General features: G+C 23.7%; 1 protein-coding gene across 1 annotated transcript; it reads left to right on the top strand.

The window, feature by feature from the left end:
* Nucleotides 1-18395: 18395 nt before the first annotated feature.
* LOC145843972 (ceramide glucosyltransferase-like) lies at nt 18396-41720 on the top strand. The gene is made up of 9 exons (XM_082951270.1): nt 18396-18512; nt 19902-20040; nt 21301-21403; nt 23710-23927; nt 27483-27664; nt 28299-28385; nt 38229-38418; nt 40780-40863; nt 41562-41720. Exons 1-9 carry the CDS (start codon nt 18403-18405, stop codon nt 41646-41648), a joined length of 1200 nt encoding a protein of 399 aa, XP_082807396.1. The 5' UTR covers nt 18396-18402; the 3' UTR covers nt 41649-41720.
* Nucleotides 41721-64382: the final 22662 nt, after the last annotated feature.

Here is a 64382-nt window from a genome sequence, read left to right as displayed (position 1 = left end):
GTGCTCCTGACATAACTATTAAATATTTATATAATTTTTTTCTACAAAGTGAAAACTATAAAGATGTGTCATTTTCTCAAAAGAGTATAAACTAAACTTTATTTCAAAGCATTATAGCATCAAAACAACTTGAAAGTAAAAAGTTAAATGGCAGATATGAATTCTTTAGTATACTGTTTCAAAAAAAAACACATGCTCAATTGCTTTATTATAACATTTTTTTATATTTGCAAAGGTTGAACAAAAACCCAGACAAAACATACCCTGCTTTTTACTAAGAGTTTTGTATACTGTATTCATTAAAAATATTCAGCGAGCTACAAAACAAGTTTTTTAATAAGTAAGTGAACAAAGCTATTGCTTTTAAATTTTTCAAATTGCTTTTAAACTAGACTGATTAGTAATTTTAAACCAGAGTTAAATATATCTAAAAGCTTAATAATTACTTTAAAAAAAAGTTTTTTCCTGTACAAAGTCTGACCTAACAAACTTTGATTAATTTCTATAAATTATAAAAAAAAAACTTTATTATTTTTTAGTTTTTAAAACGATATTTTACGTAATCAATAAGGATGGCATCCAACTGTTCATCATTTGAAAGCTCTGTAGATGCCAGAGAAACTTCAAGAAATGTTCAAAATAGTTCAACTTCGTCAGAAACTTCTTCAGGAACTTCAGATGTTTCTCAACTTTCTGGAGAATCAACATCAGATGACTCAGAAGATGGAGACCAAGTTAATAAAATATTTAATCGTAAAAGGTAGTTTGCTTTTATTTTGATTTAAAATAGCTTATATTTTTCACAAGAAAATCAAAACACAAATGTCAAATTAAAAAATTCAATGTTCAGTGCAGGAAATAAAAATAAATTATACTTAGTTTGTTGTTTATCTATTTTTTCAGTTAAAGTAAGTAGAGTTTTAGACAATTAACCATCACATTGTAATTATATCACAATGGAAAACAGTTTTATTCTAAAATATTATTTTTAAACAAGGTTAATTTGTATTCATAATCTTATTAGGTAAAATAGGGTTTGCAAAGTAGACTTTCAAAAAAAAAAAAAAAATAATATTTTATTTCTATCAAAAGTTAAGTAACTTGTTTTTTATTTTAAAAACAGAAACATTTCTTTAACTTAGACTAATAAGATTTTTGTAGATCAACAATATAAATTTTAAAAACACAAGTGAGTCTTAGAAGGTGAAGAATTTATAAATACAGATAATCATTATTACAAGTTTATTAAATACTTAGAAGCAGGGACGTAGCTAGATCAAAAAAGTTACGAATCTGCAAAAATTGAAACATCTGAAATAACTCGTGATAACGTCCTAACGGAACACAGCAATTTAAACTACCTCTAATGTTATTGAATTTAATATGAAAAAATGTAGTTATTTTAATACACCAAAAACGGAATGTTGAAGTAAGGGTGATAACTATATACAAGGCAATTTATTTTACTCCACACCCCCTATGACTTTTTATGTCTTGCCACTTGTGTAAACCCTTAAAACTTTCATTAAAAGGTAGGAATTTTTATGGGTACTTTTAAATTTTGGGTACTTTCAATTGCAGCAAATTTGCAAAAAAAACACATCAATTTTTTGATGACGTCATTAACTTTACTTTGGGTAGTTTTTAAGCTTAAACTTAGTAAACAAAAGAAAATTGCTGTCTAGGCCTATGACAAATTCACTTTTTTAATTTTTCAAAATATGAAAATAATCATATCAGAAAAAAAAACAATAGAATAATACTAAACACTTCCCTATGTTAACAAAATTATAGAAATATTTTTGTGTAAGTTACAATTTTAAATTCAAACACAAGTTAAACAAATGCTTTTCAAAATTTTTCATTTATAGTTTATTGATGAATTTAAGTCATAAAAAAATTTGAACTTATTATACATGAGTTATGTACTTTAATAAAAGCTACCTTTTCATAGTTTTAAATAAAATTAACAGAGTGGCCATCAAACCTAGATGCTTATGGGAATCTTGGAATTTTATATAAAATTCTAGAATGACTTGAAATTATGATCACTTATTTTGTCTAGAAAAGTAAATAAGACTTGCATTTAAAAAAGTATACTAAATTTATAAAAATTGAAAGAAGTTCCAAAAAAAGTTTAGGAGCCACCTTGGGTACAGGAAGGGTGTAGATCACTTTTATTACAAGTTGATGTCACTTTATACATTTTAATCTAAACTACAAGTTCTTTATACAGATTTTTTATACCAAAACAAATTTTTGATATGTAACATTAAAATAGGAGAGTACAGTAGGTTTTAATTTCCATCTTTTATTATTTTTTTATTTTCTTAATAAATATTGAAAGGAATACTTCCTTAAAATTTGAGCAGGGTTGCCAAAACACCTAGAATCCAAGAACTTGACAGTTTAAACAAAAACTGGAAAAACCTTGAATTTGTGAAATTAACAAATTTGAAAAAATCTGGTATTTAAAATAAAAATCACCAAAAAACCTGTAATTTTTAAACTACTTCTACATGTAAAATAATGAAATTTTAATAAATTATGATAACTTTAAGTCATCAATAAACTATAAAAGAAAAGTTTTAAAAGTCAATAGCTTAATTTGTGATGGAATTTAAAATTGTGACTTACACAAAAAATATTAAGGTTGAAAATTATACTTCCTAAATTTTGTTAACATAGTGATTAATTCAGATACAACTATTTTCATATTTAGAAAAATAAACAAAGTGAATTTATCATAGGCCTAGGCAGCAATTTTGCTTACAAAGTTTCATCTTAAAAACTACCCAAAGTAAAGTTAATGCAAAATATTGAGTACTTTTTTTTTGCAAAATTGCAGCAACGAAAAGTACCCAATACTTAAAACTACCCATAAAAAGTCCTTAAGTCCCACCCTTCATTAAAAATAAGTATAAAAAATCACAATTTAACTCAAAAACACTTATACTGTTTTGAAAATCAAACATTTAACGTAGTCAATAGTAACAACAAGTTATGCAAATTTTTGTAACATAAAGTTGTATGATTTTGAGTTTTTAAGCTACAGCTTCCATTAGAATCAATTTTGCATTGTAGCTTTTTGACAAAATGCTTTAACGCCCTAAATGTTACAATTTGGATGTATTTTATTTGTTTAATTCTTACGACCTTAAAAGTGCTAAAGAGTATATATGTCAAAATTATCTCTCAGGAGTGCATAACTAAGTATACTTGGATACTAAAAGCTAAGAAAGCAGAGTCTTTTCAAGCTGAGATAAAAGCAAGTTTTTTCGCACATAAGTATACGTTTCTGTAGATATGCAGTAACGTACCAAGCTACGTCCCTGCTTAGAAGTATTAATTGCTTAACATATCGTAAAATAGATAAAAATTTAAATTGGTTGAAAAAGTAAATGAAACTTAAAAAATGTTGCTTGTTTTTACAAAATTAGAAGGTATATCTTACTGAGCTAAAAAACAGATTATAATACTTGACATAAAAAATTTGGTTAACAAAATCTTTCTGTTTGTAACTTTTAACAGAAAATAGTTAATCTTAATTTAATGGTCAAGTAAATATAAAAAAAACTGCCAATTTTCAATTAAAATTTTTATTGATGATATAAAAAAAGTAGTAATTAAAACTTTTTTTTCCTACATAAACAGTGCATAATATCATGTGTTGTTGCTTTTTAAAATTGTTCTTTTAAGTATAGCAATAAAAAGTCTATGATCAATTTGCATCGTAAATATCAGTATGAAAAATATTTATTACAACTTACTGCTAAATCGTTGAACATTAAAAAATTACTACAGAAAGATTGTGATTCAAAACAAGATTTTTAATTACAATATCAAAGGAAACTACAGTAGAGGATCAGTTATTGCAAAAGATCACTCAACAATAACCTCGTGTAATCCTATTGCTGGTAAGATGGTTTTTGTGATATCACACTTTTTGTTACATTTCAAATATCGCAACTTTATAATTGTACTTGGCTTATTGTCTTAAAAAAATTGTTAAATAAATTAAAAAGTTTTAGAACATTTGCCTTCAAAATAAAGAAGTATCATTTTTGTATTCAAATTTACTTTTAAGTATTAAAAATTTAACTGTTTAAAATAAATTGCAGTAAAAAAACAATTCTAAATCTAGTTTAAGGGTATAAGTAAATGAAATTTAAAAACTTGTCCGTCCTGGATAAGACGTTAAAAGGTATCCAAGTAGTGTGCAACTTGATAACCGAAAGGTTTTTTTGTGCACTAGGTCCTAGGACCAAGTATTTTGAGCGCTTTTTTTGTCGTTTAATAAGTATCTACATAGTTTGCTTTTAAGTATAATGTTTTTTTTTATACTTGTACGTATACCAAAAGGGCATAACTGCAGATAAATAATCCAATTTGAATTTTTAAATATTTAATTTTTAAACTATTTTCTTACATCTTTTTTTATTTAAATTGATTTTATTAGCTAGTTATTCTAAAAAACTGTCATTTTATCTACTTTTTAAAGTGTAGTATACAAAAAAATCTTTTTACTAGTTAAGGTTGTTCCTTAGTAAACTTTAAAGTATTTACAAGTGTACTTTTTTTAATTTAGGTTCTACAAACACAAGACAAAACTCAGCAGAAAACAATGAAAAAAATATTTCAGAAAGTGAAAAGTTTGAAAAGTCAGCAAAAGTGTTAAGGAAAGCAAGTAGTTTAGTTGGCAAGTCATCTATTCAGTCGGCTAAAAATATTGAGAAAGCCAGCGAAATAATTGGACAATCTACTTCGAGTCTTAAAGAAACAACAGACCGTTTAGAAAAAGTAACTTTAGAATTGTTTGAAAACAAAATTAATAATTTAAACATTCAAAAGAAACAAGTAGAAAAACAAATAGAAGAAAAGAGAGAAAAGCTAGTCAATCTAGAAAAACAAGCTGTTGATGAAACTTCAAAGGGTGTACTAACAAAAAAAGAAGAATTTCGTTTAGAAAAATTGGAAAGTAAAGTATTAGAAATTGAAAACGAAATTGCTTACATTAAAACTCAGAGTAAAGAAGCTATCTCTGAAGCTGACTTGATTGAAGTAATTCAAGATAATATCAAAGATACTAAATTACAAAATGACTTTAAGAATAATAAGATCTCGAAAGAATTAGAAACTTTAAAACTATCACAATCAATGGAAAAATATAAAGAAGAATCAAAGACTAAAGAAGAAAAACTGAATTCTATAATTGAAGAGTTAAAAACCTCAAATGAAAGCTTATTGGTGAAAAATCAATTGTTACAGGATGATTTAATGTCACTAAAAAGAGAAAACAGCTCTACTAAAGGCTAGTATAGTTTGTCATTAAAGTTAGCCTTAAATATCCTTTTTATTAAAATTATTAATATTTGCAAATTAAAACCTATGGTTTTTGTTTGTTTTCTTCAACATAATTAATTATTTTATTATTTTTCACTTTTTATTTTATTGTCTTAATTATTATTTTATCAACTTTGAGTTTAAAAAGTTTCATTTTAACATGTCAAAGAACTATTTATAGTATTTTTTTAGAAGTTAAGTTAAAGTTTTATTATCTTACTTTAGATCGTTTATTACCTGTTTTCATTTAGTTTCATAGCTAACTTTAAATTTATTATAGCAATTATGTATTAATAAAAAAAAAAATCAAACTCAGAAGGTTTATAACCATTGCCATCTAGTTCAAACTTACAAAAAACATTTGCTTTATAACGTACGAACCACACTTATAAATTAAAAATTTCATAGATACATTTGTTCGCTAAACTCAATAAATATTCTATTACATAAAATATACTAACGCCAGTCTTTTTTTTTTGTTTAGTTTTTTTTTTAATATACTTATAGAAATAATTATTCTAAAAGTTTAGTTTTTAAAAGTTTTTTCTGTTGCACAATTTCAGTTATAAACTATGTATAGAAATATATAGCGTTCTAATTCAAAATAAATTTTAACAACATTTAACTGTATTAAACAATGTTTTCCTTCAATAAAGCATCGAGAAAAAAAATTGAAAGCTTATTTTAAAAAGTACAAAATAATTTAATTTTCAAAACTATTATTAAACTTATAAATATTTTTCAAGCTAATAGAAGACTGAAGGAATCTTGAGCTATGAATAAAATTTATTTAGAAAACGAATTTAGGAAAAATAATAAAAGAAATTATTAAATTACAATAAAGAAGCGTAATATTGTATTTGAAACTATTAAAATTTCGTAACATGTCAATTAAATTAATAATATTATATGGATAAAAATTATTACAAACATATAATTTAATTTCTAATGTTTAAATTCTTTGTCAATTTTTGTAAAATCAAATTTTTTTAAAAGTTGAATTGTTAACATATTGTTTTCAAACATACTCGAGATTGATGTTTTAGGTAAAAGTTACCAAGAACTATCGAATATAATTATACTATATTGTATAATAGTGTTTATAAATTGACAGCAGTTCTTGTTAACGATGGAAGTAACTTGTTTAGCGTCTAATTCAAATAAGAAAAGTGGATCAAATTAGACATTTATTAAATTAAAACCAGTACTTTAAAGCAACAGAGTATATGTAGTTGATATTAGGTTTTCAACAAATTATATGTTTATATTTTTACAGCAATCCTTGTTACCGGTGGAATTTCAAACACAAAATCAGCTTACAAATTCAGAGAAAATAAATGGATCAAATCAGACAATCTTCCAAATAAACGATGGTACCACAACTCAATCGAAGTTGGTGGTCGAAGTTTTATCATTGGTGGTACTTTTTGCAATAAAGTATCAGAATACAAGAACGGGGAATTTGTACAAGTTGCTGAATTGGAAGATGAACTTATAGATTTTGCCGTCTGCAAATTCGATGAGCAGAACATAATGATAGGTGGAGGTGGGGGCGTGAATATAAATGAATCAATCAAAACATGTACAATTGATTTATTCAAAAAATGCAGACTTTTTAACATTAAAACTTTTGAATTTAGCTCAATTGCAGATATTAAACAAGGGAGATTAAATTTCGCACTTGTTGAATGCAATCAAAAAATTTATGCTGTCGGTTATAATAATTCAATCGAATGTTATGATAAAGTAACTAATAGTTGGTCGCATGTATTTAAAATGAAACATGTAAGATATGGTCACCAAGCAACAAGTTATGAAAATCTTATTTTTGTATTTGCAGGTTGCCGTGGTAACGAACGTTATTCTAATAAAATTGACGTTTTTGATCCTATTACTAATAATATATATGAACTTAATGTTGAACTTAAAATTGGTCGTAATGATTTTGCATTCTGTCGATTAAATGATTGTGTTTATTTGATCGGTGGTGAAACAAAAGATGGTGAAACGAACAAAGTTGAAGTTTTTAATTTAAAAGATAAATCTTCATATTATATTGAAAATTTACCGTATTCTTCTGCTAATTTATCTGCTTGTATTCTGTATGATTGAAATATTTACATTTCGTTTTACTTGTGTTTGTTTAAATTTTAATTAACGTTAGTTTCTCCTTATCGTTTTACTTTGTAATTTCTTATTTTGATTTAGTAATTGAAAAGTAAAACCATTAAAAGTTTTAACAGCTTTAATACAGAAATGTACTTTCAATTTTTCTGAAAACAAAAAAAAAAAAACAAAAAAAAAACATACCTAATGGTTTGCTAAAAGATCAGAGGTTCGAACACAAACAATTTTAAATCGATTTAGATTAAACAATAGTTTACATAATGTAAATAAGCATAAAAATATTTAAGCTTAAGTATCTATGAAAAACGTTAAAAGTTTCAAAAAGTTTGTTAAATTAGTAAGTTAATTATTATTTATTAACATAAACTGGTAAACTGTTTGTTTTGGTAAACAATAATTTTAATTCCGTTTATTTTCTAGTTTTGTATAAATCCCATACACAGAAGTCTTAACTTTACGTAAAAGCTAATACTTTTATTGTTATAATAAAACTTGTTCATTTTAAAAAACTTTTAAAATTTTTTCTACAATCGTATTGAACTTTAAGATCTAAATCACCATATATTATAACGATTAATTCAAAAAAGTAAAAGTAAACAGAAGATTGTGTTTTAGTTTTTGACTTTGTAACAGGTTTTACTTTACAAGCTTTTTAAAACAATTTTTTATAGAATATGAAAGTTTTTAACGAAATCAAACTTATGATTGTTTTCAAAGTTTGCTGTTTCTGCTTAACAATAATTTTAAAACATGAACTGTAACTTAGTTTGATATACTGTTTCAGCTAAAATAAATCAATAAAAGTTAAACTAAAAAGTTTCAACTTAAAGTTAAAACAACTTTAAAGTATTTAAGTTTATTGACGAAAAATAAAAACTTAATTACCACTTTACAGTTTAAATCTTGTTATTTCCTTTAAAAAATATACTATATAGTTTTTTTATGTTTTATATTTTCAACTCATTGTTGGTTTCATTCATATAAACTTTTTAGAAATAAATTCAAAGTAATAAAATTATGATTTATTCTTTACTAATTTAGAGTTTTATTTGCTATAATCAAGTAGGTTTTATTAGAATAAAAAAAATATTTTAAATAGTTTTACTTATAAGGTTAAAGTTATCTGTATCGTGAAATAATTAATTATGAAAAAAAAGTATGAAATTTTATTATTAATATTAAGAAAATGAGACTTTAAAAATTATTGTCACGAAGCAACTTTATTTTATCACGTCACTATAAACAAATGTTTGTTTAATAAATCGTTCAAAGTAGAAATTATTCGAACCAATTTTATTCTATTATTGTTACTAAGTTAATCTAAACGAAATTAACTTAAGCTGTTTTAAACTTGCTAATTTTACTAAAAATATAACAATTTAAACTAGTAGCTTTTATAATAAATATTAATTAAAAATTTATAACATAAATTGACAATACTTTACTTATTTATACGTTTTTTGAAAATACTATGACTTATGCTATTTTTTATTGTAAAATTCAGTTATAAAAAACTCAAATTTAAAATACAACTAAAATTAATAAAGTTTTATACAAGTAGTGGTACATTTAATAAATATTTATTTATTTATTTTAAATAAACTACAAAATTATCAAAAAGTTTTATTTGAATTTTTTTATATATTTTTAAACATTATTCATAAACTGAAAAACTGATACATATCACTAAAAAAATTTGACAAACTTTGCTGAATTTAAATTTACTGATTAAGTTTTTTTAAACACTGTATAAAATAAAGCAGCTTTTATAGGTTTAATACTTGGAAACAAACACAGCAAATTATAAAGTTTTGTAAAAAAGTGTAAAAAAGTGCAATTAATATTTACTTAGTTAATTCTAGTTAATGTAAGAAATTAAGTAATTATAAAAACTAAAATTTATCAATAGTTTTATTTCTTGTAATGAATAGTTTTAAACTAAAAATCTAAAGTATTTCACAAATTGTATTTAACTTATTTGTTTAATTCATTGTATTCTTTTAATAATTAATTACAACTACTTTAGAAGACCCTTAAAACATTCAATATAAATAAAATACAGTAACAACTAGTAGAAATTCTATATGACGACGACTAAGTTACTTAGTTCAAAACTAAAAGAAGTTTACAGTTAGTTATATTTGAAATTTATAAAACTGCTATATTTTATAATTCAGCAAAATTTAATATTTTAATACATCTTTTCATTATTTTTACTAGAGAAATACTCAATATAATTACAAACTTTTCATTATATCCTTAAAATATAAATTAATAGAAAAACAAAAGAACTGTATAATTTATTTAAAATTATCACTACTTAAAAAAACGCTTAAAAGCTTAAAAGATTATTAGTCGTAAATAAGAAATGAAATTAAGTGGTTGTTTATAAAAAGCCCTAAACAATAACCGATATAAAAAGAATTACAATCATATAATATCAGTTATTTATGCTTTGCTTTTTCTAATTTAGCGTAACTTTTCTTTTCTTTTAATACAATCTTTTAAATTAATAAAGAAGATAATTTAAATTAATTAATTTAAGAAAAATTGTAAATCAGCTCTTACGTACTACTATAATAATATACTACATTTAATATTGTTACTATTAAATCTCATGATTGAAATATTCATTCTGCTTTATTTTGAAATTTTAAAAGGTTTGTGTAATGACTTTCAAAAAAAATGATACTGTTTTATAGTATATTATTGTTTTGATCGTTTATGAAGTTATAAACAAAATAATATACAACTAAAGAATTTTTGTTAGTATGTTGTCTTTCTTCAAGATTGAGCTTGTGGTTTATAAAGGCTTATATAAAGAACAATAAGCAACTGTTGTAATTTGTTTGTATTAATAAACTTCTAGCACCAAACGTGAATTTCTTAAATTTCTATTATAAAAACTTATAACTGTTATAACTATATTGAAGAAAAACTGTTTTAAAGTATACACTTTAATATTTTTAAGAAAAACTATTAACTTTTAAGCACAACTTTAATTCTTTTGCTTTACTTGTGTTTTTAAGTAAAATATTTTTCTATCTTTAAAAAAATTGAATAATTTAACTTAATTATTAAAGACATCGAGCTTTTAGTTGCTTAGAAAAAATCTCTTGAAACGTTTTAAGCTGTTCAAAACTAACTAATTTATTTATTAGTTTTAAACACTATCAAAATAGATTTAAAATTGTTGCAACTTGAAAGTCTATTCTAATATTTTAAAACAAATTTTGATATTTATAATAAAGTCAGTATGAGTAAATTTGTTAGAAATTTGTAAATATACTTCGTGAAATACTAAAAAATTATATTTTCTCAAGTAGAGATACCTTTTCATTACTTTTTTATTATCAGTCAATGATTAACAAAACTTTAACTTGTTATAATTTATTTAAATAATGACAGTTAAACAGTTTTAAAGTTAATTTTATATTTATTTTACATATACTAGAATTGAATTTTTAGGTTAGTGTAAACTTGAACATTTTTTGTTGTAGCTAAACTTTAGTTCTTATTCAATAAAATTTAGTCTCGATATACTGGAAGTTATTTTTTATTAAATAATATTATATCTGTTGTTTTAAGCCAGTGGTTCCCATTCTTTTAATGCCCCGCACCCCTAAAGTCTCTTAATTTGATCTCGCACCCCTAACACTATATGCTACAACTATTTATTAATATTTTGTTTATAAAATCATTTACTTCTTTGATTAATAATTTGTTTTATAATTTTTGTGGTAGTGTACTATATTAACGAAAATAAAATACTTCGAAATTTAATAACATAACAGACTATATTTAAACAAGTTTTATCTATTTTTTATAAGGTAAAAAACATCAGAACTCACTCTTCCCTCTGCAACGATAAACGTTTTCGGAAGGTCAAGCAGGTGAGTTTGGAGCTCATCACTTGTATTTTACCTGCTCCTTTTTAAACTATTTAGAGAAATTAATTACTTTTTAATTAAACGAAAAAAAAATCTATCTTTATAAAAAGCAAAAATCTTTTTCAATTAACATTAACAAAAAACTAAACTAATCTTATATATTTAATAAAAAAATCCTAAATGACACGTCCTTATACTCACAAGGCATTTAAAAAACTTTTAAAATTCTACCATGCAATATTATTTTGAAAAGATTAAGAACTTAACTTTAAATCTACTTTAAAGTTGATGACTTTTTTGTTCCTGTTTGTTGCTCAAATTTTTCTGAAAACGTGGCATTTTGTTGCTGATTGCAATTCGCATGTCTGCCTGTGCATTCAAGCGGTTTCTTGATTTAATTTTTATTTACAAAAGAATACTAAATCCAGACTCGCACAAGTAAGTCATCGCGAATGGAATGAGAGTAATAAGTGCTTTTTCACCAAGTTTTGAAAACATATTCATTGAAAAACACCAATATTGTTCAAGAGTTTTGCTTTCAAACTGCATTTTGAGAAAAAGGTTCATGCATAGTTCTCAAGCTTTTTTGAAGCTTCTTTTCCCAGAACATCTTCTGTCATTTGTAACACACATGGCTTTATCAACTCTTCAGCAATTGTATAAGGCTTTTTTGATTTAGCTACGTTATACGCCACATGGTAAGAAACAAAATAATAAAGGTTTGAGTTAAGATTTTAAAAATATAAAAGATATTTAGTCTTAAATTGTAAAAAGATATGTATAAAAGCAAATACAAAAAAAAAGTTTGTATGCCTACAACATAAATAGAAAAAAATAGATTGAAAAAGGTAAACGGTTCAAGTTCAAAAAAGGAATGAATAGAAAAAAAAATGATGCATTGAATTACTTTTGCTGATCTATAAAAATTGGTTTCACTAAAGCAAAAAACAAGTTTTCTTAAATAGTATAATATACAGTTATTGATGTGAACTTTATAATTTACTGATGTTAAATCTTTAAGCACCACTTTCTGTACAACTACGCTTAATAAAAGTTTAAATTATAAACGTAATAGACTTAATAGAACCTGTTCTTAACAGCTAATAAAAAACCTGCTGAAGATATTAATTTTTATCTACATATTTCTATTAAAATAGATGCTAGCTCATAAACTGTTTTAAACAACTAATAACCAGTTAAAAAAACTAAATATTTAAAGAATAGATGATTAAAATTCACAAGTGTAAAACTCTAAGAAATCTTTACTGAAATGTTAATTCTAAACTAACAACTATTAAATGAAATAAGTAAAATGAATTTACTTCTAGAAAACCGCTCTTGCTCTATGACGTATTAATAAAATTCATTCAATCAGAAAATTAGCGCCAACTTCTTTTTATAACAAAATGTACTTTTTAACTTTATAAACTTTATTAGAGAGTGAAAATCTCTTTATTTATCTTACAAAAATGAAAAGCCATCTCGCACTCCAAAGGGGTGCGAGCACCCCTGATTGGGAACCCCTGTTTTAAGCAAAAATAAATATAAAATATAATCATCACTTGTAAATTTTTATAAAAAAGTAGGTTGATTCAAAATGTCTATTTAGTTAAATAGACTTTAAAAAATATATATAACGTATGCTAAACTATATGCTAAATTCAGAGCATAACGAAGGTCTTTCGTAACTTAATCCTTAAATCTAAATAAAAAAAATAAAGTTAAAGTTATCTGCAAGTTAAAGTAACTAAAACTTGTTTGGTTACAAACAAAAAAATATTATAGTCTAATAAAAACATTTTGTATTTAAAAACTAGATTGGTTTCTGCTTTTAAAAAATACATAAGTAAGTTTATTTCATCTAAAGTGTTTAACTTTTTGTTTATTTTTATCTTAAAACAATAATTATTAACGTGTATTTGACCAAAATTTAATGTTTTAGCTAGTTTTTCGAGCTATTTAATTATATTTTAAACAAGTTTATTAAGCTTAATAGTTTTGATATTGTTTATGATTATTTTCTTGACGAACTTTTAAAGTCAGAGCAACAAATCCTCAAGTTTTTAAATTTGTGACCAATAATTAAATTTTAAACAAAGTTTGTCCATGCCAGTAAAAACTGTACTATTATAAAAAAACTATTATGCTTATTGAACGACAAAAAGTATCGTTTTAGAACGTGGTGTAATAAAACGCTTTTTTGGTTATCAAATCATGCACTTTAATGTTTAAAAATTTATATAGAGAAAAATTAATAAAATTTTGTTTGTTAATACTAAAAAATATTAATCACTTGTTAAGAGCTGTTCATTTAAATTTTAGACTTTTATAAAAGAGAAAGAGAATAAAACGTATTAAACTTCAATTACTTGCTGTGCACAGTAAAATAATTTCCACGCACACTACTGCGCACAAAAGCACACCAAGAAGGCCGTTGATGAGCATCCCAGCGAAATTATTTTCCAACCCATCCCATTTTGGTGTTTTTTTTTAACCAAGAGAAGTTAAGCGTTACGTTAAAAAAAGGATTTTAGTTATTATGTTTTTATTATGTTTTGTTATATATTATTTTTTGTATAGTTTTAGAATCTTTTTATTAAAAGAACTTTCTATACTTTAGTACAAGTATTAAGCGATATGTTGTAAATCTTAAGTAAATTTAACTTAAGGTAAGCCTGATATACAGATAGTAATAAAATCACATATACTAAGCTTTTTTGTGTATAAAATATAAAAAAAAGAACTTTAAATATAATTAAGCACTAATCATGTGTTATGTTTTTCAGGAAAAAAGTCTAAAATACCTTTAAACCTAAAAAATCAAAAAGCAATAATAAAATACTCATAAAGGTAAAAAATAGTATATAGCAGTTATTGTTTTCAAAAGTGTTTTTTTTTGTGTTGATCTAAAACCAAGTTTGAAGCTAATTAATAATTTTGAATATAAGTATGAAAAACATTAAACATAGTTAAAGATAATTTGAGCATATAAATTAAATCACCTTTCACAGAGCCCACTTAATAGTGCTTTTATATAATCTATTGAGAAATTTCGATTTTAAAAAGAACAGAACATATGTTTTATAAAAGCTATCAAATATATTTATGAAACTTTTGTTTTGTTCTTTTTTAAATTCGAATTTTCTCAATATTTTATATATGTGTATAAATTAATACAACAATAGGTTTTACTAATACAATTTTTCGCTGCTCTGTTGTACAGAACGGCTCTTCAGTTAGTTTATTACAATAGTATCTTAAAACATAAATCAAAATGTTCATTAAACTAAGTAAAAAACTTTAAGGATTGTTACGTCACTATATAAATCATTGAAAAATATAAGACACACTAAAGTTCCATAAACGCTCAAAATTATTAAAAAAAAACTAAAAAAATGTTTCCATATAATAAAAAGTTCATTTCGTTTATTTATTTTTATATAAGCTAGTTTTGAGTTTAATTTTGAGATCATCTCGTGTTTTTACATTTTGCAGTGAGTGCAGCCATGTTTAAAATTGATTTTTTGTTCGTGTTAAAATTTCCCAGTTAATGCTAGATTTCCTTTTATATTTTTTAAAATTAAATTATATTTGGAAAGCGTAGTTTTAATCTAAGCTTACTGCTGTTTAATGTACATTTGTGCCGTGTTTACCTAGTTTTAAACGATAAACCTGAAGACCTAACATACTGCTTACTTTTCTCCGATGATAATACCGTCGCTTTATGCTTTATATTTGGTAATAAACAATTTCCACTCACCATGCATTTATCTTTGCAGTTGCTTTTTTCTTTACCTTATTTTTTAACATTTTGCGATTGTGAGACATTATCTGGCTCTTCATATTTGGCATACAATAGTACGAAATTTTCAACAGTTTTCTATTGAAAATTTTATGGTACGGTTGAGTTGGGCCAAAGTTTCGGCAACAACTTCCAGCAATCTCTTTTGCTGTCTTAATTTTAAATCCGCTTTTAATAATAAAATATTTGCTTATTTACACCAGTTTATGAAAAGATATGTTTAAAATTTTTCATTGGATGTTTTGAATAAGACATTAAACTATATCTTTGGTTGCTCGAAAATCAAAAACGCTTTTTTGTACACCCGGCCCGGTCCTTTAACCAAAATTTTTGATCAACTAGTTTTTCTCTTCAATCAATTGATCTAGCTGTTTGAATGCTGAATTTATATTATAAAAATCCCCTGGTATAGTTCATAATAGTAGGAGTGGTATTTGAAGGTGTTACAACTAAACAAGTGTGTCACTAAACAACAAACATAAATAATTTTCAGGATTTTTGTCAAGTTTGATTTGCAGTAGTGAGATTTAAGATTTAAAAAAAATTAATTGTTGAGTAAAGTGATTGAAAAATTAATAAGAAATTGTACATTACATGTTTTATTGACACACATTGAATTGTAGAGTTTTAAATTATTTAGTTTATTATAATAGATAAGGAGTTGTTGAATTAGCTGTTATTATATTAAATTTAAATTTTTTAAAATTACTCTTACAAGTGTTTATACGTATGGCAAATAAGCTTTTTATTATGAATAGTTTTGTTTTTTATTTTATAATTACTAAGCAGGTTAGTTTACCAAACAAATTAAAGAGGTTTAAACAAGTATTTTGATTATTTTAATATTTTTTTTAAGAAGTTTATAATGATTCAAAACTAAATCTTTTGTTAAAAACAGAAACTTTTACAAGTTATAACAGTTTTAAAAATATCTTAACATTTATTGTTGTAGAGTGAATAGTAAGGTTGATGGTTTTCTAGAATAAAAATATAATAAAAACTAAAAGTATCTGTCATAATTATTTGAATGCTAGTTTTTAATGAAATATTCTAATATACAGATAATATAAGTAGAAATTAATTTTTTTTTTCATAAGATGTTTTAATTATTTTGCAAAAAAAAATAATAAAAATCATGATTTTGGTTTTAGCTGCATTTTATGCATAAGTTACTAAAGTCTGTTATTAAATTGAAAAAAAAAAACTGTTTTGATTATAGTCATGGTTGTTATGTTGTATTTTTACTTGTTGTTAATTATAACTAAGTAGAAGAAAGCATTATATTAAATTATAATTTGAAAGATAAATATAAGCAAAAATATGTATTTAATTTTATATACATATTGAAATATACTTAAAAAATTAATTAAAATGTTTTTTTACTCTTCATTTCAGTAAAGTTTGTAAAAATAGTCTTCTTATGCTACTAAAATAAAAATAATATATATTAATTTTTTGAATATCCGATAAAGTTTTAATTCTTAAGTTTAGAACTGATTAAATTTACTAACAAATATAATACTAATTAGTTTTAAAGTTAAGGCCATAAAGATGACATACACACAATCTTATGTTGAAGAGTTTTAATCAATCTATAAGTTGCTTTTTGTAGGTTCTAAATATTTTTTTAGATTTAGCAGTTAAAGTTGGTAAGTACAAAAAATTCTTTACAGGAGGCCAAACTAAAAAGGCAAAAAAAGACTGTTTAGTAAAATTTATTTCTTTCTATATTTTTTGAGATAAATACCTCAAACTTTTAAGAAATATTCTTTGTAATTATAAAAAAAAAATTGTAAGAAATTTTTAAATTATTTTTTAATTCAAAAATAAACAAAAAATATATTTTTATTCATTGTTCATAAAATATTTATTTTTTGAATTTATTATTGATATTGCAAGGAATATTTTTTAAAATATGAGGTCTTTTTATCAAAAATAATAAAATTATTTAAATTTTTAACAATTTATACTTTTATCTTTTTAATTTGCTACTGCCATAAGGAACCTGTTGTACTCTTATATTTTAACCATCTGTATCTCAGAAATTAGTTTGAATATTCAAATCTGCAAAAAGCAACTTGTAGCTTAGTTAAAATTCTAAAAAACAAAATCTAGTTTTAAAAAGAGTGATTTACCCCCCATGGCCTCAATATTATTACTGAAAATATTTAATGATATCAAGAATATTTTTTACATGTTTCAGAAAAGACCTTAAACTCTAGTTATAAATTTTTCTTTTTATTATTAGTTGACTTCCAAAAAGAACAAAACAAGTTATCAGTTTAAAGAATAAATAATTTTTTTATAAGTTTGATTTTTTTATTCTAACTTCTTCATTGAAGATTATATCAATAGTGTATCTAAACTCTTTAATTTAACTACAATTTAGTTTTAAAACATATTCAAACCAATTTTTAACATGTTCTGACAATGGCCTACTTATTATTTTCAGCTTAAATTAGTTTACAATAAGATTTCATAGTTGTTTATTTTACATACAACTTATGTTATTTTAATAAGTATTTGACTAAGACTAAACAATATGTCATGGTTTAATTTTTCATATTCTTACAACAGTTGAAAGACTTGTTTAATTATAATAGTTGCTTATTTTACCTACAAGTCATGTCTTTTAAATAAGTTGTAGAACAAATAATTAAAACCTGGTGTAATTAATAAAATAACTTATATCATATTATAAAATATTTAAATATATCTTTGTTTAAACTATATAATATATATTTTTTCAATAGATTTTAAGGTAGTTAGATATGTCCTATTTTATTTTTTTTCAACAGATTATTGAGTAATAAAATGTGTTAAGTTTTATTTTTTATTTTCTTTCAAAACTTATAAAATCATATTTGGTTTAAATGTATAAGACTTTGTTCTAATTAATAATCATATATGTCCTTGTTTAAATTACATTAAATTTAATTGTTCATCTTATATTAATTTTATTCAACAGTTTTGGAATAATTTAATATGTTCAAGTTTATTTTACATTGAAATTTATTAATTTCAACAGATTATAGTGTAATAAACTATTTTGAGTTAAAAAAAAAATATTTGGTTTAAATATATAAGATTTTGTTTTAATTAATAATCATATATATCCTTGTTTAACTTACATTAAATTTAATTGTTCATCTTGTATTAAGTTTTATACAACAGTTTTTATAATAATTAAATATGTCCAAGTTTATTGTACATTGAAATTTCAACAGGTTATATAATAAAATGTCATTGTTCATCTTGTGCACAACTTACACTGTATACGGACTTGCCTGCTTTGGTATGGTGTTGGAGTTCTTTTTATTTGCAATGCACATTCTTGCCAACATTTACGCGTTAGTTTATTTTTATTTTATTGTGATTTTAAGACTTTAACAATAAACAAATAAAATTTATTGTAATTGTAACAAAATAAACAATATACTTTCTTTATTATAATAACAGATGTTTCTGTATGTTTAAGGGTTAAAACACTTCAACAGAGCTATGAAAATCAAGAAATTACTTTTGTACTGTATGTTACTATATTATATTTTATATTCCAGTGAACTTGTTTTGCTCGGATATTTGTTAACAAACGCTTAAATTTATTTTCTAATAGTTAGAATTTAATGTATATATAAAACTATTATCCATGCAAACATATACCACTTTATTTTGGTATTTTGTTTTATTTTTATTTAAAAACAATACAGTTATAAAACGACATTTAATATACTTATCAAATTATTAGCCTTGCCAACATATATTTATTAGTTTTGGTATTTTTGTTGTGTTTCTATTAATAGTAAGACAATAAACATAACTAGTATTTTTAATTTACCAAATAAAAATCCTTACTAACACATCTGCATAAGTTTTCTTTTTAAGTATTAAGTACTATCTGGATTTCTAAAAAAATATTTAATGCATAAAAAAATCTATTATTTATTAAAATTTTTCTGTGTAAACATTCTTATTTACAAAATGCAAAAAAAAATTGCTTGTGAAATTTTCTATATTATACATAATTTTTTCAATACTACCAATAAATTTTATTCAGTAAGTTTTGTCACTGGTAAACATTATATAAGTTTATGAAATATAAAAAAAAAACTAGATAAACTAGTTTAGGGATTATTTTGAAATAATATATACAATTAAATGTAAAAAAAGTTGTGTTGTTTCAAACCAACATTTAAGCAAATTGTTATGCATGTTTTAAGAACTTGGCACATTTAAAAACTTTTTTTTTCCAACACTTACTATTTTCTTAAAAAAATTGTTGAGAACTTTACATTGTTGAAATTAAGCTTTTAAGACAGTGATTTAGCTTAATTTGTTGGGATGTATTGTATAAGAACTAGTAATGTAAGTATGTTAAGATTAAATTCACCAATTAAAAAGTTTTATTTTTTAAACTTGCTGTATTTGCTCTTAAGTGGTTGCTTTAAAGTTAAGGAGGCAATTTTCAAATTAGATTTTTTTTTATTCAAATATGTTTTAAGCAAAGAACAAGAAATTTAAGATAAAAAAAAACAAAAAATAAAATGGTTGAACAAGAAACCTGGAGATTTGACGGAATCTAAGTTAAAAAAATAAAATAATTATAAGTAGTTGTTAAAATTGAACAACAAATAACAGGAAATTAAAGTTGAATAAGAAACCTGGTGAACTAATGAAATCTCAGCTGAAATAAATAAAATGCTTGAAAACATAAGTTAAAATAAATAATAAAACAACAGGAAATTAAAGTTGAATAAGAAACCTGGTGAACTAATGAAATCTCAGCTGAAAGGAGTCTCCATACTGAAACCTCTTAAAGGTGCGGATCCTCACTTAGAAGATAATTTGGAAACTTTTTTCAACCTCGACTATCCTGAGGTATGTATTTTTTTTTGTTTTATCACAAATACATATATAAAACATAATGAAAACTGAAATGTATCAAAAACAGTAATATTTTGAAGTCAGTGATTAGGCATCTAAATTAGTTAAAAAGTTACACACTTTATTAACTTATATAAACTTGATTAAAATATTTGTTTTTAGTTTGATAAGTTAATGTGTTACACAAATTAAGATAAATTCCTTTAAATGTAGTTGCAAAGTTCGATTTTCACATTTAGTGGTTATATATCTAACTTAATCTTTGTATGAACTTACTTTAGGATAGGGGGTAAACATTTTTTTGAAGTTAGTTTTAATTTTTACATAAAAAACCAAGCTACCAGTTGTTTTTACTGTTTTTTAAATTTTAAGTAACTCTTTAGATATAAGTTATCAAATTTAGAAAAATTAATAGGCTCTTTATGGGATGTGCAAACTTATAAGGAAAAATAGACTATACCAATAAAAAATTATTTCATCCTTTAGTTTTTTCAGCAATTATTTCAAAAAAATTCTCCAAGTAGTCTCCAAGAAGTATATAAAATTTTAACAGCTTGTAGAAAACAGATTTTGTTTATTTTTAATAACAAATTCACCAACAAATTTAAAGTTTATTTTTTTTGTCATACATATTTTTTTAAATCTGCTTCATATAAGTTGTTATAAATTTATAAAATAGTTAATAATAAAAAGTTAATATCTAAGAAAAAATTTGCTAAAAATTAGCTGTATGTTACTTTGAAAATGAATGAGGAGATACAGTTTTAGTGAATTTTTCAAAATCCATTGAAAATAAGCCATGATTTTTTTCATATGGTTGTATAGGATTTTTTTTACAAAACTATTTGTATCTCAAAACTTAATTGCAGTTTAAAAAAAATATAAACGATTATAGTTTTAAACAATATATATAATTAACATTCATAGTGTTTACTATATGCTTTTAAATAAGAACCAATATTAGTTTAAAAAATGTTTGATCCGACATACCCTTAATTAAAATATACTTTGTACACAAAAATTTATAATACACAAAAAAAAATCATTTAGTATTAACTCTGTTTTAGATATTATAAATATGATTTTTAAACTAAATTGTTAGCTTTTCAAAACATTTGTATTGCATTTTTCAGTTCGAAATAATACTCTATACATCCAACTGAAGCTTTTATTATTTTTTTAATAGTTGTTAATATTATGAGAAGTGTTTTAAACGTTGTATTGTATGATGTTAACTTTTCATATAATTTTCAGTTCGAATTAATATTCTGCATATCAGAAGAGTCGGATCCAGCGAACAAGATAGTCAACCAATTAATTTCTAAATATCCACAAGTTAATGCTTGGGTAGCTAGTGGTTAGTATTAATATTAATAAATAAAATATATATTTAAGTGTTAAATTAAATAAGAAATCATTAATTAAATTATTTAAAGTTCATAATATAAGTAACTTAACTTCTAAAAATATCTGGATTGAATTGGTTAGCATTAATAATGTATATATTTTAGAGTGTCAAAAAAACATTAGTTTAATATTTATAACTCGATTTAAAAAATGGGTTAAACCTTTTCAATTATTGATTTTTCTATGTATAATTTTTGGTTTTGTTTAATGAATATATAATAAATTTTAACTATGTGTAAATTCTAATATTTATAGAATATTGTAACTTCTATGTTAATGTTTTTGGGAAAGGAAAGAACCAATGTTATATAATTAGTTTTATTTTAAAGCAGATTTTGAAAAATAAATATACTTCTTGAATGATTTAATAAAAAAGTTGTTAATTCAAAAAAGTAGTTAGGTTACTTGGTTTAATGGTTATTAAAGTTGTGGTTTATAAAATTTATAGGATATTTAATTTTTTCTAATGCTTAATTTATGATTTATTTAATTACACTGATTTTTAAAGTGGTTATAAGCAAGCTTTTAAATATTTTTTAATAGATTTGTTTTGATTAAAACAAGTATTATAGTTAAGGTTTTAACAACAAAAAGTTAAACTAACATAAATTTATGTAAAAATAAAAAGTAATTTGGTTTCACTGTTATTATATATAGTTTTGGTAAAATGTTTTAATTGATATTTTTAGTAACTTTCAAAGCTGTTATTATCACTACTGAACTTTGAAATTTAGTTAATAATTAAACTTTTCGTTCGTTGTAAGCAATTTTGTTGCTAATGCTGACTGAAATGAAATTATTTGTTTGTTTAAGTGTTTTTTGATGTTGACAACTGTTTTGTAATTCACACAACATCTTTTATTGCCTTAAGTCATAACTTTTATAAAATACACATCAAAAAATTGAAAATAGAAAGTTCTTATGTAGCGGATTATTTTTATTGACAACTACTTTCTTGGATTCTATTTTAATAAGAATTATTCAACAACTGAAGATCTCTTATAGTTGACTATAAGCTTGAAATATTGTAGTTTTTTTTTTCAAACTGGAAAAATAAAATATTAAGTGAAAACATTTTATTAATACTATCAATAGAAATACTTATTTAAAGCCGTTTTCAAGATTGTAATAGAAATAAAATCAGTTTAAGTATGTTTTTATTTTTAATCAAATACTGTTTTAATGTCAAACACTCAAAATAAGCACTCAATTTTTCATTAAAAGTTAAAGCTCACAAGTGAGTGCTATACCAAAATTAAACAAGTTGACCCTAAAATTTTTCACGGTACGTTTTAAAGGCGGTTGAAAATAACGAATCTGATATGTTTTAATTTTGTTTCAATGGATATTCCAAGATTGGCGCAAACCTAAAAATAGATAACTTATTATCAAGATTAAATTTCAGTTAAAATTGATTTTGACATTAATTGAATGAGTTTTTTCACACATTTGATTTAAAATGAATTTGATTTATTTTCACAAGTGTCAACCCTATCATAAAGATACAATTCCTAGTCCAAATATTTTAATCTTAATTAACACAGTTTAAATTAGTATTAAAGTTTGAAGTTTAAAGCAACCATCAAAATATATTTTATATTTCTATAAAAAGTAGTATGTTTAATTCAATATTAGGAGCATATACGAAGATAAACAAATTTACTTCAACATTAAAAAAAAGTTCTATGAAACAAACTTTTTTTTTCTTACAACCTGATCTTAATATTTTATAAAATTTCTAAATGTTTTTTCATTAAGGCGGCTCAAAAGTAGGAGCGAATCCGAAGATCAACAACCTGATCTTAATATTTTATAAAATTTCTAAATGTTTTTTCATTAAGGCGGCTCAAAAGTAGGAGCGAATCCGAAGATCAACAACCTGATCTTAATATTTTATAAAATTTCTAAATGTTTTTTCATTAAGGCGGCTCAAAAGTAGGAGCGAATCCGAAGATCAACAACCTGATCTTAATATTTTATAAAATTTCTATATGTTTTTTCATTAAGGCGGCTCAAAAGTAGGAGCGAATCCGAAGATCAACAACCTGATCTTAATATTTTATAAAATTTCTATATGTTTTTTCATTAAGGCGGCTCAAAAGTAGGAGCGAATCCGAAGATCAACAACCTGATCTTAATATTTTATAAAATTTCTAAATGTTTTTTCATTAAGGCGGCTCAAAAGTAGGAGCGAATCCGAAGATCAACAACCTGATCTTAATATTTTATAAAATTTCTAAATGTTTTTTCATTAAGGCGGCTCAAAAGTAGGAGCGAATCCGAAGATCAACAACCTGATACCCGGGTACGAGAAGATGCAGCACGATCTGTTCTGGATCTGCGACTCGGGTGTGAGGGTTCACCCGCTCACGTTGAAAGACATGGTGTGCAAGATCCAAGGTGACAAGATCGCCCTAGTGCACGCCGTACCCTACACCGCTAACAGGAAGGGCTTCTCTAGTTATGTTGAAAAGGTATGTTGTTTTTGTTAAGTGTATTTTGTGGTTACAAATATGTCATTTTATATGCATGTTTGTCCCACACACTGCTAATAGGAAGGGTTTCTTTAATTATGTTGAGATGGTACTTGTGATATTGATAATTGTATTGGTATATAAGTTTATGTAAATAATGGGAACGGGTCACTTTTGCACGGAGAAAATTTTGCATGAGCTTCACTTTAGCACAAGGGGACACCTTTGCACGAGTCGACAATTTTGCAAGGCGATTAATTTGCACGGAGGGTCACTGCTTTAGCACGAAGGGTCATTATTGCACAAGAGTAAAAAAGTATATAAAAAAAAAAATAAAAACTAAAAAAAATAAAAAGATTAATTAATAAAAAAAAGTTACTGACCAAGGGTAAGGGTTAGTGGTTGAATTGGTAGTGAAAATACAAAAAAAAAATTACAAAAAAAAAACTATAAGCAAAAAATAAATATACTAATAAAAAAACAAAAAAAGAAAATAAATACTGACGGGAGTTAGGGCTAGAGGTAACAGTTATAGAAAAAATAATATACCTAATAAAAATTTTTAACCAAAAAAAAAAAACAGTAAAAACAGAATAGATTATAAAAAACAAAAATTAAAGTTAATGAAACATTATTTTAAACCTGTGCAAAAGTGTCTTTGGGCAAAAGTGACCCTTTGTACAAAAGTGACGCTGTGCAAAAGTGTCCCCTCGTGCAAAAAAGTCGCGATGTAAAATTGTCCACTTGTGCAGAAGTGACCCTACTTGCAAAAGTGTCCCCTTGTGCTAAAATGATGCTCGTGCAAAAGAGTTGCCGTGCAAAAGTGTACCCTCGTGCAAAAGAGACACCTACCCATAAATAATACAATGGTAAATATATTTAATTTATATAAAGTATTCAGTTGTAATTTATTAAATAAATTGTAATCATTGTAATCAGTTTATATTAAAAAAAAGTTAACAAGAAAATTTTGATTACTGAAAACTACAGTTTTTAGACCAGTGTTTACTAACTGTTCAACTTGAATCACTCAAGTATGTAATCATCATAATGTTTAGTTTGTGGTTTTAGAAAACAATTAACTTAATTTCAAAACTTCATATTTAATAACAAACTAACAAAAAGCTACCTACTAATTGCTTTTTAAAGTACTTACAAATGGCGGTTTAATAAAATGAATTTTTTGCTCTAATAATGTTTAAAACTAAATTAATTTTAACAAATATATATATTTACTCATTTTAAGAATTACAAATATTGTTGAACGTTTTAATAAGTTATACGTTTGTCTGGCGTAATTATATGACTCATTTAGTAAAATAACTGCTAGTTATACAAGCTTCTAGAAAATCTTACATAAAATAAATATATTTTAGTTGATGATACCTAAACACAGTTTTATATTGATAAAAACTACTTTAGTTTTTCAAGTATGGTTTTTTTTTGTAATTTTAATTTTAAATATCACTTTCTTTTAGTACTTTTTATTTTCACTCGTATAATATTTTTTTACATTGTTTGTTCTATGTTAAATGTTGGTACCTCATAACTAATTTATATAATAAGCTGTTGAGGAAAGCTGAACATTATAATACTCTATTTACTAGTTGTTAAATTAATTTGTATTCCAGTTTCATAAAACTTTTTACTTCATGAATATAGAAGTCTTTTGATTTATTTAAAACAATAGCTTGCAAACAATAAATAAAAAATAACATATGTAATCTTTTTAATTTTCGTTCACGCATGATTGAGTTTAATGTTTTCCCGGTAAAAAGCAACATGGTGATATGTAGTAGTTACACCCAGGAAACATATATTTCAGTAAACACATGAAATTTGTGTTAAATCTGAAAAAATGTTTTAAATGATTTTGTAATTATTTTCTCTATAAGAGGATATTTTTACTATGATTTTAACCTACTGTGTTTAATAACTATATCCTTAAAAGTTTGGTATACAAGGTCAATGTATAAGGACAAGTAGTTTATATGTACTTGAGCTCCAAGTAAAGTAATTCAGTTGAAAGAATAGTTAAAATAACATGTAGTTTAGCAGTTTTGAAGGTTATAAAAGTTAAGTGTTTAAAGTTTAAATAATTAATTGATACCACTTAATTTTATTCTTTTAAAAAATGTAAATAAAAATGGTTTTATTAAAGGTTACCTTTTAATTGCTGCTTAGAAGTTAATTTGTAAAATATTAAGTGTTTATACCAGGGTTGCCACTTTACCTGGAATAACCTTGAAAAACCTGGAATTCGACAATTTAGGCAAAAATAACCTGGAATTCAAGAAATTTTCAAAAAAACCTGGAAAAACCTGGAATTTTAAATAATTTTAACATTTTCAGTACTAAAATTTAAATTTGACACAAAAAATCTATCATATAAATAAGATTTTTTTGTCATCATCAAATTTTTTTTATTAAAACACACATTTAAAGTAACTTTGCAGTATCTTTTCAATATTTTTGTACTATGTAACACTGTTTCTTACATAAAACTTAACTTAAAACTAAAAATAGACCCAAAAATGTTCACTTTTAAAAAACCTTGATTAAATTTGGAAAACGTGGAAAAAGTTTTGAAAAAACGAGTTGCAACCCCGGTCAGTACAATCTACTTTGTTGTATTTCAAGTTTGAAGTAAAAACTTGAAATGATATTGTTGAAATTAGAACCTTGAATTTCATCTATTTATTTTAGCGGCTTTTTTGACAATTAATAAACATGCTGTTTTAATATTTAAGATAAGTATTAGTTAAGTATAAGTTAAGGTAAACATGTTACAGCTGAGTTTGCAACATTAATCTTCATGCAAAGTTTCTTTATACACTTCAACTTTACAACGTGACCAATTAAGACGCCCGTAGGTTGGATATATAATGATTCAAATATTTCAAACAAATTCAGATACAATCAAGTTTTCTTTCATTACTTGTTGTCTCTCAAGTATGTTTCGGAACTCCACACACCGGAGTATACGTGGGTGGTACATTTCAATCGTGCATAATGTTACTTTTATCCAATTATTATCTATTAAATATTTCCGAGGTACACTTTGACACCTCATTCATTTAAAATCAATCCATATATACTCATTTTAATTATTTCACCTTTAAAATTGTTGTACTAAATATGTATAAAGTATTTTTAATTATGATCATTTTATATTATGTTTCACAGGCGCTACACATTAGTTAGGTTTCCACACATGTTAGAAAATTATTCAGTTTATTCTATTTGTAATGTTTTCACGATTCGATCATCAGACCACGAGCTTTCGGTAGACTGAGACCGGTGTCCGTCCTTATTAAGACTAATAAGTACGCCACGATTGAAAAACTTGCAGTCTTCTGTAGACTTTTGCCAATGTTTTTGTTTATGATATTTTCACTGGTGTTTTTAGATTCTCAACACAACAGGCTGCCATCCATGTCAGCTATATATATATATATATATATACAATTTTTTGTATACCTCGATAATGCGCCTTACTGTTTTCCTTAGCTATTTATAAGTTTCATTTTTTGCATACCGTACTGTTTTCCGCAGGTGTACTTCGGTACCCAGCACACTCGGATATACGTCGGCGCTCACATGTCGGGAACCATCTGCATGACTGGCATGTCCACACTGCTGAGGAAAGATTACTTCGAAGACGCGTTGGGCGGACTCGGAAAACTGAGTCAGTACATTGCCGAGGACTACTTCATGGCGAAATTCCTCGCAGAAGGGTGGGTTGTTTATTAGATTGATGTTTTATTAATTTTTTTTTAAGTTGTTGAAGTATGGTTTATTATTTACTGTATGGCGAAGTTTTTTGAAATTTTATTTTTATTTAGTAAGTTGTTTCCCTTTTTAAATGTACATATTTGCCTTATTTAACTTCATGACAAAGATTTTTGCAGAAGGGTGGATTATTGCTTAAGTTATATAATTAGTTTACTTTTGTTATAGAAACATCATAATTATAAAAAATATAAAAATCATAATGCTATCAACAAACACAATTAATTAATTTTATTAAAAACATCGATATCTACGTTTACAACTATCTATAATATTTGTTTTTATTTATTACAGTGGCTAATAAATGCGATTAGAATTTTATCAAGTTATTCAAGCTTTTTAAATAAAAAGAAATAGCGTGAAAAAAAAACAAATAATTACAGACAAATATTAACACAATAAATTAAAATTTTATTTGTTAACCTATTTTTTGTCTACAGTGGCTACAAATTGCAACTAGCATCTTACCCTACTCTTCAGAATGCTTATACAATAAAAATGTATAATATAACAAAATACAACTAATTACAGAAAGTTTTTAACACAACTAACTATTTATTTTAATTAATTTATTTACAGAGGCTACAAAATGCAACTAGCTTCTTATCCTGCACTTCAAAATTCTGGAGTTTATGGAATTAGAAATTTCGTGGATAGAATGATCAGGTTTGTTTTATAATATTTAAACATTTTGTTTACATTAATATTGAAGTTTTGTATTATGTTGCTGATTATAAAAACTATATTTATACTGAAAATATGTATCTTTAAATAGCAATCAGTAATAATACTAATTCTTAACCAATAGCAAGGTTGTGGTTTGCTGTTAAAAATGTTTAATTGTAACAATTATAGACTTTGAACGCCAAGAAGTTCTAGTTATAACTTGGTATTTTGTAGGTTGTTTATTTTTTCATTTATTAGATCTTTAGGTTTTACTCAACTTTAATTAGAATAAAGTAAAAATAAAAACCAAACAACAGTGTTTATTGCTTAATAAATAAACAACACATAAAATAAAATAATAAAACTGTCACGTCAATCAGGTTTTAAAATTTTGAAATATTCAACTTTTATATTTACCACTTTTCTGCTATATATATGTTTCTAGTTTCACATATATATAATAAATCGAATTTAAAATTTATATTATATTAGCTTATGAAAAAAAGTGATTCTAAACTAAAGAAAATTTAATCTTAATTTACTTTTCGGAAACTTCAATAAAATTTCATGTTTTTTTACAAAATATCCGAAAAGAATTAAGCATCTTCTATGATTAACACGATCTGCTTAATATAAAATTTGTTTTTTTTATGTAATTTTTTTGTACAATGAAATCGATCAACAAAGAGTTTATTGTGACATCACATAAAGGTTATTATGACGACACAAAGACAAACTAGGCGTCTTGTTTGCCCATTTCATGTTACTATGGGGGTCACTATACTTTGATAAGATTTATTTTGATTTTACATAAGATATTGAAACTTATGTTACTTGATCTCAAACTTAATTATTAGTAAAAGACTTATGTGTGCTGCCTAGCGGGAATATTTCAATAAACTTAAATTATATTTTGATAAAGTTTTATCTTAAACTGATGTTTTATAATAATAATAAAATAATTAGTAACAATAACAAAGTTTTGTGTGTTATGCAATATAAATTAATGAGATTACTTTCCTGAAATTTTGGTATAAAATTATCAGTTAAAATTTACGTTTTGATTAATTAATATTTACTACGTTAAGTAAATGTATTGTTAATGGAGCTAATGTTAAAAAGTAGAAATTTATAAAACGGCTGAAATAAAATCTATTTTTTATATGTCTTCACAAAGTAGCTTTTATTCATTTGAAATAAATGAAATTTTAAATTTATAATATGATTATAAGTTTATATTTAACTTTATAATATGATTATAAGATGATAAATTTGAGTTAGAAAAAAAAAATGTTTTTTGAGTTTAAACATAAGTATTTAGATTTTATATACTTTAAATTTTTGAAACTTTAATGACGAATAAGTGAAAGTATATGAGAAACCAGTAAAATTTGTTTGAAGTGTTTTTATGACTTCATATAAATGGTATGTGGTAGTTAATACAATTTAATCTGTTTTAGTGTTTTATTTTACACGTGTGAATGTTAAAACACCATGTGTTTTAAACTATTTGTCATAAATTTCATCATAATGTGTTTTATAAAAAGTTTTATTTAATTTTTTTTTTCTATTGAATTTTGAGTTTTATGAAAAATATCAATGAATTCTTTGATTTATATTTTGTATTTATGCATATAAACAATATTTTGATAAAACTTTAAATGATTAACACATGTTTTTTAATTTTTCATCTGTTATTTCAAAGTTTGTTTAGTTTATTTAGACCAAAGTTTATGAGATCTAAAAATAAAGTGTATTTAAAAGTTTATTTAAACATATTTAAACTTAAAATAAAACATGTTAGAATATTTGTTTAAAATTATTTGATTTTGTTTTGTATTTATAAAGTAAGAATTACAATAAATAGCCAATTAGTATTTATTTTGCATGAATTCACAAGTTTTTTTAAAATCTATAGTATAAACATTAAATATTGTATCCTAAAACATTAAAGGTTTGGATTTATTTTTAAAAACAAAAGTTACTTAATATTTATAAAAAGACCAAAGTCAAATTTGAAGATCAAACAAAATTGTACAAACAAAAAGTAAATTATTTATTTCTCTTGTAACGTTGACGATACATGTAAATATTTGTTTTGTATCATGGATATTTTGAACTTAATTTAAATTGTATTTCTTCATACGTACTTTATGTGGGTTATGAATATTTTTTAAATAAATTTAACTTAAAGCACAAATGAAGAAAGTATTACATGTGAAAAGTTGTGTTTAGTTGTAACCTACATAAAAGATTAAAATTAATTTATAAAAGTTAAATTTAACACATATTGAAAAATTACCTACATGAAAATTGTAATTTATCAAGATTACCTTTAAAACCATATATATACATATATATATATATATATAAGTCATATGTTATGTAAATAATTAGTTCAAAGTAACAAAGCTGTTCCAGTTTTTCAATTGCCACAACAAAAGAAATAATCAGAATTAGAAAATGTTTGACCTAAAAAATTTATTTTAAGCATATACGTTTATAAGCTAAGATTACAAATTGTAACTTTTTTCAAAATGTTTTAATATTTTTGTTTAATGTCAAAAAAGTACCAAAAATTTAAAGGGCACAAATAAAGTAGTTTTACTTTATTTTTGTTTCTTAACTTTTTTACTTCTAACTTGTTGTTATTTGTTGTGTTTATAAAATAAAATTTTGTTACCTAAATAAAATAAATAAAATAAAATAAATAAAATAAAAATTTTAATACTTGATAAAAAACATACTCGGTGTTTATTTGAAATAGATATATATTTTTTTTCAATAAAATATCTTTTTTCAATAAAGTATTTTTTTTTCTTTAATAAATGTTAAACTATTACTTAAAAAAAAAGCATCTAATTTTAAACAACTAAAAATCTGTAAAAAATTTTTTCAGTTGAACTGAGTTGATTTAAATGTAAAGTTTTGTTTAATTTGACTTTGTTTAAAACTGTATTAATAAATATAACACAGTCATGCTTAAAAACTCTGCCCTAAAAAATCTGGTTAACAAAATAAAAGTCAAATAAAAAGGTGTGTAATTCAATCTTATACCTTTCAAAAATCTCATAAAATTTCAGCAGATAATAATGACTAGGCGAAATATTTGAATAAATATTTTCCCCATAAACACATTTGTTGTTTCTGCTAATTACTTGTTTTTATTTTTTTCAAATTGCTTTATAATTACTAGAACATTTTTATATTTTAACTTGTAGATAGAACACTCCTCACTATAAAACATAAAAACATATGTAAATTTTGTAAACTCAAATCAAACAGTGTGTTTTTTGTTAGATTTGAATAGCATTTTTTTCAGTTTTTAAACCTTTAATTGTATCATGTGGAAATTAGTTTAGTTTTTACTTATAGATTAAACAGTGAAAATATATTAAAGATTTATTTATATCATTAGAGCAATACGTTAATAAACCACAAAAAATCAAGTTTAAATAGAGTTTTATTTCTACTGGTATAATTAAGTGTATTTATAACAATGTGTTCCAAAAATAAAAACAAAATAACAAGTAACAGTTAAAATATTATTATTTAGTTTAATTAAATAAATAAACCAATACCTTAATAATGAATAATGAAATTTCTTGACACCGAATAATAGTTTTGTACATTAAGTGCAGAGTTGTAATTCAAGTTATCGACTTAAATTTACAGCAAATGAATTAAATAAAGTTGAATTATACCGGCTTGTCAAACGCACATGTTATAATAAATATTTGACATTAATCCAAAATTAACTAGCGTTTTATACGTGACAATCCATAAAACCACTACTTCTAAATGCGTCGTTTTACACATAATTAAAACATTTTATTTACACAATATTTAAATTTTACGAGTATTGGCTTGTTTCAAATAAATGCTATTTTGTTTCAAACTGTTTTTTTAACTATTTTATGAACATTTGTTATTACTGGTAATTAAGAAAATCAGTAGTGTTATGTTAAGCAATTATAAAACTAAATAATTGTTGTTACGTTTTAATCACCAATTAAAATAGAATGATTAAAGCTTATTTAGTGTCAATCTTTTCTTACTCTCGATAATAATGAAATAGTTATAGTTATTTTTGTATTTGGAAAGACAGTTATAAATGTAAGAACTCAAGATAACTTTAGAGCTAAAATTCTGGTTTGACAGATATAAAACAACTGATCTAATTTTTGTTAGTATTTGTAATGATAAAACAATTATCTTACGATTAATAAAGTTACCAAAACAGAATAGCTGAATTTAGTTGTTATTATTTAAAATGAGTTTAAATAAAGTAAAACACGGTGTTCAAAATTTGATAAATATTTTCTAATTATTAATTGACATGTAATAAAGTTTAGAACCCCAAAAAGCTTCATTGTTATTTATCAATGCAATTTGTTTTTAGTGTATTGCTTAAAGAAAATGACTTGTATTAAGTTAAAATATAAAGTATTAATTATTTATCTAACAATGTTTTTGTTATATTTTGTTAATGTTTTATTATACATTTTATCTTTTTCAAATATTTAGTATACTCAATACATCTGTTTAATAAATGTATTCGATAAAGTTAATCAGTTCTTACTTGAATTTTATGATAATTTGTATTTAAATTAAAGTTCTTATATCAGTATTTAAACACCAAGCTTTATCAGTACATTTAGCAAGCAAGTTTTCAATTAGCAATATATGTATTAAATGTGTTGTGGTTTAAAACTTTGATCTTTGAAAAGTCTGTTTTCAATCATCGTTGTTTATTACAACTAAATACTTGTTATTATTTTGTTTGTTTTGTTGTTGATGTTTAAACTTAAGTAAGTTCTTTGAAAACAACTTTTAATATTTTGTTTTAAAGCTTCATTTTTGTATGGTTGTGCTTCAATCTTATAAGGTCTACTTATTTTTAAATAGATAGCTTAGTTTGTTTTGACGGATTAAATAAATTTATAATTATCGGTTAAATATATCTGTTTTAAAGTAATTTATTGTTGCATAAGATCGTTAAAAACTAGTTAACCTGTAACTGAAGAAAACTTTAGTTACTTCTCGAACCGGTTTGTACACTTTAATATTGTTTTGTAGTCAAAAATAAATATCACAGTATTTAGTTTCACACACAAAACTATTTAATAATCAGTTAAGATGGTTGTTTAGTAATTAATCTATGCTAATTGTTTAGCTACTACATTTAAGTTTTGATCTATTCAGTTTGTTTTAGATTAATGTTTTATTTTATTGTAAAGAATTCTGCTGTTTTTCTTACTTAAAGTAGATATTTTCTATTCATAAGATTCTAAAAACCTTAAAAATTTTAATAAACAAACAAATACTTTAATTGCAATAATATATATGCTGTTTTAAATGTTGTGCTTATTTTAAAATTTTGACCTTATAAATTTAGTTTTCAACTTGATATAAATACATAATAAAATTTGAGTAGACATGAAGTATTATGACACAAATTTGGTAATATGACGTATAACTTTGCAATATGATGCTGAATGAATATACTCGTCTGCTTTTATATAAAATTATTATATCTTTTTAAATTTGAATGTTGTAATTTTTAACGCATATCATAAATACTGAAAAGTTGTACTATTTAACCATATTTTAGTTTAAAATATTGTTTGAACGTAATAAAAAATATTCATTAAATGTTTAGGTGTTATTTAGTAATTAATTGTAATTGCAACAACACTATTTTTTATCTATCAAATTTGTTAGAAAAATTATGTTGTATGTAAAAAAGTATTATAAGTTTTCATAAATACTACAAGGTCTTTCTAAAACTTTTATTTCTAAAGTAATTTAAACATCGGTGGAAGAAGACTTATTTTATTTAAAAGTTTCTTTATTACTGGAATTTAATAAAATTGTTGTAAAATATACTATCACCACCAACATAAATAAAACATTGATACAACCTTTCACATTTTGTATAGTTTACAAAAATTAAAAATTATCCTTAAGTATATTTTGTACCTAGTTTGTACCTAGTATGAGTTTGTAAAAAGTGTATACTATCTTGAGGTGATATGATTGATAAATCAAACAAATATCAAGTAGATGAAGTTTATATAACTTGTGACCTTTTTCCTTTGATAAAATTCACGAAGTTTTCATATTAAAGTCATACATGTTCACGTTTAAAAAACGTGAAAAACTACTTTAAATAACAACTACAAAATAAAATGCATACATCTTAGTTTATAACTACTGTTAAAACATTAAATTCTTATTGAATATAAAAATTAATTATAAATTTTACAAGTGATAGTAAGATATCAACAGAGTTAAAGTATAAATGTATTATATTTATTAAACATATAAAAAGCTACAGTTTACAAAAATTGTAAAAAAGTTTTTAAAAGTTGTAATAAAATAAATATTGATATATTTATGGCATAAAAATAGCACATTTATTAAAGATATAAATTATTAAAAATTAAAGTAGATCGTAGAAAAAATAAAAAGGATTTACAAGTTGTAATTTAAATATTTTTGGTTATTAAGATATGTAGGTACGAAAGTATAATAAATATTTTACAAACTCTATTCTACATAAAACATGCTGGATATAATAAAAATATTTAAAATTAATTTACAAGTTATACTGAAATTTAGAGAACTAAGAAAACAGAAAATAAATTACAAACTCATTGGCAGAAAATTTAAAACACAGGGTTGCCAAAAACCCTGGAATTTGAGAAATTTTGAACAAAAAACTAAAATACCTAGAATTTAAAACAACTTTAACATGTTAAGGGCATAGGAGATTCCAACATTTTTTTTTACTAAAAATAACATTGCATCTTATATGAAAGCTTCAAAAGCAAACTACATCCCAGTTTTTATAGAATAAAAATATATTATTTATAGATATTGTAATTTTTATAAAAATTTTCCGATACGAACGTATGGACCGCAAATTTTTTGGGGTCAATTTTCTCGGAAATTTAAAAAATCACTTAAAATCTATCTCCTCCTTCATTTTTTGAGCTAGAGACCTCAAACTTTCAGGAAATATTCCTTTTATAGTTTAAAAGACTTTGAATGTTGGAATTTAAAAAATATTAAAAAATAAAATACTTATATCAAAAAACATAAAAAAGTAGTTGGTTTTTTTTAATAAAAGTTTTATTTTTCAAAATTAAAAAAAATCCTGCATTCAATCTTTTTAAAACTTAATAATATACTTTCTGTAAAAATTTGATTAAGATTGCTTAAATAATGAAGGAGGAGATAGATTTTTAGCGAAATGGTCTTTTTTTGCGTTTTTAGTTTGCGCCTTCCATTAGGAACCTATTGCGGTCACCGACTTTGATCTCTCATATCTCAAAAATTACTTTGAATTTTTTCAAGCGGTTAAAAACTTCTGATAGCTCAAATAAAACTCTATAAAATAAGATCAACTTGTAAAAATCAAGGTGGATCCCCCCTCTTATGCCCTTAAGTAGTAAAATTTCGATTTGACACAAAAAATCTATCGTATAGATAATTTTTGTCATCATCAAAAATATTTTTTTTTTAAGGCCATAGGGGGGTCCAACATTTTTTTTTTTACAAAAATTAACTTTTGCATTTATATGAAAGCTTTAAGTACAAACTACAAGCCAATTTTTATAGAATTGAAAAATATCATTTAACTTTTGAGATATTTAGTTTTTTGTAAAAGTTTTCCGATACGAACGTATGGACGGCAAATTTTTTGGGGTCAATTTTCTTGGAAATTTAAAAAATCATTTAAAATCTATCTCCTCCTTCATTTTTCAAGCAATCTTCTTCAAATTTTCAGGAAACGTTCCTTATATTAAAGGAAAAAAAGTTACTTAAGAATTTTAGTAATTTAAAAAATTAAAATTTTATCACAAAAATAAAAAAAAGTGTTTTTTTTCCAAAAAAAAAATTTTACATTTTTTTTTTTAATTTCAAAGTAACGTTTTTTGTTATTGTATAAAGATTAGACTGTATAAGTTTAAAGAAGATTTCTTGAAAAATGTAGGAGGAGATAGATTTTAAATGAAATAGTCTTTTTTCGTTGTTTTAGTTTTCATATAGGGAACCTATTATGCGGCCCGACTTTGACTGGTCATATCTCAAAAAATTATTTGAATTTTTCAAAACGATAAAAAGCATCTTGAAGGTTAGAAAAAACTCTATAAAATAAGATCAACTTGTAAAAAACATGGTTTACCCCCACCCCTATGGCCTTAACTTATTTAAAGAAGCTTTAATACATCTTTCTAATGTCGTTATACAATTTAACACAGTTTTTACCTTAAACTTAATTTAAAACTTAAAATATATTAAAAACCTAGGAGAAACTTTGAAAACCTGGAGATAATTTTCTAAAAACATTTGGAAACTCTGATTAAATATTTTCAAAGAACAAATTTATCACTAAGGAAAATGTTTTGATAATGAAATATATCATAAATATTTTTTACATAAAGAAAATACTGATAAAATTTACAAAATTTCACGAGAGATAAAAACTGATATAATTTTTTTCAAAATTATTTTAGAAATTACTATATTACAAAGTCATTAGAGATAGCACAAATTATTTAGAAATAAATAAGTTATTTACAACAAGTTTGATAACAATAACGCATTCTCACATTACATAAGAAAGTATCAAAAATATTTCAAACACTAAAATGAAATAATACAACTGTATAGTAACAGATAATGAAATGTTTCACGAATTTTAAAATAAATTTTTTGCGGTTTCTAGATCTGGCGTGATGTCGGCATGCTTTGAATTTCTCTCAATTTGAATTAATTTTACACATTTCTCCTACATATTTATCGTTGTGTTTAGTTGTTACAAAAACAACACTAATTTAAATGTTTGAATAACTGTGATTTTAATGTTGAAAGAGCTGGTTAATGGTTTTTTGTTTTTTATGGTTGTAATTTTTTTAAATAGCCTAATTATTTAATTAATAATCAAGTTTTTTGAAAATGCATACCTTATTTCGTTTATTTCATTGACATTGACATTTACATTGTGTTACTCTTAGTACTTTTAAACATACTCACAGATTTAGGTTACAACAAACAAGAAGAATTTTTTAAATTTTACGTGTTTGAAAATTTAAAAGTAGTACTAGATGATTGTAATGTATAAAAATAAATGAATATAAAGCTTAAACATTAACTTATATAAGTAAAGTAAAACTCTAGTAGTTATAAGTGTATAAAGAAATAGTCTACAAATTATTTTCAGTTAAATTGTTTGAATTATTTAGATGTCATTAATGTAATCTTGTCAGTAAATCAAAAAATTCACTTACATAAAAAAATATTTGAGAGTTATGTGCCTCATGTAGAAAAGATAATTATTTTCTGTCCAAGTTTTACTAACAGTAGTTTTTACACCTTTCTTATTTAATAGTACAAAAGTTAGTATTATTTTATGTTAATCAAAATATATTTTTTTCTTTTAAAGTCGTATTTTCCTAACTATAGTTAATAATGAATAATAGGTCGAAGAAAATTTATTTTATTAAAAGGGTTATAATAGGGTTGCCACTTACTCAGAAACTCTAACTACCAAAACATATAAAAACTCTAGTTTTTAGGTTCGTAGTTTTTTTAGGCTAATTTTTGTATATTTCATAAACCTTTGGATATTTTTTTTAAGTAAATTTTTTTCTACCTATTTTTATCATAAATTCAGGCTAGTTTGATGATTAACTTTTTTTTGATTAGATTGGTTTTTCAGCTTGAAAAAGTGGCTTCCCTGTTATGAGTAAAACTATTAGTTCTAAACATATTATAAAAAACTATGAAATTTAATTAAAGTTTATTTTTAATCAACTGTTTTGTTTATTTCAGATGGACGAAACTCCGCATGGCCATGGTGCCAGTTGTGTGCGTGCTCGAACCATTCAGCGAGTGTTTCCTGAGCGGGGTGCTGTTTTCATGGGGTTGCTACTACCTGTTGTCATGGCAACCGCTCATGGTTTGGTTGTACCACGTGCTGGCCTGGGTCGTGTTTGACTACATACTGTTCAGACAGTTAGAGGTTATTAATTTCAATTTACTGATTAGTTTATTTGTTTGTTTTCATGTTTAAGTTTGAAAATTTCGGAAAACTTAAGTTTGATTTAAATAGTTTGTATTAGTGGTTTTATTATTGTTAAACTAATTATATTTATTCTTGTTTAAGTACTCTTCGGACAGTCGATATTTAAAATGATACTTATATTTATCACATTCAATTATTTTTTATACTAATCTTTAATTTAATAACAATCTGTTAACACAAATAGATGATTGACTTATTTGAATAATTTGTTAATAATTATTTGTTTTTGTATATAAGTGTAGTTATGCATAGAACTCTATTTAAAAAACTGATAAAGTATATCATATGTTATTACTACAACTCAATAGAAAAAAATCTCGATAAAATGTATAAATATATGTTTTATAACTTTTTACATACTTATTCATAGCTAAATTTTGACATTAAGTCAGTTAAATCGAAAAGAAGTTGTATTTTTCGATTTAAGTAAAAACAAAATTAGTCCTGAAATTTATTAAAAGCTTTGCAGTACGACACATTTATAAAATCACCATATATATGATGTTATTGTAGAATATTGAACTATTTAAACTTTTGTTAAACATAATCACGTTTAATTAACATTCGTGTTTTATTTATTTGTGTTAACATGTTAAAACATTTAAATTTTATTGTTTATAACAAGATTTATTCAAAACCTATTATTGAAATTATTTCTTAAAAAAAACATTCGTTTCAAATAATTTTTTTTTAAACATTTTTCATACAAATTTAAGACGAAAAATAACTTTGATTAAAAAGTAAAAGCAAATGTAGTTTTTTTAAAAGTAACCAAATTTTGTATAAAATTCAAACAAAAATACTGAAACGCCTCTGCAAATTATAACTTTTTTTTATATAACTTTTAAATAAATCATCACAAACTTTATTATGCACAAAGCAAAAACTTTTTTATTATTTTATATTAACTTACTCTACCGGAAACTAAAGTCTTTAAGTTTATTATGACACATTTTCATTGTTTTAAAAAATATAACAGCAAAAAATTGATATAATTTTAGTTGAAAAACGTGTCTACTTAATTTAAAAAAAGATTAAGCAACGTAAACAAAACGTCACAAAACACTGGTAACTTTATTAGCTTTATTTTTGTGCTTTACTTATTTTTTTATGTTTAGTAGTTTTATCACTTAATAAAAAAATAGTTAGTCTATGTAAAATTGTAAAATAAACTTTATTAAAACTGAAACTAATTTATATTTTTGTATTCATACTTCTTACCCTTATGGATTAAAGCTTAATTTTGTTTAATTTTTGATAGATATTTTTAATTTAAAAATATTTTTTTTTTTTTTGTTATCAACGCATTTTACTTTTTTTAGAAAAATTTAAATGTTTATCCTACAAATTTTTAAACTTTATAAACTATGTGTAATTTTGTGTTTAAATAAAATATTCTAAGTTATAATAAAGTATAGTTTTTCTGAAAAAGTAAAGAAAATATGTGATAAAACATTATCTGATTTTTTTGGAAGATTGTTTACAAACATATAAACAAGAAATATTTAATTTGTTCTCGAAAGTCTGTTTTTTAATAAACAAAATTAAAATTTAATATATGTGTACAAAGTTTGTATCTCCACTTTTGTCTTTCTCATTTTGAGATAAGTTTTGATTAAAGATAAAAAGTGCAAGTTTTAACCTTTATGGTTACAAATAAAGTTTAATTAAAATCTTTAAATTAAAAAGTATATACGAAATTTAACTTCAAAATTTCAATAGTAAAAAACAATTAATTGAATACTTTTTGCATTTTACACTTAAATTCTTATTTTCAGTACTTAGGACTAGTATAATTGTGTTACTATTGTTTCACAAGTATAGATAATACATTCATATTTATTTACCATTAAGTTAAAGTTTGAAAACTAATAATTTATGACCAATATATTGGTTAAAGTTTGTTTTGATTTGCATTTACATGTTCTGTTTACACGTTAGAATAATTTAATTTTAAGTGATAGATGAAACTAATTATTTCATTGTTTTTTAATATCAATTGAAACTAAAACGCTAAGGTTAGATGTAAACATTGGAACTAAGGTTTATATATAAATAAAAATAGAAATTGTATCGTGTATGGTAGGTAAAGAGGTATGATCTTGAGTAAAGAAAACATTTATAAGTTAAGGTAACTATTTTATTAATTTAAAGTAAAGATTACTACTATGCGTAAAAAATTAAAATGTATTAAATGAAAGATAGTTTTCTAGCTTTTTGTTTACAACAAACAATTATATTCTAAATCATTTAGAATAAAATTAATTAACTTTTAAAATAGAATTATTTTATTTTCAGAACGGATCACTTCAACTATCAAAGAAAGATTTTCTTGCAAGTTGGCTGATCAGAGAACTGTTAACACCTTATGTTATATTTCAGGTTATTATATTTTTATTTATATTTATTTAAACTATCAGAGAACTATGAACTCCTTATGTTATATTTCATTTTGTTATATTTTTATTTATATTTGTTTAAATTATCAGAGAACTATTAACTCCTTATGTTATATTTCATTTTGTTATATTTTTATTTATACTTATTTAAACTATCAGAGAACTATAAACACCTTATGTTATATTTCAGGTTTTTAAATATATGTTTATACTTATTTAAACTATCAGAGAACTATTACCTCCTTATGTTATATTTCAGGTTTTTAAATATATGTTTATATTTATTTAAACTATCAGAGAACTATTAACTCCTTATGTTATATTTCAGGTTTTTAAATATATATTTATATTTATTTAAATTATCAGAGAACTATTAACTCATTATGTTATATTTCAGGTTTTTATATATATATTTTTTTTCTCTGATCAGGGAACTACTTACACCTTATGTTATATTTCAAAAACAAGAAAAATAAGTATACATTTATATAGTTCTAATTGTTATGTACTTACTTATATTTGTTTAAATTCGTTTATGTTTATATTAATTATTTTCAGGCGTTAGCTTTTTATTATTTATTTACTTATATTTGTTTAGATATAAAATTATATTCTATTTATTCTTTGTTTACATGTTTTTACTTGTTGATTTTTATAATTGTTTATATTAATTATTTCCAGGCATTATGGGATCCGACACTAGCTTGGAAATCAGGAAAATACAGATTAAAATGTGGAGGAAGAGCCGAAGAAGTATTACCTGTTTAATTAAAATAAGTATTAATTATAAAAAAAGTTATAAATGTTTTTTTTTTTTTTGGTAACTTATATATTTTTGTAAAATTGATGTTAAGTTGTTTATGATTTATGCTAAGAATTAATATTTGATAAAAAATAGTAACTGTTAATTTGTAATTGAATTAAAATCTTTATTAGTTAAAACCTTTCTACCGGTTTCGAAAAAGATTTAAATTATTCGAAGTTATATTTGTTCTATGTCTAAGAATATCTACTTGTTAGAATTTTTTTAGAAGTATTCTTTTTCCTCTAATCTAAATTTGTTTAAAATTTATATAAATGTAATTCTGTTTCTTAGGGAGAATGAAAAATTGTTTATATGTTATTAAAAAACGTAAATTTTAATCTTAAAAATTATTAATTGTAGAACATTTGTATCTGTTTGAAAGTTATACTTATTTTGTATGTTAAAATTGTATCATTGAGATCATGTAAAATTAATTTTTGACTAAAGTTTTTGCTTAATTAAGTAAGTTATGTTAGCTTGAGAAAATTAAATATGTTTTGTTTTTAAAATAATCTAATTGACTTTTGTCCGTGTAGGTTTTACTTAAAAATAGTTAGTCTTCGATAAATTTTCTGTTTGTTAGTAAATTATTTTCTAAAATTGTAAAATTAAATGTGCTTTAAATGTGTATTAGGTTCAATGTGAAAAATAACATTATTTTGGTTTTTTTAGAAAATGTATTTTACCCGAAAAAATATAGTTTTTAATGAAGGTTTAAAATATTCCCAGTGATTTATATTACATTATTTTAAAATATAATTATAATTTTACCACAGCTAATTTTAGATTTTCTTTTATTGTTATTCGAAAAAAAAAATCAACCTAAATTTTATTGACTGTTTATCGAATTTAGACAAAAAAATGTTATAACTTAAATAAAGTTTTTATGTCAAGTTAAGTATAAACAATTTTACAATGAAACATTCCAAAAGTTTGTTTGATACTTAGTAAATGACAACAAACTAGTAATTTTTATAAAATTTTCATAGTAATCAAGTCTTGATACTTTGATAATAATAAATAAAGTTTATTTTTTGTAAATTTTATTATTCAGTTGCCAAATTAGTATTTTCAATCTGAAGTTTAAACTGATGAAGATTGAATAGTTTGTTGTTAAAACTTGTTTGAATGCTAATATATAATAATATATATTTTACTGTGATTACTGTTTATTTGTAAATTTGTTTCTATATGCCAGTAGCTTTTGTGTAGTTTTTTGTTCAAATGTTTTTAGTTTGTGTTTTTTGTTCAAATGGTTTAATTTTGGTGTATTTAAAAAATAAAAGAATCAAATTTAAAAGCTTATTAAACCAAGACTTCCACAATACTTTCTACTCAGAGATTTTTTACAAAAAAAAAAGGAATAGAATTAAATGTGTGTTTCTTCAAAAAATAAACTTCATTTTAAAAAGTATGATTTAATGTGAAAATTAAACATGATTACCTTTAGTTTTACTAAGTTATTTTGTTTGTTTAGTTTTAGTTTATGATTTTTTAAGTCTGACCCATTAATGTGCATAAGTTTTTTCTTTGTTTAAATTATTGTTTTTTTATTTTTTCGAAATTTATTTATTTTCGCTTGGTTGATTTTGAATATAATAAAAATAATATTGTTATAAAATACTATTCAGTAGAAATACTTCTAAAATTAAATACACGTAAGAAATTTTTATAAAATACTGATCTTTATATTTATTCTTTTTATGTTTTTTTAAGACTTATAAACTAATATTTAAGCAACTAATGAACAACGTTTTTATTCAAACATAAATAAAGTTTTATTCAGAACTATTTAAAAAATTTTTAACTAGTTTCAGGTTTACAGATAAGTTATAGTTTTACTATTGATGTTGTTATCAAAAGTTTAAGCAATAGTGTTGCTAGGTTACGAGATTACAGTCTTAAAAGTAGTTTTGCAATAAAACAATAAATTTCATCAAATTGTTTTCCAGTAAAAATTCAAGGTTTGTTTGCATCTTAACTGTTAATCATTAATTTTCCACGAGTACAACAATATATTATAAGTTATAAGAATTAAACAAAAGCTGTCAATCAGAAATATGTATTAAACATTGACGAAAAATTCAACATGAAATTTAAAAATCTTTCTAGTCGAAAATATTTTAAAGATAAGTTTTTACAAGTTGTTTTATAAGCATTTCAAGTGTGAGTACTTCTAAGTTTTAAAACAAGTTTGGTAAATTTTATTATATATAATAACTTGAATTGGTTACAGGTATATATTTTTTGATAACTGATGTTTAACTAGTATATTTTTTAACGATCATATATATCACAATCTTATTATTAATGCAGATTACAAAAAACTACCAAATGCTGTATATAGTTATTTTTTCATCAATTAAAAGTTACCTTGTTAACGGATTATATGTTTTTTAATATTATCCAAAGTCTTAATTTTAAAAATTGTATGAATTTTCAATTTATTTAAAAAAAATGAAATCTTTTATTTATTTAGTTGTACGTCTAAACAAATTTACGTCACGTTAAAAAAAATTGTTTGTTTTATTTTTTTTTTTGAGAAATATTAAACGTATTTGAGAAACCTTATAATGTACTATGACGTTTTTAGTTAATTTGAATCGACTTTATTTACTTAATAAATGAAATCAGAATTTGAAAATAGCTGCTACAGATATAATTAGTACTTAAATTAAATAAATAAGACTTATATTTAATGTACAGTTAAATAGTATAAGCCTAAAAGGTTTTGTTTACAAAAATTGCTGTGGAAAAATTCTTAAAACTTATCTTAAAAGAACCAAAAATTGTTTTTAGGTTATAGTTCAGATGTATAGTTTGCACATAATTTTTACTTAGTAGTTTAATTTATACATCTTTTGTAATGTAATGTTTTTTTTAATAAATATTGTATTAATATTCAAAGTTTTTGTTATTATATTTTTCACCAACTAATTTTGTTATAAAAAAATTAAGATGCAAATAACTCATTAAGAAAAGTTATATAACAGTAAAAAAACAAAAAGGAATCGAATTAATATTATATTTTATCATTAATTACAATTTGAAAATATCTGTAAATTATTCTTGTTTTAACCTAAAGTTTTATGAAAACATCATTTTAAATCAACGCGTAAACTTTTTTTTTTAACATACTAAACATACTAAAGTTTAAAAACAGTAAGTTTGCGTTTAGTTTTGATAAAATTAAATTTGTTTTTAAGAGCAAAATATGTTAGAAAAAGGTTATCAAAAAACGAAACTTTACAATCTACAAAGAAATTTTTTAAGCTTTGTTAAAAAAATTCAAGCTTTTATCTTGATTTTAGACACCTATCAAATATAAGTTGACATGGGGTATTTTAAGTTTTCTTTGCTTATTACAACTAATTTTAACATTTTGAAAATTGTTAAAAAAAAACTTTTCACTCTATATACAGTCATCTGAACATTATTATCGTAAACTTTTAAATCAAATTGTTATAGAACCAATATGTTGACATTCCTCTTAAAAACGTTCTTCAAAAGCGATGTAAAATATTACTTTTTTTGTTAAACTAGTTTTTAACAAAATTAACCGATATCAGAATAAGTTAAAATTACACAACAACTTGATTTCGTTTTAAACTTATATTTTGGCCAAAACAAGATTAGGTCAGTAAATTGTTTTAATATTTGTTACCATGGATAAATCACGCTTTTTTCACGTGTTGTAAGTATAATACCTTTACATTTATAATAACTTCTAGTAATCTCTGCCACCAACTAACGGTAAAAAATATTGCTGAGCCGTGAACATGTACTAAAAGTAAAAGTTCAAACTGTTATTGAAATATTTAGTAAGAACTTTACCTTTTTCAATCCAAATTTACACTTAACTTTTTAGTATGTACAACCAATCATAATTAAATCCTACCTTATTTAATTAGTATCTAACAAATACTAAATTCTAACTGAGACTATTTTTTATAATCAGACACGACAGTTTTGAGTGATGAATCTTTTATATAAAACACAACAAGAAATACTAGCATATACAAAATTATTAATTACTTTGGTTACACTTTAAAAACTGTAAGCTATTTGAATCTATATCAAAAGACTTAAAACAATAAACTAAAAATTAAATAAAACCTTTCGTAAACAAGAAACTATAAATTTTTAAATAAACTATTGAACTATAACCCTGGCTTAAATATTTAAACACCAGTTAAAATATTCACTTTTAAAACAAAACACTATTACAATTAGCATTCACAAAAAAGTTCAAGATATTTTGTTGCTTCAAGCTGCACACCAAACTAAGTAACAAACTGCTTACATATAAACTACCTGTCATGCTCTAATGTTTTGTTGCATCAGTATTTAGTTTGAAACTTTTCGTCATATGATTCTCATTGGCTCGTACATTCAACCGTATTAACTCTAAATATTCTGTGAGCTCAACTTTGAACAATAAATAATGCAAGTATTCATTCCAAAGTTTTCAATTTTACAACATATGTAAAGAGTTGCATTTCTTAAATGTTTATTTCATAGTTTAAATGTAAACAAATGTAAATTAGTTACGTGTACAAAATGAGCCAATCACGGTAGGTTTTTAATTTTAACTGACGGAAATGACTCTTATTAATTTACACAGGGTTTGTTTTTGAAAAAATACTTTTCAGTATGCTCTTTTTTACTAACTAGGTCCGGGTCCGGCCGGATCTCTGTTAGGATCCGGCCGGAACCGGATCCGGACCTTTTTTTTCAAATTAGAATCCGGCCGGAACCGGATCCGGACTTTTTTTTCAAATTAGAATCCGGCCGGAACCGGATCCGGACTTTTTTTTCAAATCAGAATCCGGCCGGAACCGGATCCGGACTTTTTTTTCAAATCAGAATCCGGCCGGAACCGGATCCGGACTTTGTTTTCATATTAGAATCCGGCCGGAACCGGATCCGGACTTTTTATTCGAATTAGAATCCGGCCGGATCCGGATATCAGACAAAAATGGCAATATCCGGCCGGACCCGGACCCGGATAGTGAATCCGGTGCATAACTAGTATAAACTATCCTGAGTCAGAATGAGGTTTTTAAAAACTGAAATAAAAGAACTTTAATCTAATGATAAGTAGAACAGCTAGCCACAATGTTTACAAATTTAGGTGTTGTTTACAATTAAAAATCTGAAATCAAGTTCTTCAACAAAATACACTATAAAATTACAAAATATTGAAAACTGGATAAGCTCAAACTCATTCAAAATCTAAAAGAAAACTAGCCTGAGTTTTTATAAAAATCTAAACTAGCCTGAGGCAGTCCAAGATTTTCTAAAATTCCCAAAAATTTTCAAACTAGCAGGGTTGCCACTGTTTAAGTCAATAAAACTAGCTAGAGTGAGTATAAACAAGCCTGAGTCAGAATGAGGTTTTTAAAAACTGAAATAATTCTTTTAATCTAATAATCAGTAGAACAGCTTGCAAAGGTTGACAATTTGGTAGTAAAGTTTTCAACTGATTGTGGTACACTTAACTTTTTAGTATGTACAACCAATCATAATTAAATCCTACCTTATTTAATTAGTATCTAACAAATACTAAATTCTAACTGAGACTATTTTTTATAATCAGACACGACAGTTTTGAGTGATGAATCTTTTATATAAAACACAACAAGAAATACTAGCATATACAAAATTATTAATTACTTTGGTTACACTTTAAAAACTGTAAGCTATTTGAATCTATATCAAAAGACTTAAAACAATAAACTAAAAATTAAATAAAACCTTTCGTAAACAAGAAACTATAAATTTTTAAATAAACTATTGAACTATAACCCTGGCTTAAATATTTAAACACCAGTTAAAATATTCACTTTTAAAACAAAACACTATTACAATTAGCATTCACAAAAAAGTTCAAGATATTTTGTTGCTTCAAGCTGCACACCAAACTAAGTAACAAACTGCTTACATATAAACTACCTGTCATGCTCTAATGTTTTGTTGCATCAGTATTTAGTTTGAAACTTTTCGTCATATGATTCTCATTGGCTCGTACATTCAACCGTATTAACTCTAAATATTCTGTGAGCTCAACTTTGAACAATAAATAATGCAAGTATTCATTCCAAAGTTTTCAATTTTACAACATATGTAAAGAGTTGCATTTCTTAAATGTTTATTTCATAGTTTAAATGTAAACAAATGTAAATTAGTTACGTGTACAAAATGAGCCAATCACGGTAGGTTTTTAATTTTAACTGACGGAAATGACTCTTATTAATTTACACAGGGTTTGTTTTTGAAAAAATACTTTTCAGTATGCTCTTTTTTACTAACTAGGTCCGGGTCCGGCCGGATCTCTGTTAGGATCCGGCCGGAACCGGATCCGGACTTTTTTTTTCAAATTAGAATCCGGCCGGAACCGGATCCGGACTTTTTTTTCAAATTAGAATCCGGCCGGAACCGGATCCGGACTTTTTTTTCAAATCAGAATCCGGCCGGAACCGGATCCGGACTTTTTTTTCAAATCAGAATCCGGCCGGAACCGGATCCGGACTTTGTTTTCATATTAGAATCCGGCCGGAACCGGATCCGGACTTTTTATTCGAATTAGAATCCGGCCGGATCCGGATATCAGACAAAAATGGCAATATCCGGCCGGACCCGGACCCGGATAGTGAATCCGGTGCATAACTAGTATAAACTATCCTGAGTCAGAATGAGGTTTTTAAAAACTGAAATAAAAGAACTTTAATCTAATGATAAGTAGAACAGCTAGCCACAATGTTTACAAATTTAGGTGTTGTTTACAATTAAAAATCTGAAATCAAGTTCTTCAACAAAATACACTATAAAATTACAAAATATTGAAAACTGGATAAGCTCAAACTCATTCAAAATCTAAAAGAAAACTAGCCTGAGTTTTTATAAAAATCTAAACTAGCCTGAGGCAGTCCAAGATTTTCTAAAATTCCCAAAAATTTTCAAACTAGCAGGGTTGCCACTGTTTAAGTCAATAAAACTAGCTAGAGTGAGTATAAACAAGCCTGAGTCAGAATGAGGTTTTTAAAAACTGAAATAATTCTTTTAATCTAATAATCAGTAGAACAGCTTGCAAAGGTTGACAATTTGGTAGTAAAGTTTTCAACTGATTGTGGTACACTTAACTTTTTAGTATGTACAACCAATCATAATTAAATCCTACCTTATTTAATTAGTATCTAACAAATACTAAATTCTAACTGAGACTATTTTTTATAATCAGACACGACAGTTTTGAGTGATGAATCTTTTATATAAAACACAACAAGAAATACTAGCATATACAAAATTATTAATTACTTTGGTTACACTTTAAAAACTGTAAGCTATTTGAATCTATATCAAAAGACTTAAAACAATAAACTAAAAATTAAATAAAACCTTTCGTAAACAAGAAACTATAAATTTTTAAATAAACTATTGAACTATAACCCTGGCTTAAATATTTAAACACCAGTTAAAATATTCACTTTTAAAACAAAACACTATTACAATTAGCATTCACAAAAAAGTTCAAGATATTTTGTTGCTTCAAGCTGCACACCAAACTAAGTAACAAACTGCTTACATATAAACTACCTGTCATGCTCTAATGTTTTGTTGCATCAGTATTTAGTTTAAAACTTTTCGTCATATGATTCTCATTGGCTCGTACATTCAACCGTATTAACTCTAAATATTCTGTGAGCTCAACTTTGAACAATAAATAATGCAAGTATTCATTCCAAAGTTTTCAATTTTACAACATATGTAAAGAGTTGCATTTCTTAAATGTTTATTTCATAGTTTAAATGTAAACAAATGTAAATTAGTTACGTGTACAAAATGAGCCAATCACGGTAGGTTTTTAATTTTAACTGACGGAAATGACTCTTATTAATTTACACAGGGTTTGTTTTTGAAAAAATACTTTTCAGTATGCTCTTTTTTACTAACTAGGTCCGGGTCCGGCCGGATCTCTGTTAGGATCCGGCCGGAACCGGATCCGGATTTTTTTTTTCAAATTAGAATCCGGCCGGAACCGGATCCGGACTTTTTTTTTCAAATTAGAATCCGGCCGGAACCGGATCCGGACTTTTTTTTCAAATCAGAATCCGGCCGGATCCGGATATCAGACAAAAATGGCAATATCCGGCCGGACCCGGACCCGGATAGTGAGTCCGGTACATCACTACTTTTTACAAGTATAAAGTGTTCTTTTCCTATTACTTAATTAATTACTCTATATCTGAACTAATTTTAGTCTAAACTTTAATAGCAATTATCATTTTTTGTTTAGAAATAAACTTTCGATATGATTATTTAAAGCTATTTAGTTATAAACATTTAAGATTAAAATTAAACTGTTTTGTAAACAGTATCTAAATACAATTTTTATATTTTTTATTATTTCTAGAAATTTTAAATTGAGCTCATAACACGCTTTTTGAAAGCTTGACAGGATTTAAACAAAAGAAATAAACTAAAAAAGTCATAAGAAAGTTATTGTTCAACTTATAATATGAAATTACAAGCGTTCAAATTTTATTAAATTGCTAATAAGTTTGTATAAAAATACAAACAAAACATGACACGCTTTTTTTACTAAAACTTCTCTTTTTTAAGTTTTAGTAGTTATAAAGCTTCATTAAAACCTGTAGAACTGTTTTTTAGCTATGCACAGAAAAACGAAAGTCAGTTTGATAAAGCAAGTATTTTGCAACTTGTTATTATTGTTATAAAACTTTTTTAATGTAAAAGTTCCAAAGCGATATATAAAGTTTTTATTTAAGAAATTTTTCTATAGTAAGCTTAAAAAAGATTTATCACGAACTAAATAAAACTTTTACAAAATTATAATGATAAACTTAATTTTTACTAAGATAAGAAATTGTTTTGAGATAAAAACTACTTTGTTAATCTTTACTTATACTTAAGTTAGTGAACAGAATTTAACAAGCTTTATCAAGTTTAATACTAAGTTTATTTAATACTAGTTTATTTCTTATAATTATTTAAGTCAAGATATTAAATATAAAAAGTCATCAAATAGAAATAGTGCTTTGGTTTTATAAGTAAAGTATAAGTTAAATAATAAAATAAAGGCATAATTAATTTTATGTTAAAATAAGAGACTTGGTCTAAGTTTGAAATTTTGTACTTTAGATTCAATAACCAGACTAAATAATATAACTTTTGTACTTTTAAAAACCTTTTGAACTTAAAAGTGAATGAAACTCTTGAAAATTTCAGTTATCTTATTTTTTGAATAAACAGTTAGAATTTGAAAATTTGATATATTAACTTCATATAAAAACTTCCATTATAAAGTATAGCTTGCTTCACATTAACAATTGCTCTTTTAGTTTCAAGTTTTTAAATCTATTTGTTTTCTAAGGTTGAATAACAGTTTAAAAAAGCAGAAAACAAAACAAACGTTGTAAAAAATAATCTTGAAATAAAAATAAAAACCATAATAAGATAAAACAAATAATTGGTTCACAATACGAGAAAACAATTGTTTAGTTAGATCGATTTGCTAAAACTTAAAAAATCTTTTCTATTTACACAAAAAAAAGTTTTAAATTAAAAATATTAGCTGAACGAAAAATTCTTACTAACAAGTTAAAATAATGACTTAATTTAGGTTTAATTCACAGTTAATAGAAACACAAACTCATTTATACTTTGTAAAATAAACTTATTTCGTCTCAATTGACTAATTTAATTTATTTGTCGTTTAACTCTAAACTTAAAACTTAATTAATCAAATTTAGCAAAACATTTTTAAACAATGTGCAGCTTTATCAATAGTTTAACTAGTTGAAAAAAAAACCTAAGAATATCTTAATATCAAAAGTTAAATTTGATATTATTTGGCAAAACCTAATAACATTACTATTAATAAATATTGTTCAAAAGTTCTAAGAAATGTATGATTTTATGTTTAAAGCCTAAAAGCGACACCACTATAATCTACAGCTAATAATTTACAAGTTTTTAATGAAGTTTCTAAAGTTTTAATGAAAAATTCCTTAGATGTAAGCTTTTCCAAAATCTCTGAAATGTCATTAGCTAGTCTTTTATTTTTAAGTTTAAAGTTAGTAGCAGTTAATTGAAGTTCTTGTTTTTCTTTATTTAAAGTATTTACTTTGTTATCTAATTTCAGTATCTCTTCAGTTTTATTCGACAACAACTCGTTAAATAAATTACTAGTTTCTTTATTAATAAACTTAGACTTGTTAAGTTCTTCTAGCAAAATTTTATTTTTAATCTCATGATCTGCAGCTTTTGAATTACTAGCTTCTAATGAACTTTCTAAAGTTTTAATGTAACATTCCTTAGATGAAAGCTTTTTCAAAATCTCTGAATTTTTTATTTCTAGTTTCTGTTTTTCAATTTTAGTTTTAGATAAACTGTTCTGCACATCATTTTTTTCTTGCTTTAAAGTATTTAATATGTCACTTAGATTACTATTTTCGTTAGCTTTTTCAATTATCAAATCTTCAAATAATTTACTCATTTTATTTTTTTTAGCTTCAGATTTTTTAAATTCTTCAAGCAAAGCTTTAAATTTTACATTCAATTTCTCAAAGTCTTGAGTTGATGTATGTATTTCATTCTTCATAGTTTTAGTTTTCTCTTTCAAAAGTAAATTGTAGTAATTAAACAAAATTATTAAGTAAATTATAAAATATTTAGACTTAAAGTTATTATTCTGCAATGAAACTTCTAAGGAGCTAATTTTAGATGATTTAATTTTTATAGTTTCTTCCAGCTTAATATTTTTCGCACATAATTCATTTAATGACTGATGAATTTCATTGTTCTCTTTGATATTGTCTTGAATGACAGAGTCAAGTTCTTTACTTTGATGAGTCTGAATGTAAGCAATTTCGTTATCAATAGCAATAACTTTACTTTCCAACTTTTCTAAACGAAATTCTACTTTTTTGACTAGTAGTAAATCCTTTGAACTTTTATCAGCAGCTTGTTTTTTAGATTGACTAATTTTGTTCTATCTTCTTCTATTTGTTTTTCTAGTTGTTTCTTTTGAGTATTCAAATTTTTAATTGTACTTTCAAACGACTTTAAAGCTATCTGTCCAAAACGTTCTGCTGTTTCTTTAAATTTGGAATTGGATTGACCAATCAATAAGCTTGCTTTTTTAATCGTATTTGCTGAATGAATTGAAGATTGACTAGCTTTTCCAAACTTTTTTGCTGACTTTTTTAAAGTTTCACTCATGTTTTCAAAACTTTTCAAAACTTCTTTTGATACAGATTCATTTTTTTCTGCAAGGTTTTCTCGTAAGATTTCTGAACCTAGAAATAAATGATGCTTCTTTAAAACTTTAAAGTTTACTGATTATTAATTTTTACCAACTAGAAACTTAAACTAGATACTAAGTTTGTTAAACAGCAGTCATTTTCAGAATACCTGATAAAAAAAAGTAGTTTCTTCATTTATTAGAAAGTCAATTTAGTAAAAGAATACTTTTAATATTTATAGAAAAATATTTTATAAATTAAGAAATAAATGTTGCAAGACTTTTTATTTAAAAAAAAAACAAGCAAAATACAGTTATAAAGTTACGATATAAGTTTTTTTTAAGTAGTGAAGACGTCACAAAATCTTACTGTTACTTTAAGAAGTATTACAAGAAGTTATTGATGAGTGACCTTTTCCAATAACTGATCCTCTGATATAGTTTCCTTTGATATTGCAGTTAAAAATCTTCTTTTGAAACACAGTCGTTCTGCGGTTTTATTATTATAATTTGTTATACAGTTTTTGTAACCAATACGCAGAAGTATGTAGAAAATTAAGTTTTAGGCGTTTTAACTCTTATAATTTACTTTACTACTAATTTTTACTAATTACTACTAATTTAACTCACATATTGTTGACTCCATTAGACTCTTAAACTTTTATTTTCATGTAGTATTAGTAAAATAACGCAAATTACGTTTTATGTACATAATAAAAGTATAGTAAAACATTGTTCAAAGTATTTTTTTTAATGATTCTGTTTTTTAAGATAAAAAAAGTACTTTCACCAATAGTTACCTTTTATGATTAAATATTTTATTAACTTCGTCTCCATCTTCTGAGTCATCTGATGTTGATTCTCCAGAAAGTTGAGAAATATCTGAAGTTCCTGACGAAGTTCCTGAAGAAATCGTTGAGTTTTCAGATGAACTTTCTTAATTTTTTTGAGCGTTTTCAGAGGTTTCTTGATCGTTGTTAGAAGCATCTTTAATCTTTTCAAAAGTTTGTTTAATATTGTCAAAAGTATGTTAAATATTGTCAGAACTTTGTTGTAAATTGTCAGAACTTTGTTGTAAATTGTCAGAACTTTGTTGTAAATTGTCAGAGGCAACTACAACTTCAACATTTTGCGAGATAATATTGCTTTCTTCTGTCTGCTGACAATTTTCCTCTTCTGCAACTTCATATACTTTTTGAACAGAAGCATTTCGAAAATTCCTAGAGTCAGCTAGAAATTTAATATTTTCTGAAAAACTCCTGTTTTCTTCATCATCACACAGTTTTGGAACATCTTTAGAAGTAAGTTTGGTTCTCAAAACACCACTTGCTTGAAGAAAAGTGTTATCTTTAAAGGAACTTTCACTTGATTTATTGTTTGATTCCATTTATTTGAAATATCGTTTTAAAAGTGTAAATTTATATTAAACAAGTATTCTACTAATTATTAGCTAAAAAGTTATTCAGCTTAGCAACTAACAATTTTTAAATTCAGAAATACTTTTGCCATATAAATTTAAATTTTGTTAAGGTTATAAAACTCAATTAAGCTCTAAAAAGATAGATGTTTTATAGCTGAATTAGTATAAATAAAACGAAGTGCGGTATACATATAAAACAATTTTTGTTTTTGTTTGATGTTATGTTGATTATCACAAAGAACTTAGTTACTTAAAAAGAAATTGTTCTTTAGCTTTAAACGCAATAACTTAACAAATATTGAATATAATTCAATCAAATAAGATTTTTCCTACTATTACTGAAATAAAAAAGTTTTTAAGACATTCTGAAAACAACAATGAAAAACAAACAAAAACAATATTATACAGTATAGTACCGCTTAAGTACGCACTTTTTTTGGTACGCATCACGCCTTAAGTACGCACTTATCCAGAAAGACAAAGTAAAGGATGTTATACTAGAACTTCAAGAAATTCCAGTTTTTTTGCCTAAATTTTCAATCATCAAGTTTTTCCAGATTATTTTATGTTTCCAGGTAGAATGGCCAACCTGCTGAGTTAGCTTGATACTTTCACAACTTTTAAACTAGGGTGAGTAATCTTGAGTAGGCCAAGTAGCCTGAGATTGAGACAGTCCTGTTATTAAATTTAACAAACTAAATACTTATGTAGTGGTTGCAGAAAAATAAAAAGAATAATGATATTTGAGCTGTGATGCTATAAAATAAATAAATCTAGATGACAATGTTAAAAAAAACCTACAAATGTAACATAGTTAAGTCATAATTTAATATAAATGTACACACATTGATGTTTTGAAAATGTTTGTTAAACAGAATGTAGTTTGGTACTTTCCCTCTAAGAAAACAAAATATGAAAAATATGGCTTAATATTTTTTTTAAATCATTGACTGACATTGACTTTCTATATTAAATGTATGTATTAATTATGTAGAAGCTTTTTATAGAAAAAATAAATCATTTTAAAATCTATTAAAAAAATTTGCAAATGAGAATTATGTTTTAAATGTTATTTAAAATAAATGACTTGTTTATTTGGCTTAATTATTTGGTGGCTAGTTGTAAGAAAGAAAACAAACAACTAAATTTCATATTATACTATATCGTCAAAAAGTACGCACTACCCGTGCTAAGTACGCACTTATTGGTCGGGTTCAATTTGCGTACTTAAGCGGTAGTGTACTGTATCTATGTTTAAACTATTTTACTGAAAACCGGTAAAACTACTGTAAAAATAAGATAGTTTTAATTATGAAACTTATTTATAAATCAATAATGGTTTAAAGAATAATTTTAAAAGTAAAGCTATCAAAAAAAAAAAAATATCACTGTACGTTGCTATTTTAAACTAAGCTATAGTAAATATTAAATGCTTTTATTTTTATTTCTTACATTTTTAGTTTTAATATAAAACAAAACAATCTTATAATATATTTTACAATCTAAAACCGAACTAAAAAAAATAAGTTGTTTGAAAAAGTATATTATTTTTGTATGAAATAGGTATTTAATGAATAAAACTGTCGTACTTTAAATTCAATAAAAATTGTAACTTTTCTTTGTAATAAAATATACAAATGAACGGAAATTAAAAACCATTGACATTTTAAAAGATGACTTAACAAAAAAAATCATAGCCGTGATATAGTTTTGTAATTTTGTCAAGCGTAAAGCTTGGAGAAATTTTTGCTTTAATATTAACTTTTTCTAACGAGATTTTGTAATTAGTTATCAATTACAATCGTTATAAAATATAGATTTTTTTGTTAAGAAACTTTAAAAGAAGTGAAACATAAATTTAATAATTAAATTACTGTTAATTTGATAACTTTTTTTTTAAGTTTTTAATTTGTATTTGTTTAAAACCCTAAAGTATGTTAAAAAAAACAATTTTATTATGTCAAAGTCTTAGTTATAAACATATATACTTAATATAGCACAATTTTATAAGGTTCATTAATGTTTTTTCTGGTTTCCTATGCACCCCCTGGTAAAAAAAATTATAAGAATAAAAAAGCTTAGATCGTCCATTAAAACATTGTTAAACAACCGAATACTCTACATATATTTGATCGTGCGTTTTTGATAAACTTTTGAATATTTTTGAAGTAAATTGTTTAGTTTGGAAATATTTTATGTTGAAAATACGTAAAAACTGTATTACAATGTTATATTTGCAAAAGTTGCACATAAGAAAAATGAAACTTTTGATACAAAATTATCTAATAAAAATTGTTTGAAAATATCCTTTTGAACGATGTTACAAATAAAAAAGTTTCATTTTTACCTTTGAAAACTTTCACTTTTGCTTATATTTCGTTTTCGAAAACATAGTTTATTTTTGTTTAAAATTTGATCTTTAGCTAAATTATTAAAACTGGAGTTATTTGACTTATAAAACTATTTACATATTATTAAATATGTTTTACTAACATTAAGACAAGTTAGATACTAATTTTGATAAGCTCTTCGTGTTAAATTTCTTACTTATAAAAGTTTTCGTTATGCATATTAGCTTCACAATGTAAGCAAAAATATCAATAATGATAGAACTTAGGTGTTTATTTAGTTTTTTTACTAAAATTAAATGAACTGGATTACTTATCAAGATTTCGCATTATGTTATAATTGTACTTGAAATTTTTGAAAAAATAATTGTGCAGTTGAATTATGTAGTAGACAATTACGTAAATTTCTTGTGTGTATTATTCAAAGCTACTACAAAAAATACTCTGTTTATACTATAAGAAAGTTATAAGTACTTTAATTTTAATTCGAGATATGAAGCTTTATTTATTGTAAAATCAAATTGTAAGCAAGTAAACTCAGAAGTTATAAAAGCTAAATTATGAATACAACTTATAAAAGTTTTTTTATAAAAGTTGAACAACAAATTATAACTTACACAATAAGTAGTTAACTAATTTATTAAAGCTGAAAAACTATTTAAACTTAATTTTGTTATTCAATCACAAGTTTTTGTAAGAGAAAAAATTGTATGTTTCATTACGAATGTTCTTCTTATAATCACCTCATTTTGTCTTTTTTTAGTATAAAAACAAATAACTGTTATATCAAGAGCTGTTTAACTTTATCGTAGAAATCATTAAACCATTTTAATTAAGAAAAAATGGTTTTTATATACAATGAATCTAATTATAATTTTATTTTTTGTTTATTTGTTGTTCTTTCTCTTTTCTTGGTTTATGAGTTTTAAATACTTATCTTTAAATTATTTAAAAGTTAATTAGATATTTTATAAAACACCTGATCAAAACAGTTTTTATTAATATTAGTAATATTATCTTGCATAGGTTTATGATGCTTGATAGCTTAGAGAACACCTGCTCAATCGCGCGCGAAGCTTTTGAGGTGTGGGAGCTAGGAGAAAACCAACTTTTGCGAAACAAAACCGAATGAAAGAGAAGCTTTTTGAGGTTTGAATGTACGAAGAAAGTTGAGCTTTCGAGTAAAGAAGCAAAAAACAGCACAGTCGCGCGCAAATGAAAGAACTTAGTACGCTTCTGTGCTAACTTTACGAAGCAAAGCCGATTTATATATATTTTAAAACAGTAAATAATTACAAACTTCTTATGTTTTTTAGATATATGCAAAATTAAGTTAACTTTGTCATTTGAAACTAGTACAACTCTTTTCTAGTAAAGTATTTATATACCGATTGGTTCTAAAATAAACTAAAGTAAACTTTTCTCAATATACATACCAAAGTTAGTAACACGCCTTTAAAGTATTTACAAATAAAATTTAAGTAGTTTTTAAGTTATTAACTTAAATACCTAATTAAAATAGTCTTAAAATCAAGTTGTATAAGACAAAATATACAAAAACTTTAATTAGATAAATCATGTTTAGAAACGTTTTATTTTATGTTTTTATAGAAAAAATTATGTTTGTACTAAACAGTTTTTTTATTTTAATGTTTTAGGTGTTTTATTTAAAGACTAGAAATGTTTTCAAATTAAAAATAAATGTTTTAAAGTATCTTATAGTTGATATTGTTTTAATTTAGTAATAAATATATGAAAATTAAGAAAAGTCTAACACATTTTCAAGCAATTTTAATATTTAGGTATCTACTCGCAATGCTTGTTTTTAAGTTTTAACGTTTCCGAAATTATATTTATGAAGAATTCAGAACAAGATAATCTTAAATTGTTTTATACATTCAAAATTTGTTTTTACTCTTAGTTTTTTATAAAAAAGGAAGAAAAAAAAAAGTTTTTGTTTAAAACCTATCAGGTTGTTTATACCTACATTTAAATTATATTTATGGTTGAAAATCAAAGTTGATAAGCTACCTGCCGATAATTATTGGTCTTTATTTACCCACATTAAGCCTGATACAAACATTTTAAAATTCAACTATCGCTTACAAATAACCCATATTATGTCAATATTTTAACCAGTTTAATATTGTTTGACAATTGAAGAAGTTAAAAACATAAACTAAAAAAAAATATATATTAAAACAAAATATACTAAATAATCGCAATAATCCTTAGATTTTATTTTCGCTCATCGATCGAATAAAAATATCACTGTGACATAACAATACAACTTTTTTTTATTTACTTGCTTATTTATTTGCTTATAGCCCAGAAGTCGTCACGGCATCCTTATATTTGTCAAAGGCTAATTTCCAAAAAAAAAATCTTTTATAGCCGCGACTATTTAAAATAGTTGTCGTAACAATAAAAAACCACTATATTAGTTTAAATTATGTATAAAATTTGAAATTAAGAAGCACTTGTTATTAGTAGATGTTATTAATAGTATAAAATATCTCATACATTCCATTCAACAAAGTTTACGAGTATATATTAATAAATAATACTTAAAACAATGTTTCATACTTGAGGTACTATAAAACGCTGCTAATGATAAAATAAAATATCCCGTAGACTGTTGTAAAAAGCTCGTGTTATTTTTATTATTGTCACGTCACACTGTTATTACCGGTTACATGACGTTTATGACTCTAACAATCCAAATACGGACATTTTAAATTATCGTAACATTATTTTATTATCATTTAAATTTAAAATATATTTGAAAAAATTAATAAACACGCATGTTGGTTGTATTAATTTCTACAAGTACTTTTTTAAACTTTTGCGGATTTAAAAATTTTTTTAAATATTAAAAACTTGGTAAAAATACTTAAACATATAATTGTTTTTAAGCTATGTCTAAATAATATTTAAAGTTTTAGAAAAACGAAAAAATTGCTTGTAGATACTAATAATACCTAAGTATGTATTTTTTATTATTTCAAACATGCACTACTTTTTTAGTTGTGACCCCTTAAATATTTTTAAAGAATTTGAATAGTCGTACATCCATTCTTACCTTAATTGAAATAATCAAAGCATCTTATGCGTATAGAAAAAAATACTTATAATTATAACAAAGCTAACAGTTATGTAGATTAATTTATGTTGTATTTTAATAGTAAAGTTGAGTCGAACTAATTTGTAAAAATATAACTAGTTGAAATTAATTACTAAAACATATTTTTTTAAGTTCTTTCAAACTTTTCCTAATTTTTTGTAGTTTATTTATTTTATAAATCTCGAACAGACAAGTCAAACTTAAATCTAAAGCTTCCGAAGTTAGTAACAGTATTAAAACTATTTTTAATAAAAAGTAAAAAAATAGATAAAGTCTGAAAAATATTTTAAACTCTCATTATTAAAAACACATAAATAATTTTATATTTAACTTAAAACTAAACCTCTAAATACTATAGAAATTTTGTTTTTGACTTTTGCATATGACATAAAAACGAGGCAAATTAGATTAATACATGTCTAAATCTTTTTGAAACTTGTTAAAGATCTTAAAATAGTTAACATAAATTTTTGTTTGATTGATGTAAATTAATTAATTCTTTAAAACGCTATTTAAAGCTTTCAATATAAGGTTGTAAATAGTTATATGAATAGTCTTAGACAGTGTTGTTAGATTTTATTTTGTGATTTACTTTCGTATAAATTCTTTTATAAGTTAATAATTACAAATCTTTAAAAGAGTAATAACTTTAATAAAACATACTTAAAACAGGTATAAAGAATATAATCTAAGCATAAATCATATGGTGACGTAACAAATTAAATAAGCTTCGTCACAATTGTTATATTTGTTTTATTTAAACCATTACGTATAAGTGTTTGTTTTCAATACTCTGCCAAACCTTTTTTTTCATAATTCAATTGTACTAAAATACTAAAAATAAATCCTAAGAATTATGTAATTATTATTAAAAATAGTAACCTTTAATAGCAATCACATTTAAAGCTTATAATATCACTTTTATTTCTTATTATATATCACTAGTTTTTTTGTACAGTACATAGCTAAACTTTAATTTTAATTTTAAATTGATTATTTATACATTACTATGATATATTACATAAGAATAAAAATAATTTTCTATCTCTTTAACTGTTCAAGCATAAGACCTTTCAAGTTTTAGAGACTTCATAGAAACAAATATTTCAAATGTTTGATTAGTTTAATATAAACCAACTTATTTTTTATCAGAGTACAACAGTACAGAGTATAGATATTAAAAGAATAAGTATTTAGTAAAGGAAAATTAAAACATTAATCAACATTAATAGTATTTGAAACAACTAGATAGACATTTATAAAAAAACTTAAAAATTACAAACCAAGTTTTTGTTTGCACAATTCAAGTTATATGATGATTTGATTATTTATTTGTTTACAAAGTTTATTTATTTAATTAATGCGAATGAAACTTTAAAAAGTAAAGAAATGAGGATTTTAGTTTTTTTTAAAGAGTTATTAGACATGTAAACTTAAAAAAAAGCTATTAGTTATTAAATCTATAGCAATTTATTTCACATAGTGTTTATAAAATAAAAAATTGCTCTTTTTAATTTTACGTTTTAGCTTAAAATTTTTTTAATTTTTGAGATGACATGTCAATTACAAAAATTTTTTTTTTCTTGTAACCAATTTTAAATTATTAAATCTAATATATATATACAAAAACTTGTTTAATAATTTTATACAAAAAATACTTGTAAACAACAATAATACTTTCGATCATTTTACCTTGTTACAAAGATAAAAAATAAATAAACTGAAAAAAGTTTAGCACATATGAAGACTTAAATATTTGTTGTTTGATTTGTAAAGTGAATAAATTTTTACAAAGTTAACTAACAATGATTATTTCTATTTTTATCTGTTTAAACGTTTTTAGTGAAATTTTTTATGTTAGTATTATTTTATACAGCAAAATCGCACAATTGCTAGTTTAAAAATACAAAAAAAGTAATTGAAAAATCTACAGCATTAATACATTAGTCTGAAATTTTAAAATATTTTTTGTAAATTACTTTAATATTATTATTTGTCTTAACTGAAAAGATTGCTCAATTTACTCAAAAAATCGTAAGACAACGTTGAACTTAAAGTTTTTTAAGTATTTTGATTTCTGTTGTTGAAAAATAGTTAAAAACCATTCAAATACAACACATGCACAAACTCACATGTAAAAAAACTAGGTTTGTTGAAACAAATATTTTTTTTTAACCATTTATCTTAATTTTTTTTAGGACATGAACATAAACAAACTTTATTTACTATCTTCTAAATTTAAACATTTTAAGAAGCTACTGAAAGCTAAAACCAAGTTGTGTTTATTAGATGTAAATTAGCTATTATTTCAAAACGACGTAAATTTAAATATAATATATATAAGTTTAAAAATATTCAAAATTACTGTAAACAATTTGCACATATTAATAATCAGTACTAATAAACTTTTAGTAAAAATATAAAACATTTCATTACCTTAAATTATTTGGTATTTTTAAAAGAATTAAAAAAAACACTATTTTGAAAAAATAAGTAATACTTAACACAATTATCAGTGACATTATCAACTTATATATATGTTGTGTTGTGACGTAACAAAACAAATTTGTTATGTGACATTTTTAGTTAAACTTTAATTTCACAGAACTTAATGATGAGGATTAACTTATTCAAACTTTATTAAACCTTAATATTTAAATTTAAATATACTAAAAACTATGAAAAAGCATCTAAAAATTAAACTATGTTTTCAAAAAAAATACTTCAAACGACTAATACTTTCAATCCAAAATTTAATACACAATATCATTTTTAATTGTTTTTAAAATTTTAGTTTTTTTGATTGCTCATAGTTAATCTGAAGCTTTAATTTAATATAGTTTATTGGTGAATTTTTAAAGGTTGATTTCAAATGAAACTAAGTTAATATTTATAGCAATCTTAATGTTAGCGATTAAAAATTGTTAAAAACGTTTTAAGATAAATGAATCAATCAAAAATTTTATAACCCAACTTAACTTAATTAGTAACTTAACTTGTTTTTATCTGATCATGTACACCATAACAGAAATAAATGCAAACAGAATTTTGTATCAAAAATAAAATAAAAACCGTTAGTGAGTAATGAAAGAAAAACTAAAATCTAGCTAATAGTACATAAACAAACAAAACACATTTTAATTTAACTAACTAAAAATATTGATGTAAAACTCATTTTTATTTGTTCAACTTAAGTTATTACATTAATTAATTACTTATTTTAAAACATAGGTGATTTGTAAATTTGAAATAAAACAGTTGAATGAACAATACGTAGTTATAACATGTTTGCTTTTTGAAATTAGTTATTAATATTAAGTAGAAGTTTTGAAAGAACTTTGTTAGTTACTAAATGTACTGCTGATTATTTTACACAATTTATATAACAAAAAAACCATAAGTTGAAATTTATAGCTTTTTGACATGAAATTCTTATAATTACGAATCAATTTCAAAATTTAAAATGTTATCTTTTTTTTCTTGTAAGTGCTAAATTGTTTAAACGATTTTTTTTATAAAAAATAGTTTTTAAACTTTGGCATAAAACAAATATTCTTAAACGACAACAGTATTTGTGATAAATTTGGCAAAACAGTTAAAGCTAAAAAATAAGTTGTAACATTTTAATAAATGTCATAGTTTAAAGTTCTACTTCTTATTTCAAGTATTTATTAATATTTGTATTAAGTTCATTATTAAAAGTCTGTTTAGTTTTTAAAAGTTTAAAGATTTTATTTTATGTGAAAACTTTACTCATTGCATATTTATAAAAATAATTTTTATTCGTCACAAATGCTAGTTTGAAAATAGTATGAAAATTAAATAAAAATTTGACAAGTTTAATATAATAAACATTATATAAAATTTTTTTTTTGAAACCTTTTAGAAACTAAAACTAGTTTTTAATGTTAAGGTTACTCACGTAACTTATCAAAATAAACCATAAATTCTTTTTTCAGAAAAAGCAAAAGTACAATTCTGTATAAAAACTGTCAAAACTTTTAATGGCTTTTCATTAAAAAGTTAAACAATTATTTTTAAATTTATGTCAAAAAAATTCTAACAAGAAAAAAAAAAGTCTCAAACAAAACAAATATACATGCTCAGAAACACAAAATTTAAAGGAATTATTAAAAAAAGGTAAAATTTATATAAGGTAAAAAGTTTCAAGTTTTTAAGTAAAAAGTTTCTAATTTACTTGAATAATTTTTTTAAAAAGCTATCAATAATATTTTTTTTTCAATGCAAAGGTAGAACAACACAACTTATTCGAACCTTCAACACAACTAAATCAGTTTCAAAAAAAATCAAAAAATAATATAAACACTTATAATAATAATTTTTTCAAGTTGATACAAGATTGTAAAAAAATAGCAAACTTGAGTTTTAATTTTAAACAATTGCAAACAATTATTTAATCATAAATAATACAGGCAGATAAATCAATCTGAGAACAAGGTAAGTTTTCAATAAAATATGAAATTTTATCTTTTAAATTAAAAACTTCAACTTTGTTCGTTTCACCATCTTTTGTATCAC

The sequence above is a fragment of the Thalia democratica genome, chromosome 9, assembly GCF_965202585.1.
Source record: "Thalia democratica chromosome 9, ktThaDemo2.hap1.1, whole genome shotgun sequence".
Classification (NCBI taxonomy): domain Eukaryota; kingdom Metazoa; phylum Chordata; class Thaliacea; order Salpida; family Salpidae; genus Thalia; species Thalia democratica.
This window is presented reverse-complemented; position numbering and strand designations above follow the sequence as displayed.

Excerpts from the sequence above, each read along its gene's own strand:
- LOC145843972 (XM_082951270.1), top strand. The coding sequence starts at position 18,403 with ATGTCATTGTTCATCTTGTGCACAACTTACACTGTATACGGACTTGCC. Across the intron at positions 27,665-28,298 it reads GCGAAATTCCTCGCAGAAGG|AGGCTACAAAATGCAACTAG; the intron begins GTGGGTTGTTTA and ends ATTTATTTACAG. Across the intron at positions 28,386-38,228 it reads TTCGTGGATAGAATGATCAG|ATGGACGAAACTCCGCATGG; the intron begins GTTTGTTTTATA and ends TGTTTATTTCAG.